Raw genomic sequence first — 72089 nt, forward strand, 5'->3', positions numbered from 1 at the left:
CTTATGGTGATCGTTCTAAGGTTCACTATATGCATGGTTTCAGCTCTAACGGAAAAATTGTACCCGAATTGTCCTTGATGTCGGTGCCCCCTTCGGCTGCCAGACCCCCGATCCTCACCCATTAGAAGTTTTGAACGGAACGAGTTCAATTCGAGGGGATTCACTGCCTTATACCCATACGAGGAATAAATCCCTACGAAGGTATAAGGTATGTATCCCATGGGTTATTTACTAAAACGCATACGAAGAATAAATTCTTACGAGAGTAAAGCATTCACCTGACTAATTTGGATCAAAGCTCGTGTCTAGAGCTTATGTCATGCAAATGCACGTGATATGTGTGAAGAGGAGCGTACCTACCTTTGACTCAAAAATGAAAGAGAGATAAAACTTGACAAAAACTTGGATCGATATGAAAGCAAAAATTCAAGTGTTAGTATGACAGTTAAAAAAGAAGCAATTAAAAACCTCAATAAACGGATCATAAGTTAACTAAATACTCGAACTCATAATTTCCACCAAGACGACAAAGTGTAAGCGACTTAGCCTGACTCTCTAAAAAAAATCCCCAGCAGAGTCGTCAAGCTGTCATAACAATTTATAGGGTAAAACAATTATTTATTATTTTAAAAAACGATTATGACTTTAATTTAGAAAATTTGAAGAATTTGGATTAAAGGAATAGGAGTCGTCATCGAACTTTGGGTTAGGTAGGTCGAATACCTAAAAACGTCTTTTTAAAACAATCTTAAGAAAAATCATTTTTAGGACGAAAACTGGTCTACGTTTACCAAAGATTCGATTTAAACGGGTTCGGGAGTCGATTACGCGTGGGGAAGGATTAACACCCCCACAGTGCCCAAAATTGGTACTGTGTCGCTTACACATTGTCGTACATAGTGGAAATTATAAATCGAATATAAAATTAAATTACAATCCATTATCGAACATTAATTTGCTTCGAATTTACTATTTAAAGAGAATCCTTTAATTCAATAAAAAACCTTGAAATTAGCAATCCTCCGTCGGGAAAGCTATTTCAACTATTTTTCATTGTTAAAGAATATTCTATCGTCAAATATGTAAAAGATGCAATTGCAATTTGACAGTTGCGAAAAAATAAAATAACATACATAACTTACACTGTTCAGTGTAAAATAAAAACGACTTAACAATTAACAAACTAAAATTGATTTATTTCAAGTTTCATTTAGTTCAAACGTCGTATTAGATTGTACCACTTCAATCAAGTGATACTTTCTACGCCCGTTCTACAAATACGTTCTTGAAAATTTCGAATAACATATACTAGATAAAGAAACATAATGCAAATAAATACAAATATAAATATGCGTAATAAATATTTACATCAAACAAAATTAAGTATATTTAATTACACATGGTACAAATAAATACAAAACATAGTACATACATAGAGGATTGAAATGAAAACAAATAAAAATATTAAAGACCAAAATACAAATAAACCAAAAAGTAAATATTTGAAATTATAAGAAAACCAAAATATCAAACCCATAAGCTCAAAGGACCAAAATAGTACAAATAGGAATTTAAAGGACTAATATGGCCAAAACATAAACTTAAATGGCTAAAACAGTAAAAATAGAAACTTAAGGGTCTAAAATAAATAAAATAGAAATTTAAAGGGCTCAAAGCAATTAAACCAAATATCAAACAGTGACTAAAATATAACATTTGCAAATTTCATGACCAAATCCGAATATCAAAGAAAAATGCACAATAAACTGAAACAATGACTAAAATGAAATAATATAATATTATGACCAAATTATAATATCAGTAAACATATACAAATTAATGACTAAAATGAAATCATTAAAAATTAAAAGGCTCGAAATAAAATGATCTGGAATTGTATTCAGTGATCAAAATGAAAGAATGATGAAATTTAAAACTCAAAACTTGAAATCTAAACTTGCATTAGTGACTAAAATGGAACCTTTACAAACATGGTGTCCAGATTCAAATATCACAGACAATACACAACATTGGAAATCAGGGACTAAAATGAAATATGCATAAATATCACAACCAAATTAGAAAATTCACGCAAATGGTAAAATACAAAGAAATAAGGACTAAAATATAAAAAGGAAAATATAAATGCCCAAAATAAAATATTATGAAATTTCATTAATGGCTACAACGAGATGTTACAAATCAGGAGGGACCTAACGTATAGTTTACCCCTTTTACCAAAACGCACAAACCCTCCATAGCCTTAAACGACGTCGTTTTAGCAGGGCAATATAAGCCCAAAACCGAGCCTTTCTCCCCTCACTTCTCATTTGCCTCTCGTCCAAAGAAAACAGAAGTGAGAGTTTTAAAACTCTCTCAACTTCTTCTCATCGAGGAAGAAACGACCGCCTCATACTGGCGGTTCCCACGGTGGTCCATGGCGGCCGGCACGGCGGTTCCCGGCGATCTGAGAGAGTAAACAGTCTCGAATAAGTCCCTCTTTTACCCTCAACCTGAAAACCACTCCCACCTAACCTAAAACCGACCCTAAACCATTAGATCTAAGTTATACCTTTCGAGAAAACAAGAAGCCGGTGACCCTTCCTCCACTTGACAACTCCTCCGATCAAGGTACGATCTCTTTTCTCTCTATTTCCCTCTTGTTTTTTTTGTTTGGTTCGAGTAGTTCTCTTTTTTCTTGTTTTTTTCTGGTTTTTTTCGTTCCTCCCTCTGAACCTGAATGCTCCCCCTCTGTCTTGTTGCCTTTGTTTTAATGGGTTCCCCTTTGTGATTGGTGATGGATCTTGATTGAATCCCACTGCCCGAAAAAATAGGATATCATTATCCTATTTATTAGCAGAGATAGGATTAGATTTGTTTTGATTTTCTGACTTGGTGTGATTTCTATTCACTGTTGATGATGGATGTGGGTCAATGTTATTACAGAAGAGGACGGCGGCGGCGATGGAGGCTGTCGGAGGGGAGGCTCGGCTTGAGTGGCTCGACGTCTGGGAAGCTGAGGAGTCACACGGCGGCAGCTGGAAGTCCAAACAGAAGCGGCGGCTAAGTAGGGGATTAGGGTTTAAACCCTAATATGTTTTAGGGTTTGAAACCCTAATCTGCTAGGTTAGGTCTGGGTTAGCAGTGGGCTTCTGGTCTCTGGGCCAATTGGGCTTCGGGTTGTTGTAATGGGTCAGCTGGGTCACTTGTAATCAGGCCTTAATTTGGCATGCAAAAATATATGTAATTAATTAATAATAATAAATAACGATAATAATAATAATATAATAATAATAATAAAATAGACCCGGAAAAAAACGGGTGTCTACCGTGTCTATAAAGTGTATGTACGTTGTCGTAATAGGATAATAGAATTAGATTTAATACAAGTATAGAAAGAGATGATAGGATTGGATTTGGGAGTATATTAATGATGAAGGGGGTGGCAGTGAAAATGGATGTGTGCCCAGTTTTCTTAAGAAGTTAAATGCAATGCCTTGCTGTCTAGCATGTGAAGGGCCTTTATCTCTTTTCTTTTTTACTTACACGCACCCACTAGAACCTACCCGTCTCTTTTAATTCACTCGCATCAATGGCTGAATGTGGAGGATGAAGACAAAACTAGTCTGGGATTTGAGTCTCATTGTCTTAATTGCTCTTTGTTTTTTTCACTCACCCTTATATAGGGCACACATACACCATCTCTGGGTTACACCTACCACCCTTTTTAAAGTTTTGTTCTTTTTGAGGGCTTTTGTTTTGATTAGGAACTTGAAGAAAAAATGAATGTTTTGTCCTATGAATTTAGTAGTGGGTGTGAATCTGGTTGGACTAGTTACCTATAGAACAGTCTTTTTGTTTTGGTAATCTTTCATATGAATCAAATGGTTTTAATGATGAAATGAATGGTTTTTGTGAAGAACATAGCAAGGGTCATAAGTGAAAAGAAGAGGTTGTTGTTGTTGTTAATGATGATGAGGAAGAACAAGACCTTTCCATGGTTTCTAATGCATCTTCTGGGCCTCCACATTTCTATGAAGATAATGGTTATTTCAATGATGATAATCATCATCAATACACAGTGCCTAAAGTATAAAAAATAAATGGAAGAAAGGGTTGTCAATTCCTTACCACAACGAACAATATATGTTTCCTTCAAATAACATGTTAGTTTCCTTGTATACTGAGAAAAGTGGATATGATCACGGCTAAAAACATATAAGCTTGCGTCGCCTTTTTCTCTTTCTCGACCATTATAGCTTAGATTTATGTTGCATAACTTTGGCAGCTGAATATACAATTCTAGCGTCACCTGCAGGATGGGATGGCCATTTACTTGCACATTCAAATAAATACCTAAGTTGCAGATTAATTTTTTGAAAATACCCATAGCAGTAATGACGTAAAGTCGAGGATACCTGTAATTGTTTCCAAACTAAATTGAGAAGGTACATTGCTGTCCACCTCAACCGAAGTTTTGGCTGCAGCAATACCAATTGCTACACTCTGCATCACATCTAAACCTGCAGAAAGGGATGCAAGCATTCCACCAACTAGGCAATCACCGGCTCCTGTAAGCCTTACTACTGAGGCGGAGAGTGCAGGAAAATGCACAGCTAAGAAGTTTGAGCTTCTCTCAGGAACCTTAGAATCAAAGTACCGATTTGAAGGACTGCTTGATGTCATAGTTTCAAATAACTGTTGACTAAATCCATGTCGCTGTGACTTCTCTAAACCAATTATCCGGGAGTTTGGTTCCCCTTTAGTGCATAAAATAACACCATCTGAACCAATAGTCAAAACAAGAACTTTGACGCCTTTCTGGAGCAAAAGCCAGATTGCTGGTTTTAGCATCTGGAATAAAGTATCTGAAGAACATTTATGCTTTTCAATTGGACTAAACAAGTTTCCAGATGATAAAGCATTTGCCATTGCAATTAGTTCATCTTCATTAGGTGAAGCAAAACTTATCTGCAGAAAAGCTCTTGATTATTGACCAAAAGATTGCACAAGAGTGATAACTGCAAGGAAAGCACTCAACTGTAACTTACACAATGTATCAACGACTAATATAAATCCGCACGAAATGAGTGCACTTACATACTTCACAATCGGAGCAATTCTTTTTGATTTTGCAATCGATATGGGTTCAAACCACACTGGGATGTTTGACTCTGCTGCTACTGCAGAAAAAAGCCAAACTAAATAGTGATAAATAGAAAGCTGTAATAGTTAACAGAAACCAGAAGACCAGCCCAGAGGAGGAGAAAATCTAAAGCGGTGTTTTAACAGTACGTCGGCAAGAAGCTTCTAAAGTAGGACTCAAATTCGCATCAACCATCAATATAGGAGCAGAACGTATCATGCGCTTAAATTGTTGAATCCACTCGGGTGTAATAAACTTTTCCTGCATTAAGTCAAAATACACAAACAGAGACCTTTAAATTTTGTGTAGTTCTTAAACATACAAGTTGCTGCTTTTAGTCATGTATAAAACAAACAACTTCTATAAACACTTCTTACAACAGCCTCCACACTGGCAACACCAGCTGCCACCTCGCCGGTAACATCAAGTAAATGACAGACGGTGGGAGTCTTAATATCCTGTTGCCTCCTAATGCCTGCTTGAAAATCAAAATCAAATGAAGAATATGTAGCAGAACTTTTAACACGTCTCAAACAAAAAACACAATTGTAATATGCCATAGAAATCCAATTAAAGTGGCTTGTCACATCAGACTGCTTCTTTAGAAAACCACAAGAAGTTCCATCAAACAGATTGTATTATAATATTAGAGTAGCAGGATTAAGATGATCATGCAATTGCTGCATATCGACATAGCCATCATAAATCAATAACTAATGACTTTCAATAGGAAATCTGAGCTTCTGTGGGTAGCTTTACAGATTTCCAATGCTCCATCAACAAAGTTCCTAGTAAAAAGGAAGAGGAGAAATTAATCTCAAGTAATGGTGGAGGGAATAGGCCAAATCTAGTGATCAAAACCCATATTTTGAAGTAAATAAAAGTGGGATAGGTAAGTATATATCTGTCTCAGTGATCAAAACTAAATGTTTCTTAATGTTCCTGCACCAAGATTCCATATAATTCAGATAATTACATGATATTCAGGACTACCAGAGAAGCATTTCCCTTAGGGTATCATAAGGCTGCATTAGAGAAAGTTTTAAAGCAAAATACCTGCCATGTCAAATCCCAAAACACTAATGAAAAAAGGGTCAGCTCCAAGCTTCCCCATGCATTCAGCTATGTTCCTTGCCACACCTCCTTGTACATAATGTACCTAAACAAATGATTCAATATTTTAATAACTCAACAAGGAGAAAAATGGGGGGAGAGAGATGGTAGAGAGACCTGGCCTGGACAAGTGGTCCTTGGATGTGGAGGAATTGAAGAAGTGGCTTGAATGTCCAGAACCATCCACCCTATGACTACTGGGACTGCCTCTCCATCTTTCCCTTGCTTCATTTTTTTCTCCCCTTACTTTCCAGCTGCGTTGATCACTTATCAGAATTCCCGTTGACGGCTGAAATGCTTTCTGGGGTTCAGAAAAGGGAGGAAAGATCTTTGACCCAAAATTGGCGTTTTTATCAAAATATCACCTTATACCTAATAATACCGTCAGGCACCATCACCTAAATATTACTGATCTAACACCCTTTCGGACAAGTTGTCAATAAAACGCGGATCGTCATCCGCGCCTTCTTCTTACGTGGCGCCAGCTTGGAAAAAACCCCGTGAAAGCACGGATCGCCCCTTATGTAGCACCAGCTCGGATAGAACTCCGCGAAGACGCGGATGTCAATCCGCGTTTTATTATCACCATGTCATAAAGGGTGTTAGACATGTAATAATCTGTGTTATTTAATTAAAATTTACTTTCAATTAATGTCATTTGAGCATCAGCGAGTAGAACTGGGTATATGGGATAAGGCCCGTGGGCTACTCGTTTAACCCGCAACCTGTGCGGGCTTCAGGTCTCAAAAATTGAAGATCGTTTAAATTACAAGCTTTTTAGCCCGAACCGTTAAACCCGCGGGTTTAATGGGCATAACCGCGGGCTACCCGTGAAACTCGTGGAAGCCCGCTTAATTTAATTTATTTTATCTATTATTGTATTATATGTAATAGTTTACGGTAATCATAAATTTAATCTCCATAATTTATTAACATAATGATTAATTTCGATTTTTCTGTCATCGTTATTTAGTGTATATCAAATCATGGGTTAATAGTAATACCAAAACTAAATTTGTAAGATAATTGCTATTTTGAATTGCATTACAGTTACAGTGAGGACAGTGTTCAATCTTTGATATGTACCAAAAATTGGTTGTTAGGATTTGAGGTTGAAGGTAAATATTACAATTTTTAATGTTTAGTAAAATTGTTTCTTTATAAATTTACTTTTGATTTCAAAATTTAAACTATCTAATATATTATGATTTTTCTTATATTGTAGATGAAGTGAACAAGTCTCCGGTGATTGGAAAAATAGAAGATTCAACTACGTCCAAGGATTCAAAAAACATTGAATATTATTGATGTTGATTTTATTTAGACTTATTGAGACTTATTAGTGTTATGGTGTTATTTATTTTAAACTTATTGAGATTTAATGGTGTTAAGATGTTATTTATTTTAGACTTATTGAGACTTAATAGTATTATGGTGTTATTTAAAGGTGTAGCAAGTTAGAATATTATTTTTTATTGGATTTAAAACATTTAAAATTATTATATTTAACGGGCCGCGGGTAAGCCCGTTTAACCTGCGAGTTAAATGGACGGGCCATGGCCTTAAAATTCAAGACCATTTATGATTGTGGGCATTTTAAACCGCTCCGTTTAAGCCCGCACCGTCAAAACCCGCGGGCTAAATGGGCGGGTAGCCCGTATACCTAGCTCTATCAGAGAGTAATGAACTACTCAAGTGAAAATTAAATAAAAATATTACAAACTAAATACAAGAAAATAATACAATTCAAACAATAAAAATAACTAAATAGAAACATTAAATGAAGATGATACAATTCGAACAATTAAATAATAAAAACATTAACAAACAAAATAAATAAAAAGTCCATAATTAAATAAAAATTTTACAATTGCTGGTAAACAAACAAAATTAAATAAAAAATTAGAAACTAAACAAATATATCATTGTCTGTGTCTTGAATGTGTTCCACAGGCGGTGACTGTCTGTGTCGATGAGGATTTCTTTGTATAACTTGTTCTTCTTCCTTACTCTCATCATCATATACATTTTTGTGATGAAGGACGGATGACTATGTAACACCTCCACAGAATAAGGACCCTAGAGGTGTATGGCTGATTATCCCACCGCTCATAGAAAACTGTGAAAACACCGACATCGATGAGTGCAAAAACTGCGTCGGAGGTGTCTGTGCATGTGGTGCACTTTCACCCCCAAATAAGCAACATATGAACCCCACGCTAGATCTTCAAGCATGGAAGTATAATATCCGCTATGAGGGGTCATAAAAACCTACAGTGGTAGCATATGAACCAGCTGTGATGTCATCTCTGATATGGAAGTGGTAGCATCTGACCTGGCTACGGTGGCATATGATATGGCTGCAGTGTCATCTGATACGGCTGCGGTGCCATCTAAAGTGGTTGCGAAATGTACACTGATATAGACAGTGGCTGCTGTGATGGTTTCAGTGATATAGTTGAGGACAAACCGGAAGTGCCTGCTCTCCATCCACGAGTCGGGGGACGATGATGCTATGACGGTGGACGTCTTTGTCGGTGTCGATGAATGCTCCCGCCTCGTACTTCCTAGAAAGGTTTCCCGTTCATGTTGAACCACTCATAATAATCATCCGCAACCGAATAACGATCCACATAAATGGGTTCCGTACAGGGAATGCATCCACATCGATCCTCTCATAGCATTACCCACTCGATGTGTTTAAGCAGCCAGTCGACTTCTTTTTTGCCTCGTCTATTGATGATATGCATACCGTCGAGATTCTTAGGTGCTTCCGAAATAGATTATACGAAACCAAATTAACGGAACACTCGATCAGTAGGATGCCACTCGACAATAGCATAACATATCAGAGGAACCACCGCCATCCAGACATCTAATGGGCCTCTCAAGTGACGTGGGATGTAAATCCTCATTTCTTCAGTAGCATAAGGAGCACATTGAAACTAATACATATATATATAATTCTTATCAAAATAAAATTCTAATTATATAACGATAATTAAAAGTAAATAATAAAATTTAAATATATACCTCTGTACCAGCTTTTGATCAATGAGTAATTAAATTTCTTTCAATTCATCCGGTAAATCCCAATGATCTTTTCTTGCGCTTGACCACCTATTCAATGAAAAAAAATTATTATATAATCAACAAAATTATTTATATACAAATTTAGTATTGAAATTACCTTAACAATAACAGGAAGACCAACAAGTTTTTCACGACTGGACATAAAAGGACATGCGATACCACGGCCAAGACTGGAGAAGAATGAGACATCCATCAATAGCATTTTTCGATAATCAGTTGCTCGACACATTTTCCTATGTAGAAATGCCAAAACTGTAGAGCCACAACTGAGTGCGCCAGCAACGTGAAAATTTGTAAGGTTATGCAACCACATACAATGAACTTGGTTACGCGATTTGTCGAGCATCAGATCCCTCCTATGAGCTGTAATATGCAAGCCCGTGCATACATTTTAACTTGTTCCTCGGAGGCATCGCGACTCAAATGTTTAAAAGTTGTATCCAACCAATTTAACGGTATTCAACCACCGTTGAAATTAGGCGGGAATCCTTCAAGATGCTCCTTGCACAAGGAATGCCAGTCACCATCCGCCACTTCAGAAATCACATCTCCATCTACCGGAAATCCCAAATGTATTGAAACATCCTCTAGCATAATAGTGCACTCTCCACACAGAAGATGGAATGTGTGTGTCTTTGGTCTCCACCTCTCAACCAGTACAGAAATAAGGTTGGATTCAAGGTTACAGTGGCCTTCATATTTTGCTACGTAACTGAATCCAGCATCGGCTAAATGCGGCCAGACACGAGTAGGTAGCTTTAACTTAACGTTAAGAATGAATGAATCTAATATACGGTCTCTCTCCTAATTTAATAAATAATATACAAATTAAAACATAAACTAATACTAAAAAAATTAAAGAAATAAAACATTCACAATAATTAAAATAACAACACAATTTAAAATTGTTACAGTATCAGTAAAATGCCTTGAGATTGATTCTCATCTAAATGTAGCAACATGCATTCCATTTTATGACTACAAAAAGTAATAAAAAATTAGTACAATAAAATTTAGTAAAATAATAAATTATTAAATAATTATAATATAATAAAAAATATTTTACTTTCTTAATATAAATATTGATAATAGGAAGAATGAGAGAATTTGAGATTAGAGTGTGGTTTGAGGGTTGTGTTGAGTGTGGTATTTATAGGAATATGGAGGGAGAAGACGGGTGATAATAAATGTGGTAGACGGACGGTTGTTAAATTAAACGAAAGGCGTTCAATTTGCGCCTTCCTTACGTGTCAAAACCTGCGAATGCGCGGATAGAGATCTGTGCCATCCCTTACGTGGCGCCAGCTCATATAAAACCCCGCGAAGACGCGGATGGCGATCTACACTTTATTATCACCGTGTCAAAAGGGTACTAGATTGATAATATTTGGGGAGAGGTTACCTGAGAGGTAATTATGGTGTCGAAGGGTGATATTTAAATAAAAACGCCCCCAAAATTAGAGTAGATTTTGGGCAATATAATAAATGAGTTTTCCACTTTTTATTTTAATTTTTTTACCAAAATAAACATTTACAACTTTTGCATGTTTCTCTTCAAATTAAAAGAATAAAATATTGAATGTCAAGATAAATAATCGAATCGACACTGATAGTGATACAAAAGTGATGAGTTCGAAACGAAGAAAAACTGGAAAATTTTAAAGAAAAAAACCTTCGACTTAAACTGGAAACCATAATCTAATAAACTTTTCATCTTTTAAGTCATCTTCAATTACGGAGTTCGAAAATCAACATGGAAGTTCAAAGCAAAAGAAAAAAAAACAGATCTAAGTTAATTTTATGATAAAGAAAAAGAGTGAATCGAAGTACAAATTCAATTATAAAAACTGATTGAAGTTTTAAGTAATCAAAAGAACGAACAAAGTGATGATTAATCAGTTGATGAACAATGATTACCTCGAATCTAGAGCTTCAAAACTTGATTAAGACTACGAATTTGAAAAACGGAACCAAAAAGAAAAGAAAAGAGGCACTGAGAGAGAGTTTAGTTGTTTGATAAATGCTCAGATTTAAAAATAAGCATTCAAATTATATATAAAGTTAAGTTAAATTCTGTGCTTAAATAAATATTTCGTTAAAATAGGTGTTTAACATTTTTAAGATTATATTTGTAGGTGTTTAAATCGTTAACAACATTAAATATTTTCAATTTTTATAAACTTAACGTGTTAGTTAACGGACGAATTTAACTTCAGATACCTAAAAGTGAACGTCGTGAATATTAACACTTTTTTTAATAAAAAATTTTTAGACATCTAAAGTTAATTTTTGAGCACCTATTTTTACATTAAATCTTCTTTTATTCTAATTATAATTAAGTACCCTTGCTTTTGCTATTTTATTTCGGTTATGCCCTTTCAATTTCTCGTCGCAAAAGATCAATTATACAACACAGGGGATCTGGATTAGGCTTAATTTTGATGATTGAATTTTTAAAAACTATTAAATAATTATTTAATTTATTAATTATAACAAAATAATTATGATAATGTTATTATCAATTATAGTCTTGTTCAAATGGCATGCTACAGACCAAAACATGGAAATAAAAACTTCTTGTTTTTTCTTTAACCTGATTTTTGCTACCAAAGAAGAACACAATTATATGTTCAGTCTTTGTTTCTTGAATTGAGCACCATGCTCTCTTTATAGCTCAACTACAACTTCATCACTTAAATTCAACTATATACAAAACTGCTCCAATGTGGAAAGGTATAAATTGACATATATCCTTACCAGATATGGATTTTCCCGGTGCAATGAAAGTTTAAAGTTTATGTCATGTTTTATTATTCTCAGGATGGATCGAAGGTGTGAGTGGGGGTAGTTGTCCCCTAAAATTTTAAATTATCATATATTTTAGATTTTTATATTTATACTCAACAGGTGATAGCAATTAGTGTGGTGATATCGATACTTAAATATTTTAATAGGATTTCAAAACTGGAATTGAAATCAATACCTAGAGGGGGTATCGATATCCAAGAGATGAGTATCGATACTTGTAGAATTATTGATGCCCACAAGAATTATTGATACCCAAGAGATGGTATCAATTAAGGACAAATATAAATACCCACTGGTTTAGAAGGCCATTTAGCCATTTGAAAATTAAGTCGTTCGAATACGCTTTCAGGCTAAGTAATCATTGATTGAGACTTGCTTGAGCAATACATGTTCCCATAACTTGATAAATAAGAATCAAATTGCGTATATATATATTATTATAGTGACTCGTATGGAAGCACAGACAAAAAAATGAATTTGATAAATGACTAGCTCGATTATACAACATGTGTGGCATTAAATGTTATATGGCCACTAACGATACTAAACCATCAATATGGCTTGTGTGGCAATCACTTGGATTAAAGACGGCATGTGTGGTAATGGCTCGACATACGACCTCGGGGGGAATTTATGCTTGTTGCACACTGGTAAATATGGATATAATAAATTGCTTATGATGAAAGATAAGGTTTGATATAATACTTTCCTTGTTACGAATTAAATACATATACGATTGTTCGCTTATATTTATGATTATATGAGCTGCTTTGGAATGATTATGTATTATTTGACTCATTGTTCATTTTCGATTGTTTACTATTTTCCAGGAAAGTAGATTGTAGATCAAGTGAGCACCATCCTCAAGGAATTCCAGCAACCATATTCAGAGTGTATTACCGATCTCTTGAAAAAGGACATATGTATTCAAGTGGACCTAGTCGTATGTTAGTTTTGTGTATGAATATGTTTTAAGCTATTGAGTTATTCTTGTGTAAACTTATATGAGTCAGAGCTCCATATTTTGCAACACTAATTTTATGAATGATGATGCGTTTCTAAAGATGTTTATGGGCTTTCAACATGAAAATTTTATAGTATGACTTATTGGGTCGCTCAAGGGCCCAAATGTAGCATCAAAGGATATCGTTCCAATGGATCGAGTTTAGGGTGTTAATTGCCTCCTACAAACAATATGCTATCACGCATTCTCCGGCTAAATTGGACAAAGATGCATCTGCTAAGGTTAAGAAACTTATATTGGACCATCATAAAACATGAAGATGATCCCTGATAAAGTGTCGAGAACCCTTCGCGAGTAAATACATACTGAATCAGAAAACTATTTTGCCTACATTGATCAAAAGTGTTGAGAGCCATAGTAGAAAGTGAACATGACGCTGGGGATAAACCCCACCCGAATTAATTGAGATATCCTAAAAGTGTTAAGAATCCTCCGTAGGGAATACAAGTGGGCACGGTGACAGCTCCGCCTGAATTAATTGAAATATCCCAAAAGCGTTGAGCAGCCTCTGTAGAGTGCTATGTGCCTGGAGATAACTCTACCCGATTTAATTTCGCAAAAAACCCAAATGAAGTAGAGACTATGAACCTAGGCAAGTTCGTAAAGACGTTGATAAAATGACACCTCCGCTAATATTTTACTGAAAGTATTGGTAAATCTCCGCAGAACATACATACAAGCATTGAGACAACTCCGTTCATCCTCTGAATCTCCTCCGAGGGCGTCGAGTTGCCTTCTCTCTAGTTGAATACGCGAAGATGCCTCCGCCTCACTTTAACTACAGAGAATATATTATGATCTCTCTACCGGCCTAATAGAGTTGAGATGCCTCCTCTAAGGTTATAGGAACCAATCTGAAACCATTACAAAGCGTCCAGATGATTCCATTGCCCAGATATCCCACCAAAGCATTGAGAATCCTCCGCATGAAATGTGGCCATAGAAACAATTCCGCATAGTCTGAGATTTGCCTATCTAACTTTTACAAAGATTAAGACAATAATACATCTGAGTATGGGCCTAGGTGAATAAAAATGTTGAGAATCTTCGTCATGATATACATATAAGCGTGGAGATAACTTCACCCAGCCTAAAAATCGTCAAATTGAAATAACAATGCAACCGAGCAATGAGGTTATATAAATTTAAACACCGAGATCAACCCAACATGTTTAAGTGTTGAGATGCCTACCTCATTCTATTTGAAAATTTAGACTAAATCATCGAGATACCTTCATTATCTCTCTATCGTTCGACCAAGAGAGTCGACATGCCTCCACTATGGCAATAGAAATTTATTTATTGCCTCTGTGTTGCGTTAATATGTTATCATTTTCTTCAATTGTCTTATAGAAAGAATCAAAGGTCTTCTGCCATCCATGCACATATGCATTGAGACAACTCCACTAAATTTTAAAATAAATTATTAGCGGGAGTCTCTAAAATGGAAAACTGGATCACATGATACGTTAATTATTAGCGTTAATATGTTATCATTTTCTTCAATTGTCTTATAGAAAGAATCAAAGGTCTTCTGCCATCCATGCACATATGCATTGAGACAACTCCACTGCATTGAGACAAAACTGCTGACGTGTTAATTTTTTTTATTTTCTCAATGATGAGGTGACATTATCTTATGATGATACGTCGACATCATCTTCAAGTTTTTAACGGAAAGTACCAAAATAAACATAAACTAAACGTTAATGTATGATTTTAAAATAAAATTTAAATACCAAAACGAAATTAAAGTAATAATTTAGATACTACATGTATAGTTTGCCCTAGATAAAAAATGTTTGAATAGCTTTACCCCATTTAAAGATCGAGAAAATAACTTCAGTGACCGAAAATGCCTTATAATATACGATTTTAACCAACTTTTTTTGGATTTGCGAAAATAACCAACAAATTCGCAACGCGAACTCCAATTTCGCAACACAGTTTCCAAATTCGCAACGCTAATTACCGATATAGGTAAACACAACTATTCGCAACTCAATTTTCAAATTCGCAACGCGATTCTCCAAATTTGCAACACGAATTTCGTTTTCACAACGCTAATTACCGATATAGGTAAACACAACTATTCGCAACTCAGTTTTTAAATTCATAACGCGAATTTCGTTTTCGCAACGATATTTTTTACTAATAAAAATTCTACGTGTGACCAACATATTGAACTAAAAAAATCTTCTAATCATATTGAACTAATTGTGATTAGTTACTCACTTTTAAAATTGATAAAGATCAAATTATTATTTACTCACGATTTTTTCTTTAAGAGGCGAGATTTTACATTTCGCAACACAAATTTGTCAAATTCACAACTCAGTTTTCAAATCGTCGAATTCGGATTTTTTATCGGATTTTTTCCACTGAGTTTACCTATATCTGTAATTTAGTTGCAAAATTGGCTAATTCGCGTTGCGAATTTAAAAACTGAGTTGCGAATAGTTGTGTTTACCTATATCGGTAATAAGCGTTGCAAAATTCGCGTTGCGAATTTGGAGAATCGTGTTGCGAATTTGAAAACTGAGTGGCGAATAGTTGTGTGTACCTATATCGGTAATTAGCATTGCGAAAATGTTGGAGAATCGTATTACGAATTTAGAAACGGTGTTGTGAAATTAGAGTTCGCGTTGCGAATTTGTTGGTTGTTTTCGTAAATCCAAAAAAAAATTGATTAAAATCATATATTAGGAGACATTTTCGGTCACTGAATTTATTTTCTCTTCAAGATCTACTTTGGCTCGATTTTGGATATTATTTGTGTCCACGTGGCTATTGAATATTACTGGATTTCAAACAAAAACAACGGTTAATTGTTAGAATTATGGGTAAAATACAACATGAGTAGTTGAATATTAATAAGATTATAAATGGGTCATTGAATTTTACAAAGTTACAAACGGATCATTCAATTAAACGATTATAATAGGCATACCACTCTACCATTAAAAATGAAATGGACGTTTACATTTTAGTTACAATCATATCACTCTATTTATCAATTATAACAATCAAATCACTTAACTTATCGATTGATATAATTATGCCACTAAATTGCAACTAAAAAATTAACATCCATTACACACTTAACGATAGAGTGATCTGTTTGTAACAAGTGATTGATTGAGTGGCCCATTTAAAACTTCTTTAAACTTTTTAAAAAATAGGGACTAATATGAATAAAAAACATAAACTAACCATGTTAAGGAAAAAAACTAATTTATATTACATAATACAAATTCATATACTAATGTAGTAAAAAAAATAAAAAATCAATTAAAAAATAGTAAAATTGAAGTACCAAATCAAGCTTTATTCCTTTCATTTAAACAAATATTGACAAATTAATGGCTATTGAGATTTGAACTCAAACAAGATAAGAAAAAAATGAGCATCTTTGATCACTAGGCTAATTAATGGATTAAATCCAACTTGTTATTTTTTAGAGTAAATTACACCAGATACTGTAGAACTTTAGGCGTTGTATCGTTTATACCACTAAACTTTCTATTTTGCTAATTATAACATTGAACTTTGATTTTCATTTCAATATACCCTGCGTCATTAAATCGTTAACATCCGGATCAAACGATGCCATTTTAATCAAGTGTCTACGTCGGCAGCCGTCAACTACGTCATCATGTCGTTAACGATTTAACGATTTAGTGATATAATTGAAACGAAAATCAAGGTTCAGTGCTATATGGTAAAATTGAAAGTTTTTGTATAACAATACAAAACCTAAAATTTTGTGGTATTGATGTAGTTTACCCGTTTTATAGCTTTAAGCCAATCAATTATACCCTTTCCTACCTCAGTTGGCTGTTGTTCCTCCTTCCCTTTCAATGTCCCTTACACGAATCAAAGTAGTCCTTGTAGTTTCGCCTGTAATAGTTCTCCATTCTCTAAACCCACACCATTGCTTAGTACCAAATCTTAACTTAAAATTATCAGAATTCAGAAGCCTACCTCTTTGTCATTCTTGGCTTTGTTTTCCTCTGATTTCTTCAAACCTGTCACATTACTCCTGTTTAAAATTCCCAAAACTATAAGCAAGAACAAGATATGGGTTCCGTACTTTCGAGAAGCTCGGTTCCGGAATCATGAGCTGGGAGTGGAAGCCACGGCTGATAAAACAAGGCCTCTCCTTGCGATTACGGTTGCCGCGGCGGCGGCTGTAATTAATTTTGGTTTAGAAGTGAGGGAGTGGAACCGCATGCACGTTTGAGGAAGCAAATTGGTTGACCGTTACAGTCATAAAAAACATAAACTAACTATGTTAAGGAAAAAACTAATTTATATTACATAATACAAATTCATATACTAATGTAGTAAAAAAATAAAAAATCAATTAAAAAATAGTAAAATTGAAGTACCAAATCAAGCTTTATTCCTTTCATTTAAACAAATATTGACAAATTAATGGCTATTGAGATTTGAACTCAAACAAGATAAGAAAAAAATGAGCATCTTTGATCACTAGGCTAATTAATGGATTAAATCCAACTTGTTATTTTTTAGAGTAAATTACACCAGATACTGTAGAACTTTAGGCGTTGTATCGTTTATACCACTAAACTTTATATTTTGCTAATTATAACATTGAACTTTGATTTTCATTTCAATTATACCACTGCGTCATTAAATCGTTAACATCCGGATCAAACGATGCCATTTTAATCAAGTGTCTACGTCGGCAGCCGTCAACTACGTCATCATGTCGTTAACGATTTAACGATTTAGTGATATAATTGAAACGAAAATCAAGGTTCAGTGCTATAATTGGTAAAATTGAAAGTTTAGTTGTATAAACAATACAAAACCTAAAATTTTGTGGTATTTGATGTAGTTTACCCGTTTATTTATTAGCTTTAAGCCAATCAATTATACCCTTTCCTACCTCAGTTGGCTGTTGTTCCTCCTTCCCTTTCAATGTCCCTTACACGAATTCAAAGTAGTCCTTGTAGTTTCGCCTGTAATAGTTCTCCATTCTCTAAACCCACACCATTGCTTAAGTACCAAAATCTTTAACTTAAAAAATTATCAGAATTCAGAAGCCTACCTCTTTGTCATTATTGGCTTTGTTTTCCTCTGATTTCTTCAAATACCCTGTCACATTAACTCCTGTTTAAAATTCCCAAAACTATAAGCAAGAACAAGATATGGGTTCCGTACTTTCGAGAAGCTCGGTTCCGGAATCACTGAGCTGGGGAGTGGAAGCCACGGCTGATAAAACAAGGCCTCTCCTTGCGATTACGGTTGCCGCGGCGGCGGCTGTAATTAATTTTGGTTTAGAAGTGAGGGAGTGGAACCGCATGCACGTTTGAGGAAGCAAATTGGTTGACCGTTACAGTCAGTGCCATTAAAACACTTTGCGCCATTGAACCCATTGTTGAACTTTACACCATTTTTCTTCCAAGGAACAATGCAGCCACAAGTTTTTTGTTTTTCGATATGCAGATAATAAGATAAGGTTTCTCCCTCTGTTTTCTTTGGCTCTACAACTCTCAGTATCGGTTCCATTTTGCATATTTCTCCCTGTCAAGGAACTGTAGGACAAACGAAAATGACGAAACCATGGCACTAGATTCGACTCAGTATACCCCATAAATTTGAATATTGGTCCTTTATATAGTGGTAGTAGTATTGTCTATAAAATATTATTTGTATGATTATGATACTGGTAATTATTGTAAGAATATATGTTATGTTAACCAAAAAGGAAATTGCAACTGTAATTTGAACCCTTGTATCCCCTTCAATATCTTAACCATTGCTTTCGGTTTCTGATTTATAGGTTTAAAATATGGGAAATTTCTTTAGCCTGGATGGATAAAAAATTTTTATGTTATATTTTCGGATAAGATTTTTCAAAAAATTGTTAAATCTTCATCGATAAAGATACCTCCTCTAAGTAAAATCTTCAGAATGTCTAAAAATATTTTATCTGAATTTTTTTTTCTTCAAAATCAATATTTTAGAGTGTATACTCATTAATGTTTAACATGATCTTTGACAGAGTCAAATCTGACAATTGACAGTCTATTTGTATAATCTGTCAGCCTATCAACATGTAAGATGATTTTATGCCAGACACCAACCATCAAAAGATCAACATAAAATCTTATAGAACAAATATGATGGGAGACTCTCTCTCTTTTCCCTCTCTCTTATGTGTAGAACAAAATCTTTCCTTATGATCGAATCTTCACCGATTACAATTCTCAGTCTAAACAAAAAATCCTTCACTTCATGCTATTATCCATGGCTTTAGACATATAATTCAGCTGAGCCTCTACTACTCTTAACAATCACTTGTAGCTAGCAATAGCAATTCACATAGAGGAATATCGCCTCGGATTGTCCAAGAAAATTCTATGCCGCATAATAAAAAATATTATACTCAAATGGATCAAAACACAGATTTTATCAAAAAGGAGGAAAATTATTTTTTTACTTGTTCTCCTTTCGATGAAGAAGACGAATTCAAACATGAATATTTATTTTCTAAAGAAAAAAACAAATTCTTGACACCTGTTATATATATATATATATATATATATATCTGTTGGATCATCACGGTTTTACTGTTACTGGGTCATTGTTTCCAATTTTGGGCTAATTTTCTTCACAAATTAACATTAATTCCTTTCTTTATTGCAGTAGTATTTGACATTTGATGATTTCAAATAGTTTACAACACGCTCTTTACCGTTTCAATTAAACCACAAGTTACTTCCAAGAAACATGTCCACCTGATAATCAAATTCTTCATATAAACCCTCCTTTCTCTCTTAGGTGACAGTCGAAAACTTATCCAAGTTAAAGAAATGAGAAGCACAGGTTGCAGAAGAAAGAAGCAACACATTTTAATGAAAATAGTATTTTTCCCCTGTCAGACTTCTAACCCAGGCAAGAGACTTCTACATTAAGAGAATGGTTGAATGCGCCGGCAGGGTTGGTTATGGTGGCAGGGTAATCTGCCATACTCTACCTGAACCTTCACGCTTGCCTAAGAGCTTTAGGGTTGGTTCATCCATGGAAAATGATGGTGAAGAGTTTAGACAACTTTTATGCTCGGTATCTAAGCATGGCATAGACCACAAGGTAGAGCAGAAGATGCAACAACAACAACAACAATCAGGCGTGAATCAGAGAACCATGGGGATCATCAGCTAGCGGGATCATGGGAACGAGAAGCTATAGTGTTGGGATAGGAAAGATTGGGAGGATTGACGAGGACAGACCTTGTTCCTTTGAGGAAGATGTAATTGATGCTATGGCAGATTTTATGTATCCACAAAGTAGATGCCGCACCATTAAGAGGAACCTGATAGTGTATCAGTAGTGAAGTGCAATTGATATATAATATGGACATTGAAAACTGATGCAATGAGTTATATTCGATCAAATCGGTATGTTTCTTAAATGGAATTGGCTTCTCTATATTCACACATATACACAAAACAAGAATTTATAATGAAGTATAAAACTAATCAATTATCACAAAGAATATAGTCAAGTTTAAATGAAATGTACTGCATTCATTCTCTTTTTATGATAGTGAAATAAAGAAAGGAACATTAACTCTAGAATGAATATGTAAATATTCTTGATTAGCAAGGAACGGATGAGAAATGAAAATACCAATTTATTTCACATCTCTGCAGAAAAGAACTAAGTACTCTTCCTCTTTTAACCTCAACCAGACAGTAGGCAATAATTTGACGCATTCATCCACATTAACAAAGGGAAATTTGATATCCTTGTACAACAGTTGTATCTGCAAGATACTAATTAGACACAGGTCGCTGAGATGATATAGAACTTGCAGGCACCAATGTGAGACCAAAAAAAAATGAACTACCTGCATGAGTGCTAGGAATTTGATGCAGGGGGATCCGAGACAGATGATGCTGAGCTGTCAGATTGCACGTTGATGGCGCTGAGATACCATGAGTTGGCAGATCAGCGCAAAGGCGGGAATTGATTGTGACATGTTCCTTATTGGGGTCGTTTTGAGTATGTTTCAGTCTTTTGGCCATAACTTTGGCTACAGGTGTCAGAATCGCGCATAAGACCCCAATCCGGAAAGCTCTTTTCGACGCGCACGCTCTCCACCCATGTGGCCTTTTTTTCAACCTAAAATTCTGCCGTTTTCCCCTCCGAATCACTAGATTTAGTTATTTTTTACTATTTATGGTAATATTTCGATTGTTAATTAGGAAGTCAATTTAAATCCGATTTAGACCGGATTTTTGGGAGATTGCTTATTTTATTTCGATTTTCAATTTAGAGTGATTTTCGGGATTTTGCTATTTTTGGCAAAATTCGAATAAATACGATTTTTGCTATTTTTGGCAAAATTCGAATAAAGACGATTTTTTTGCTATAACAGTCCGGCTTGTGGACTGCTTTTGAGACAGTTATTGATTTTATAATATTTTATTAAACCCTAGAGACTTTTTTCTCTGGTTTTTGGGCGAATTTTCTCTTGTGAATCGTCTGTCGGAGCTAGCATACAGGATAATCACTATTCTGTCTGGCGTCAGTTGGTATCAGAGCTTCAACATCTTCTTGGGAAATTTCACCAGTTTCAATGGCTGGAGGTCGTGGTCGTGGTCGTCCTGAGCAGGTTCCGAATGAGGAAGCCCAACGCCGTGATCGCAGCGTTCAGGATGTGATGATTGCGGATTTACAGAGGCAAGTCGCAGAATTAACCCAGCGCCTGGCGGCGCAGGATTTAGAGGATCGTGAGGCCTCTGATCACGATACAAATTCCACTTTCGAAAACCCATATCACAATCGCGCAGGATTCCGGGGCGCAGGATTCCGGGAGCACGTGGTCGGGAGGAGCGTCATGGAGACCTCGGTTTTCGGGTCGATCTCCCTGAGTTTTCTGGTACATTACAGCTGAGGGATTCGTGGATTGGATTAATGAAGTGGAGCGTATTTTTGAATATAAGGAAGTCCCCGATCGTGTGAAAGTGAAACTGATCGCCATCAAACTCAAGGGCAGAGCATCTGCGTGGTGGGAACAGTTACGACGTTCACGAGAAAAGACAGGGCAAAGCCAAGATCATGATTGGGAGAAGATGAAAAGAAGATGAAGGGCACTTCCTTCCCTTCGGCTACACGCAAACCTTATTTCAGCGACTTCATGCGTTGAGGCAGGGCGTGCGATCAGTCGATGATTACACGGAGGAGTTTTACCAATTGGTCGCCCGAAACGATTTATCTGAGACGGAGGAGCAGATGGTGGCGCGATATTTGGGGGGTTTACGCCAGCCCTTGCAAGATGTCCTCAGCCTTCATTCATTGTGGAGTGTTTCGGAAGCATACCAGCGTGCACTTGCTGTTGAAAAACAGCAAAACAGGAGACCAGTGATCAGGAGCGATCACAACAGTCGACCAGTTCGCCCTCAAGAGTCCCGTCCTGCTCAGCAGCCACCGCAGGGTAATTCTAACCCTACTATTAGATGTTTTCGTTGTGGTGAACAAGGGCATAGGGCGATGATTGCAGGAAGCCTGCTAGTCAAAAGGGCAAAAATTTGTTGATTGAGGAAAACGTGGAAGACGAGACTGAGGAGATTGGCGAACCCGTGTATGACGATGATGAGACTGATGATGTGCTGTATGGAGATGGTCATGAGACTCTGGTCGTTCGCAAGAGTCTACTTACCCCAAGGGCGATTCAGGGGACGATTGGTTGAGAACCAATATTTTCCACACGACTTGCACAGTTGCAGATAAAGTCTGCAAAATGATCATTGACAGCGGCAGTTGTGAGAATGTAGTGTCCGAGGAGGTTGTCCAGAAATTGCAGTTGAAGACGGACCGTCATCCTAAGCCATACAAGTTGTCATGGCTAAATAAAGACAGTGAGGTAACAGTTGATAGGCGATGCCTGGTGTCTTTTTCAATTGGTAGAAAATATTTTGATAATGCCTGGTGTGATGTTGTGTCTATGGATGCGTGTCATATATGTTGGGTTGACCTTGGCAGTATGATCGCAGTGTCATTCATGATGGACGGAAGAATACATATTCCCTTAGCATCAAGGGAAAAAAGATTGTGTTGGCACCCCGGCGGGAAGGACTTACTCCTACCCCAGTAACCCAAATACTAATCTGCTTTCTATGTCCAGGTTTTTAGATGAGATTGAGCATGGCGACGTGGTCTATGCCTTGCTACCTTGCGAGAACAATGCAGTAGACGTGGATACAGATTACCAGTAGAGGTGCAGCGGTTGCTAGCAGAATTCTCTAACTTGATGCCAGAGGATCTTCCTCCTGGACTACCACCTATGAGGGATATTCAGCATCAAATGACCTTGTTCCTGGGGTCAAGTTTGCCAAATCGACCAGCATATCGCCTCAGTCCAAGGAGGCCGAAGAGTTGCAGCGACAGGTGGAAGAGTTGTTGGAGAGGGGCTATATCCGAGAGAGTATGAGCCCATGTGCAGTCCCTGCTCTGTTAGTGCCAAAGAAAGATGGTTCTTGGCGTATGTGTGTTGACAGCGAGCGATCAACAGAATTACAGTGAAGTACCGGTTTCCAATTCCCCGTCTAGATGATATGTTGGATCAGCTATCTGGTTCTAAGATCTTCTCAAAAATTGACCTTAAGAGCGGTTACCACCAAATCAGAATAAGGCCTGGAGATGAGTGGAAGACAGCGTTTAAAACGCCACAAGGGTTGTATGAGTGGATGGTCATGCCTTTTGGGTTATCCAATGCGCCCAGTACATTCATGAGATTTATGCATCAGGTCTTGCGGCCTTTTATGGGGAAATTTGTTGTAGTTTACTTCGATGATATCCTCGTTTATAGTCCGACATGGACTTCACACTTCGATCACCTCCGTGCTGTTTTTGAGATGCTGAAAACGGAGTGCTTGTTTGTCAATCAAAAAAGTGTTCTTTCTTCACTACTTCTGTGACTTTTCTTGGTTTTGTTGTGTCTACTGATGGTGTTCATGCAGATCAGTCAAAAATAGATGCAGTCTTGGAGTGGCCCAGACCAAGACCTTACATGACATCCGAAGTTTCCATGGCTTGGCGTCTTTTTACCGTCGATTCATTAGAAATTTCAGTACTCTGATCGCCCCTATCACAGAGTGCCTCAAGGGGCGTGATTTCCAGTGGTCTGAGGAGGCAGAGGCCAGTTTTCAATGGTCAAGCAGAAGATGACGAGGCTCCAGTTTTGGCACTTCCAGATTTTGACAAAGTGTTCGAGGTAAATTGTGATGCATCTGGCGTTGGCATTGGTGGTGTTCTGAGTCAGGCAGGTCGTCCGGTTGCTTTTTTCAGTGAGAAGCTATCGGGATCAAAGAAAAATTATTCCACTTATGATCTGGAGTTCTATGCCATAGTTCAGTCCCTGAAGCATTGGCGTCACCTAGTACAGAAGGAGTTTATTCTGTTTACCGATCATGAGGCCTTGAAGTACATCAATGGCCAACACAAGCTGAGTAGACGTCATGCCAAGTGGGTAGCATACTTGCAAGAATTCACTTTTACGCTGAGGCACCAAGCAGGGAGTTTGAACCGCGTCGCAGATGCCCTGAGCCGTCGTACCTTACTTCTCACCACCATGAGTACTAAAGTTGTAGGATTTGAGACGTTCACAGATATGTATGCAGCTGATCCTTCTTTTGGAAGGATATTTCAGGAGGTAACTGAGGGTCACCGTCATGATTTTGTTTTGCATAATGGGTATCTGTTTCGTGGATTTCAATTGTGCATTCCAGATTGTTCATTGAGGCAGCAAATTATAAGTGAACTCCATAATGAGGGACACTTTGGCCGAGATAAGACATTGGCCCTTATCTCTTCTGAATTTTATTGGCCCAAGTTGACTAGTGATGTGGCCCATTATGTGGACCGTTGTATGTGTGCCAGCGATCTAAGGAGTTCTCACCAATGCGGGATTGTACACTCCCTTACCTGTTCCTGAAGCTCCTTGGTTCGATGTCAGCATGGATTTTGTACTAGGCTTACCCCGCACCCAAAGGGCCTCTGATTCTATCTTTGTTGTGGTTGACAGGTTTTCCAAGATGGCTCATTTTGTAGCTTGTAGAAAGACTATGGATGCTGACCGGATTGCCCATCTCTATTTCAAGGAGATTGTGCGTTTACATGGTGTTCCTCGATCCATCACTTCAGATCGTGATACTAAGTTCATCAGTCATTTCTGGAAGAGCCTGTGGGGGAAACTGGGAACGCAGTTGAATTTCAGTAGCGCCTACCACCCCCAGACGGATGGCCAGACTGAGGTGGTGAACCGAAGTTTGGGAAACCTTTTAAGGTGTTTGGTAGGAACGAAGCCGAAGCAGTGGGATTTGGCATTGCCTCAGGCAGAATTTGCCTACAACAGATCAAAAAACAGAACCACAGGTTAAGCCCATTTGAGATTGTCTATGGTCAGAACCCATCCGGGGTGTTGGACTTAGCCCCTATTCCACGTATAGGACGTTTCAGTCCTAAAGCAGATGAGATGGCAAAGTATCTTCGGGGTATCCATGAGCAGGTGAAACAGACCATTCATGAGAGCAATACCAAGTACAAGACTCGGGTCGACAATCATCGTCGTCAGGTACTTTTTGATGTTGGTGATTTGTTTGGGCTGTATTAACTCGTGATCGTTTTCCTGTTGGTGAGTATAATAAGCTTAAGGATCGGAAGATTGGACCTTGTGAGGTCGTGCAGAAGATCAATGATAATGCTTACAGGTTGCGACTTCCCAGTCACTTGAAGACTTCTGATGTCTTTAATGTGAAGCACCTGAGTCATTGTTTTGTGGATCCTGATGACACTACTCTGAACTCGAGGACGAGTTCTTTCCAACCCGGGGCGACTGATGCAGGGGGATCCGAGACAGATGATGCTGAGCTGTCAGATTGCACGTTGATGGCGCTGAGATACCATGAGTTGGCAGATCAGCGCAAAGGCAGGAATTGATTGTGACATGTTCCTTATTGGGGTCGTTTTGAGTATGTTTCAGTCTTTGGCCATAACTTGGCTACAGGTGTCAGAATCGCGCATAAGACCCCAATCCGGAAAGCTCTTTTCGACGCGCACGCTCTCCACATGGAGCTATGCTCCATGTGGCCTTTTTTCAACCTCAAATTCTGCCGTTTTCCCCCGAATCACTAGATTTAGTTATTTTTACTATTTATGGTAATATTTCGATTGTTAATTAGGAAGTCAATTTAAATCCGATTTAGACCGGATTTTTGGGAGATTGCTTATTTTATTTCGAATTTCAATTTAGAGTGATTTTCGGGATTTTGCTATTTTTGGCAAAATTCGAATAAATACGATTTTTGCTATTTTTGGCAAAATTCGAATAAAGACGATTTTTTTGCTATAACAGTCCGGCTTGTGGACTGCTTTTGAGACAGTTATTGATTTTATAATATTTTATTAAACCCTAGAGACTTTTTTCTCTGGTTTTTGGGCGAATTTTCTCTTGTGAATCGTCTGTCGGAGCTAGCCTACAGGATAATCACTATTCTGTCTGGCGTCAGAATTGGTGGTTTGCTGAGAGTCGGACCATAGAGTAAGAGTTGCTAAAATAGCTATAGTTGCAGTTTCAACACGCAAACGATGAGGGCCAAGACCGACAGCTGTAGCACCTGCTTCTGTAATCAAATTCACCTCTTTCTCTGTAAAGTCTGAAGCACCAGAATCACAAGTTATATTAATTGTCTTTTACACTTACCAAAGCAAGCAGAAAACAGAGACCCTCAATTATGGGTGCCAATGTTATCTCAACCATGACCTTGATAATTTTATAGCACCACCAATCTAAATAGTAGATATAAAAAAGTACAATATTATTTTCTATTTCTTGTATTTACACAGAAAATCAATTAGAATGCTAGCTTCCTCCCATAGATGACATTCAGACCTGCAAACGCAGCAGAAGTATAGGACAAATATAAAGTGCATGCTAAATTACTAACCCCCTTCTGGTCCAACTATTATCAGTCCATTAGGTTCTTTAGTTGTTGAAGTCAATGCACTAACAAGTGGAGTAGCTTCTGCAATGGCTATAAAAGACTGCTTTGACTTGGCAACCTATTAAGCAAAAGAATGGGAGAAAACAAGTTTTGAGTGCAATAAATAAGAGGAAGGTAAAACACATTACACTTACTGAAAACAACAATGTAAAGCATATATACTAAAAGAGCTATTTTTAAGGAACTGCAAGTGGATAACTAGAAGAAAATATAACTAAAATCAGTAATTCCTCGTGACATTGTGGTGCTTCCTAATAATATTATATGTTGAAAATCTGCATACCAACATTGGAAGAAATGTAACCTTAGAGAGCAAGTAACTATAAAATTTGATAGCCACTTAAATATTAAAATGGAAGAATAACTCACAAGAGGTATAAGCTTATTAATCTTCATAGGATGATTCAATTTCATTTCATGCAACCGTTGGCCTAAAAGAAGAAACCACAATTCATACAAAGTAGAGAACATCAGCATTCACAAGAATATTAATTGAATAGTTAGAACAAACAGGAAAACCAAAAAAGAAACTAATATCGAGTGAAAGCCAAGGAAACACATAACACCATGATATATTATATCCCAACCAAAAATCTAACGAAGCAAATTTAAAATGTAAAATTTAAAATGTCATAAACATAAGTAAAATCAAGCGTACATTGTTTAGCTGCAGCTAAAATGACACGCTGTAATCTCTCCACCCGATTGTCAGAGAGGGTAGAAGAACGTTCAGTGAGCAAATGTATTACACTACTAGCTCCCAGTTCCTAGAAAGTTGAAAACAAAACATTATAGCAACAAAAGTAACATAAACAAAATAAAAATATACACACATATATAGATAGAAATGTTTGTAGTTCCATAAGACATAATGACATACAATACACTTCTCAACAAGCCAGTCAGCTCGACCACCCTTGAGTGAACCTAAACAGAAACATGATTTAGCAAATGAAACAAATTTGGCAACTGCAATTATTTTCTTTTAACTCAAAAACTTACCAAAAGCAGAAAATATATGCCATTGTGGGGTCTGTGGAATAACAAGCTTTGGATCTTCCAAAGCCACAAAATTAATCGCCGTACTGTCTATGTTTTGTATGAACCCTTCTGCTAGACCTCCTCTCCCATTGAAGAGCACTACTCTTCATAATTATACAACAGCATTAAACAAATAAACATTAAACGAAATGAAACAAAACCCATAATTTCTATAGTTTCAGTAATAAAATATAGTTAAAAATTTGGGTGAAAAATGCAATTGTCTGATGATAATAACAGTACCTGTCGTCAGTTCTTAATCTTAGAACTTTAGTCATGTGCCAGAATTCATCTCCCTTTTTATCTTTATCATTATCTTATAATTATTATTTTATTCTTATCTTCCTTTTAAAATAATTTATATTTAATTATCTATTTTATTTTACTATTTTATTCTTATCTTTTTGTCCTTATCTGAAATTCTATCTTCTTCTAAATCAAAAAATTCCACTAAATCAGAAACACCAAAGTCCTTGTGGATTGACCCTGCTTCTCTATACTACTCTCACTTTTTACTTATTAAGAAACCAAAATTATTTTGTTAGAAAAACAACAGTTATCAAATTGGTGCCGTTACCGGGGACTCACAACAAGTACTAATTTATTTTTCTTTGTTTTATTGATTTATGACCAGAAGAAACCCATGTGAATTAGTAGATCTTGACCCGGAGATCGAAGCACGAGCACGAAGAATCCACGCACAAACGCTTCGAGAAAAAAGAAAGAGAAGAGAAGATCAGAGTTCAGAAACAGAATCAAATACAGAGATAAACTCTGAAACAGACGCATATAATGAAGATCAAATCCCGATGGCAGAAGAAGAACAAACGATCAGAGAGCTAGTCGCAGCTCCTGTCACTCAGACTCCATTATGCATCAATTTTCCTAGTGACAGGACTCCGTTTCAATTAAAGATGGGACTTATTCATCATTTTCCCACTTTCTACAGTTTTCTACTGAAGATCCACACAAACACTTATTGGAGTTCCACGTTGTTTGCACTAGTATGAAACCACAGGGAGTTATCGAAGATCAAATTAAATTGAAGGCTTTCCCTTTCACTTTAGCCAACTTGGCTAAAGATTAGTTATTTTTATTTACCTCCAAATTCAGTTAATTCATGGGCTGACATGAGTCAAAATTTTCTTGATAGGTTCTTCCCAGCAGCTAAAGCAAGTGAGTTACGAATAAACATTCTTTCCATTCGACAAAAGGCCGAAGAAAGTCTTTATGACTATTGGGAATGATTTAAAAAGCTTTGCGCATGTTGCCTGCAACACATATTAAGTGACCAAACGTTACTTCAGTACTTTTATGAAGGTCTTTTACCAATGGAAATGAAAATAGTAGATGCTTCTAGTGGAGGAACATTAGTCAACATGACCCCAACAACAGGAATAAAATTGATTTCAACCATGACAACCAACTCTCAACAGTTTTCAAGTGAACCCATCCGACGGGTTCACGAGACAAGTACATTTTCCCTTGAAAATAAGTTAGATAAATTAACTGAAGTAGTTAATTCACTTGTTGCAGGAAAATCTGGGGTAACAAGGGCATGTGGGATATGCACGAAGCTAGACCATCTGACGGACTACTGCCCGATGATACAATAATGAGGCAATGCAGAAATCAATGACGTAGGAAACTTTCTAGGTCCTCCACAAAGACCATACAACCCATATAGAAATACTTATAACCCGGGATGGCGAAACCACCCAAATTTCAACTATTCGGCGAATCAAATGCCAGCTTATCAACCAAGACCTCAATTTCAACAACAAACATAAAAGCCATCATTGGAGGAAATCATAGAAAAATTAGAAATTTCACAAGAAAAAGTTGGTTACGTCCCAGGAAAAGCTAGTTGCATCCCAGGAAAAGTTCCAAAACTGAACCGAGACACATATTTAAGAGTTAGATAACCAAGTGAGCCGACTAGCTGAAACAGTGGGGAAATTGAAATCACAAGGAAGACTACCTTCTCAAACGAAGTTAAATCCCAAGAGAGAATGTTAGTGCTATCACACTTCGAAGTGGAACAATCATTTCACCCGAAGTTCCAGCAGAAAAAGCCATACAACAGGAAGAACAAGAAGAAACGTCACCTCCAGAAATACAAGGTACATCTGACACACATCCTTCTTATTCTTCTCATGAAATCATGCTACCACCCTTCCTATCAAGGTTGATAAAGCGTGATAAAAGAGCTAAAGAAAGGGAGATCTTAGAGGTATTCCAAAAAGTTCAAGTTAACGTACATGTTATTGAAGTAGTTCGACAAGTACCGAGGTATGCTCGATTTTTAAAAGAACTTTGCACTACAAAGAGGAAATTAATGGGGCACGAAAAGGTAAATTCGGGAGAAAATGTTTGCGCAATTTTTCAATGAAAACTCCCACCAAAGATGAAGGATCAAGGTATATTCGCCATACCTTGTAAAATAGGTAATTTTAAAATCAAACGTGTAATGTGTGACTTAGGGGCTTCAATCAACATTATGCATTTTCTATTTATAAATGATTACTAACGAGCCTTTGAAGATGTCAACACACCTTTTCGTCCTACTAGGATTCAAACTCCTAAATATAGGATATAATTTTACTAGGATTCAAACTCCTAAAAATAGGATAGAGTTCTACTATTATTTAAACTCCTAAAGATAAGATCCACAAGCATTATAAATAGTCATTGTAACTCACTATTGTAACACATTCGAAAGAGATATACGAAATACCAAGCAAAAAAATTACAAGCAACTCGTAGCCATTTTTCGAAGCATTTATATTTTGAAAGGTAAAGTTCATGCTTTCACATGTTATTTTTTCTTACCCTTGCTGTGTTTTGATTTGAAAGAAAACCGAGAGAAGTGTTTTTGGCTAATGAACGGGGGCGTTTTCGAGATCTATTTTTGTAGATCTAGCCCCCGAGGCTTGTGTTTTTTTGAAAAACTATTCGGATTTTTATAAACGGGTCATGTGGATCCGTGTGTTTTGCCTCTATAGTGGGTTAATCCCCATTTCGGTCCCCCTGATTTTAAATACACGCAGATTAAATTTTTTCTTCAATTGGCTTTTAATTTCGACCCTAATCATTTTTTATTTTAATTTAACCCTTATTATTTATATGTATATATATATATATATTATAATTATATTTAATTTATTTATTATAGTTCTCTTTTTTTTTTAATTTTTTTTGCGTTATATTATATTATTTTCCTATTATTATATATATATATATTATATTATTATTATTTTTATCTATGTTTACTTATTTACTATGTTTTTTACTATATTTTCCTAACGTTATATATATATATATATATTCTTACTTTATTTATTTTATATTTCTATGATTACTATTTTTTAGTTAATATTATATATATATATTTATTTTTCATTTATTTCTTATTATTATTACTATTTAGTATTTTATTATATTATACATACATTTTTATATTTTATATATATTTTATTATTTTATTTATACTATTTATTTATTTTCATTATATTTTAGTTTCTTTGCTCTTATTATTATTTTCTTTTTAAAAAAAACACTTTACCTTTTTTATTCTTTTTGTATATATTTTATCTTCATTTATTTTATTTTATTCAATTTCATTTTTTTTTCATCCAATTATTTTATGTTTATTATTATTGGTTTCATTTATTTCGTTTGTTTACTCTTTAGTTTTGTTACTTTCTTTTATTATTATTATTTTCTTTTAAAATCTTATTTTTAAGGGTTTTTCCGTAAACACATTAAGGGTAAGTAATTCGGATCAAATTTTACCTTTTAATTTAACTTGCAATTTTCTTAATCAAAGACAACTGGAAATTACGTAGTACCGAAAGGACGATTCAAGGGTGCTAATCATTCCTTGACCGTAACCGACTCCTGAACCCAACACATCTTTGGAAAGACGCAGATCAGGTAAGAAATAGGGTATCCGATCAACCCATTTGTTTTAAATAAAAGATCGGTGGCGACTCCAATCCACATTTTTCATGTCGAAGCCCAATTCCGGGGCCCAACCGAAAGACGGTTGTGACAGCTTGGCGACTCTGGTGGGGAGACAAGTAAGTGAGTCAGGCTAAGGTAATTTCCAGTTGTCTTTTTAATGAAAAGGGTAAGTTTAAATTTTAAGGTAACATTTCGATCTTTATTACTTACTTTTGATTATATTTTCGAGTAAATAGTTGTACTGACCATTTTTTAATGATTTCAGCCCTTAAAGATTTTTCATCTAAGGCTTTAAACTCGAGCTCCAAACCCTACTTTAAGTGGGGGTGAAAGTGATGCCTTCGTGTGAATTTATTCACTGTGCGAGCCTAGCAAGTAGCCTTCGGGATTCATATACCTTATATCTTCGTGTGAATTTATTCACCGTGCGGGCATAAGGGAATGTGTCCCCTCGAGTTTAACTTAGTCCACACAAGCCTGTGATGGGTTTAGGACTAAGGGTCTGGCAAGCCCAAGGGGGCACCGGCAAGCCCAAGAGGGCACCGGCAAGGAGAACTCAGGTACCGTTTTTAGAACCTAAACTGGGAGACCATGAAGAATTAGAGCCTACCCCAAAACCACATTTCTGAAACCTAGGATATTTTTACCTTAACCATGTCTTTTTTTCCTTTCGTCATTTATTTATTTATTTTACTAACATTTCTGCTTTTGTGTTTGTTTTTTTAGCATTTGCATCATAAAAAGAGGCTATTGATCCTTAAAAAGCGTTTGTTACACACAAAATAATCTGAATTAATGGACAAAGGTGTTGTAATACAAGAGATTAAGAACGTCAAGGCACGACTATGGTCCGAGATGACTCAGAAAGAGAAGGGAGACAGTCTTCAGGGGAACTACATGTCAGAGCTTGTTAGCTATGCCTCTGTCAGCCTGAAACAAAATGATGTCCAAGAGTTGCGAAACATTTGGGACAGTTGGAAGAATGACAGAAAGCAGAAGTTCAGCCAACGATATGGTGATATTTCCCTCTTACTTCATGTCAAGACTGATGAGCCCCTACTCCGAGCACTGATTCAATTCTGGAACCTCGGATATAGTTGCTTCACCTTTAACCGGGAGGACATGGTGCCCACTATCGAAGAGTATACCACACTACTGCACTGCGAAAGCATCAGACTAGAGAAGGCATATATCAAACATATCAAGGGTCAGCCTTTAAAGAACAGACTGGCCAAGATTGCAGGGGTTGATGAAAAGTGGGTGACTGATCGACTCCGACACAAAGGTAGCGGGAAAGGAATCGAGTGAATCCATATAAAACAACTAATGAAGAACCACCCTGATGAATGAAAGACTATAGATCTTTTTGCACTGGGTCTGTACGGTTTGATTATCTTTTCGAAGACCTTGGGGTGCATCGATGCAGCCGTAGTAGAACTATTTGAACAACTTCCAAGGCGAGTCAACCTAGTGCCGACCATCTTAGCCGAGACCTTCCGGTCTCTTAATCATTGTAGAAGAACTGGTGGAGGAAGGTTCATTGGATGTGTTCAACTCCTTCAAGTCTGGATTCATAGCCACTTCTGGAAGACTAACGGGGTTACCTACCGCCGATTCAACACTACCTATTCACCATTGGGAGAGTTCATCACTATGAAATGGCATAAAGGCGCTTCGAAGAAAGAATGGATGAAGGTCTTTACTCATCTTCAGGACCGGGATATTACTTGGAGAGCCCCCTGGTTGTTCCTCAGCGACGTTCTTTTTTGATTTGGGGATTCTGACACTATGACCTTACTTGGACTTTGGGGTGCAGTTGGGTATGCTCCGTTGTTCACACTTAGATAGTATGGGGCACGTCAGTTTATCCCAGCAACATACGGATTATCTACATCAGAGTTTTTGTATAACGGTGATAGTTATAAGAAGAGGATCAAAGAGGCAGTCGAGTCATGGAAGAAAGTATCCCGAATGGATGTCGTGGCTGCCAGAGATATGCTTACTCCGGATTATATGGAGTGGCGAAGATTGAGAAAGAATGATAGCATCCCGATGCCAGACTGTGAAGACACCCAGACCATGGAGGAATATCTCAGGCCTGTCCCTTCTGAACTTGAGATAGTCAAGGCAGAGTTTGAAGCTGTGAATAATGAGTTGAAATAGAGAGTTAAGGAACTTGAAGATAAACGTTATCAATGGAAACTAGATACCGATTCTCAGAAAGATAGAGCAGACAAACTGGAAAGGGAGCAGAAAAGAGTCTATTTTGAGCTTGAAGACTTGAGAAAGGGGTGCCAAGATAAAGTCAAGGATAACTCCTGAGAATCCAAATGGTTGATCTGGAGAAACAACATGAGAAAGATGGTAAAGCAATAGCTTCAAAAAGCAAGCGAGTGAGCTTCAGATAGTGCCCTTCGACGGGGGTTTGTAGTGGCGTTTCCGTTGAGAGCAAGCACAATAAAGGGTGAAGGCCAGAGACGTAGTTATCCGATATTTCCTGGATCGAGTACAGAAGACAGCTCGCCATCTACACGGCCTAGCAAGGGAAGCTGGAGTGGTCCAACAAGGCATACAACCAGTGACAGATGAAAACAGAAGACTTGTCAACCTGCTGGAAGTTGTTCGGGGTCTAGAGGATTTAGTCCGAACGTACCTTTGATTGTTTTTATGTCTCTTACAAGATAAAACATTTTTGTTGAAATAAGGATTATTTATAATAATGTGCACTTTTCTGGATCAATGCCTCGAACATTTCATGCATTTTTTCATTTTGCGTTGTGCATCTACATTTCATTTTTAAGCATTTTCATAAACATGAAATTTCTTCATGGAGGATTCGATGAAGTGGTTTTAACCACATGACACCACATGGAAGCAAGATTGTAACATCAAAAGAAAAAAACTGAAAACAATACAGTGGGAGCCTGATCAGCTGATTGTAGGACAAAGCCTGATAGGATGATCTATGAAAAGAATACCCATATCCTAAGGGCTACGATGTTGAAGCTGTTAGCTGTTACCACATAAGAAGCCCCAAACATTCCTCTGAAAACTGTAAGGCGCTTGTCGAAAAAGGGGGCATGGTATATACCATTTGCACTTAGAGGATTGTTTTGTTTGAACACGTCTTTGATCTTTCATGTTTGCTTAATCTTTTAAATGATTGAATTTATGCTGCTTTCTAAGGTGGATCAATTGAACAAATTTTAATCTTTAGTTTTTCGAATATTAAATGAATTAATGATTCTTTTAATTCTTCAAGAATTATAGATTTTTGACATATGGAAAGATTAGACCTTTCTTACCCTCCTCAAACCCTAGAATAAAATACCTTGATTCATTGCCCAAAACAACACGTGGTCATTACCAAAAGGCGAAATTTTGACATTACCTCCTTTTGAAATTCTTGAACATTGCCTTTATCTTTTTGATACACTCTTACCTTTCTTTGAGTCAATAAGATCACACCACTGTCTTTTTTAGACTCAAAAATAACCTTTCTTACCATTAAAACCCAAGGCATTGAGTTGTTCATTTTAACATGAGCATTCTTCTAAAGAACCAACTTGGGGCATCTCGCGGGGAGCCTGAACATTGAGATATCTGGGAAAAAAGAAGAAGAATTCATTCGAAATAATTCTATCATACATTAATTACAATGTTTTCATGTGAATAGAATTAATCTTGAAAATCTATCCCCCTGGGGATACCTCTTCTGTGAAGATTTACATGTATGAAATGATGAACGGCTTTCTTTCTTTATCCCTTCACAACAGGAGAAAAAATATATCCTTTGTGTCCCCTTTTGAGCCTGTAGTATTTTTCTTCTGATTCAACCCTAACCAAGGATCACCCTCCACACTGGGGGGCATGGTGGAAGAAATATGCTCACATCAGCGAAGACATTGATTCAGATGAGATACCAAAAGGTAAACCAATTGCCAAGTGCGAAGATTCAATCAGAACAAAAAGGGAAAAAAACAAAAAAGAAAAGAAGCAAAAAAGAAGAAAAAAAAAGAACAAAAATCAAAAAGAAAAAGGGACAAAAAAGCACATGCAAAGATTCCCTAAAGACAAATGGTACATCAAGCTTCAAACTATGAGATTGATCAAGCACAATCATTCCCGAATCACTGAATCACTTCACTCGAAGATCATAGAGCATCAAGAGAGAGAAACATTTTGAGCAAGATTGAAGGCATCAGAATGAATTGATCATTGGTTCAACACCCTGAAACACTTATTTGGGTTTATTTATCCTTTTCTTTCATAACCATGAACCCTGGCCTACATTACGTGCCTTAAAAGTCCCTTCTAATCATACATGGATTTCTAAACAAAAGAGAATAACTTCAGATTTCATCCCGCCCATCAGGATTAATCTTTGTTTACAAAAAACAATGTAATTAATGAATGGTAGAGAAAAATAACAAAGGGGAGTTCAAGACGTAAATCCTGAATAACGTCTTGAAACCAAAGGAGGATTCAAGTTAAAAACCTGAAAATGTGGCTCGAATATAAAAATTGTGCAACTGAGGCGATCACACAAATTCCTTGATAAGGCATCGCACAATCCAAATATGACTATGAAAGCTGGTAGTCGGAGAACACTTCCAGTAGAGGAGCATGCAAGCTACTCCATCAAACCTTTGAGCATCAAATGCCAAACCTTTGAGCATCAAATGTCAAACCTTTGACCAAACACAATAACCTGAGACCTTTTTATCCTTTCCTTACTTAACCATTTCCCAAAGATAGCTTTGATCTTGGCACGTGTCAAATAGCTATAATTTATTGAAGGATTAACATTGTAATTAAACATTTGATATCCAATGAACTCTAGTTTTATGATTCATCTCAATTGTAAAACTGTGAAAGAGACAATATTTTCAAAACTTTTGATCAAACATTTTTCAAAACTCTTTTAATTGATATTTTCATAACTTTGAAAATAAAAGAGAAAGAAAAACATTTTTTTCAAGCAAGACAGTCTCTCTAGAGTGGATCTTGGTAAATGACATGTGACTTTTAGACACAAAACTCATGCTCAGAATCAATACTGAAGCAAGAAATGCGGAACATTTGGGGCATATTTGAAGATTCAACATCAAATATTGGGGTATTTTTTGGATATTGGGGCATCATTTGGGGATTCAACATCCAAATACAAATTATCAGACCTTTTTCATGAGATAAAATATAACCAATTCATGTTACATGCATCTTATGCATACATTTTAGAGCATCATATTTATCATTTTCCACATACATAATTTTTTGCAGCTTTTATAGTCAAGTTTCGACTTCAAGACGAAGGATACTCGATTCAAAAGCACCTTTAAAGATTCATGTTGGTTGCTTAACTCAGCAGCAAGAAGCTACACTTCGACCAACTCGACAGATTGAAAGTTTCTCCCGAACTCACAATTTGCTCGAGAGTAGATTTCAACTTCACAACGAAGAATATCTAGCTCGAAGCCAAACATCCACGATTTCAAATCCACGACGGAGGCTATCTTGCCACTCAAGACAACACAAGTTCAACTTCACAACGAAGGGACGGCTGGTTGTCAACAATAATTTTCCAATTTCGGAGCCAATTTCAACTTCACAACGAAGGATATTGGACTCCAGACAACGCAAGTTCAACTTCACGACGAAGGGACCGCTGGTTGTCAATAAACAATTTCCCAATTTCAGATCCAATTTCAACTTCACAGCGAAGGATATTGGACTCCAGACAACACAAGTTCAACTTCACGACGAAGGGACCGCTGATTGTCAATAAACAACTTTCCAATTTCAGAGCCAATTTCAACTTCACAGCGAAGGATATTGGACTCCAGACAACGTAAGTTCAACTTCACGACGAAGGGACCGCTGGTTGTCAACAAACAACTTCTCAATTTCAGAGCCAATTTTAACTTCACAATGAAGGATATTGGACTCCAGACAATGCAAGTTCAACTTCACGACGAAGGGACCGTTGGTTGTCAATAAACAACTTCCCAATTTCAGAGCTAATTTCAACTTTACAGCGAAGGATATTGGACTCCAGACAAAGCAAGTTCAACTTCACAATGAAGGGACTGCTGGTTGTCAACAAACAACTTCTCAATTTCAGAGCCAGTTTCAACTTCACAACGAAGGTTATTAGACTCCAGACAACGCAAGTTCAACTTCACGACGAAGGGACCGCTGGTTGTCAACAAACAACTTCTCAATTTCAGAGCCAATTTCAACTTCACAACGAAGGATATTGGACTCCAGACAACGCAAGTTCAACTTCACGACTAAGGGACCGCTGGTTGTCAACAAACAATTTCCCATTTTCAGAGCCAATTTCAACTTCACAGCGAAGGATATTGGACTCAAGACAACGCAAGTTCAATTTCACGACTAAGGGACCGCTGGTTGTCAATAAACAACTTCCCAATTTCAGAGCCAATTTCAACTTCACAGCGAAGGATATTGGACTCCAGACAATGCAAGTTCAACTTCACGACGAAGGGACCGCTGGTTGTCAACAAACAACTTCTCAATTTTAGAGCCAATTTCAATTTCACAACGAAGGATATTGGACTCCAGACAACGCAAGTTCAACTTCACGACGAAGGGACCGCTGGTTGTCAATAAACAATTTCCCAATTTCAGAGCCAATTTCAACTTCACAGCGTAGGATATTAGACTCAAGACAATGCAAGTTCAACTTCACAACGAAGGGACCGCTAGTTGTCAATAAACAACTTCCCAATTTCAGAGCCAATTTCAACTTTTCAACGAAGGATCTTGAACCCAAGGTAACACAAGCTCAACTTCACGATGAAGAGGCGGCTGATTGTCAACAAAATTTTATTTAGAGTCAATTTCAACTTCACAGCGAAGGATATTGGACTTGAGACAACACAAGTTCAACTTCACAACAAAGGGACGACTGGTTGTCAACAAACAATTTCTCGGTTCCAGAGCCAATTTCAACTTCACGACGGAGGATATTGGACTCAGAACAATGCTACTTACTTGGATTTCAACTTCACGACGAAGGATATCCAATTTCAGGCTCAACTTCACGACGAAGGGGCCACCCGCAGTTTCAACTTCACGACGAAGAGAATCGTGCACACAAGCATCATCCATATTTAGATTGGATTTTAACTTCACGACGAAGGATATCCAACTCAAAAAAGGAGTATCTGTCAACAAAGACCTTCGAGTTCGACTACGCTCAGCTCCAAGGCACATCATTTACAGCATAACTCAAGGCTAGAAGGGTTATCTGCCATCAAAATTGTCGAGTTCTATTCCATTCAGCTCGATGACACATCAATCGTACTATTTTTCGATTGCAGTCGAGGTTTTCAAGTCGAGAAGAGGACCTGGGTTAACCGTGCTTTAGTGACAAACAACCATTTTCAAGAAAAAGCTATATGTCAATGAAGATTTCTGAGTTCGATTCCGATCCAAGGGAGTTATTGAAACATCAGAGTCAATTTTCAACTCCACCGAATGAAAAGTGTGTCTTTTAATCTTTGCCCTATCCCCGTTACACGACTATGGGCAAAGAGGGGCAGCTGTCAACACACTTTTTCGTCCTACTAGGATTCAAACTCCTAAAAATAAGATAGAATTTTGCTAGGATTCAAACTCCTAAAAATAGGATAGAGTTCTACTATTATTTAAACTCCTAAAGATAGGATCCACAAGCATTATAAATAGTCATTGTAACTCACTATTGTAACACATTCGGAAGAGATATACGAAATACCAAGCAAAAAATTACAAGCAACTCGTAGCCATTTTTCGAAGCATTTATATTTTGAAAGGTAAAGTTCATACTTTCGCATGTTATTTTTCCTTACCCTTGCTGTGTTTTGATTCGAAAGAAAATCGAGAGAAGTGTTTTTGGCTAATGAACGAGGGCGTTTTCAAGATCTATTTTTGTAGATCTAGCCACCGAGGCTTGTGTTTTTTTGAAAAACTATTCGGATTTTTTATAAACGGGTCGTGTGGATCCGTGTGTTTTGCCTCTACAGTGGGTTAATCCCCATTTCGATCCCCGTGATTTTAAATAAACGCATATTTGTTTTTTCTTCAATTGGCTTTTAATTTCGACCCCTAATTCACTTTTTGTTTTAATTTAACCCTTATTATTTATATGTTTATATATATATATATATATATATATATATTTTAATTATATTTATTTATTTATTATAGTTCTCTTTTTTTATTTTTTTTGCATTATATTATATATTTCCTATTATTATATATATATATTATATTATTATTATTTTTATCTATGTTTACTTATTTACTATGTTTTTTTACTATATTTTCCTAACGTTATATATATATATTCTTACTTTATTTTATTTTATATTTCTAATTACTATTTTTTTAGTTAACATTATATGTATATTTATTTTTCATTTATTTATTATTATTATTACTATTTAGTATTTTATATATACATACATTTTTATATTTTTATATATATTTTTATTATTTTATTTATACTGTTTATTTATTTTCATTATATTTTTAGTTTCTTTGCTCTTATTATTATTTTTCTTTTTAAAAAAAACACTTTACCTTTTTTATTCTTTTTGTATATATATTTTATATTCATTTATTTTATTTTATTCAATTTCATTTTTTTTCATTCAATTATTTTATGTTTATTATTATTGGTTTCATTTATTTCCTTGGTTTACTATTTAGTTTTGTTACTTTCTTTTATTATTATTATTTTCTTTTAAAATCTTATTTTTAAGGGTATTTCCGTAAACACATTAAGGGTAAGTAATTCAGATCAAATTTTACCTTTTAATTTAACTTGCAATTTTCTTAATCAAAGACAACTGAAAATTACGTAGTACCGAAAGGACGGTTCAAGGGTGCTAATCCTTCCTTGACCGTAACCGACTCCCGAACCCGACACATCTATGGAAAGACGCAGATCAAGTAAGAAATAGGGTATCCAATCAACCCATTTGTTTTAAATGAATGATCGGTGGCGACTCCAATCCACATTTTTCAAGTCGAAGACCAATTCCGGGGCCCAACCGAAATACGGTTGCGACAGAAGAAAACATGGATAACCATACAGTTGGCTGATTGATCTATGATCTATCCATGATCTATCCAGTGGGAGTGATGGAAAATGTCTTAGCAAAGGTCGATGTATTATTTTTTCATGCAGATTTCTATGTCATTGACATGGAACATGATAGGTTAGATTCTTATTCCGAAGTACTCTTAGGTCGACCCTTCCTAAGCACCGCACATACAAAGATTGATGTTAGAAGTGGTATACTGACAATGGAATTTGATGGTGAGATCGTTGAATTTGATGTTTACAAAGTAATAAAATACCCGGATCGTGTTGAAAGAATTAATTCTGTTGATGTTATATATCCTTTAATTGATAAATTTATTGAATTTAATTTTTCTTATAATCTTTCCAAGGATCCTAAACTTTGCCAAAATGAGGAAGAAATAGAGTTTGAAAATATTCATTCAATCAATTCTGATTTATCTTTACCTTCCTCTAAAACTAAAATTTTACCTTCTGTTTTGAAGGCACATGAGTTGGGATTAAAATAGTTACTGGAACATTTGGAATATGACTTTTTAGGCAAAAATAGAACCTTACTGGTGTTTATTTCAAGTAAATTATCCGAATGAGAAGAGGAAGCTTTGGTAACGGTGTTGCGTTCTCACAAAGAAGACATAGGATGGACTATTGTCGATATTAAAGGATCAAGTCCCTCGACTTACATGCACAAAATCAAAGTCGAAGAAGGAGCAAAGCCATTACAAGAAGGACAACATTGATTAAATCCACCGATGATGGAAGTAGTAGACAAGGAAATTCAGAAACTCCTTGATGCTGACGTAATTTATCCGATATCGGATAGTAATTGGGTGAGCTCGATTCATGTGGTTTCCAAGAAAACGAGAATCGAAGTGGTAGAAAATTAAGAAGAGGAGTTAGTGCTAGCAAGAGTTCAAAATGGATGGCGAGTTTGTTTTGATTACAGGAAGTTGAACTCTCTTACTCGAAAAGATCATTTTCCTCTTCCCTTTATAGACCAAATGATTGAAATATTAGCTGGGAAAACTCATTACTGTTGTATTGATGGTTTTTATAGGTTTTTTCCAAATCCAGTAGCACCCGAGGATCAAGAAAAAATGACATTTACTTGTCCATTCGATACATTTGCATATAGATGAATGCCCTTTGGTTTTGTAACGCGTAGACTACATTCCAAAGATGCATGTTGAATATATTTTCCGACTATGTAGAGAAATGCATCAAAGTCTTTATGGATGACTTCACGGTTTATGGTAACTTTTTTTAGTGAATGTCTTAATAATTTAACTAATGTGCTTAAAAGATGCTTAGAATATAACCTTGTTTTAAACTATGAAAAATGTCATTTTATTGTTGATAAAGGGTTAATTCTAGGTCATATTGTTTCCTCAAAAGGGATTGTGGTTGATAAAGCTAAAATATATATTATACGCTCACTTCCTTACCACACAACTGTGAGAGAAATTTGTTCTTTTCTTGGCCATGCAAGATTTTACCGCAGGTTTATTAAAGACTTTTCAAAGGTAGCACAACCATTATGCAAGCTTCTTCAAAAGGATCAAGACTTTGAATTTAATTCAAAATGCAAGGAGTCTTTTGATTCATTAAAGGAAAAGCTTATTTCCACTCCAATTGTTCAGCCGCCAGATTGAAATTATCCCTTTGAACTTATGTGTGACGCACCAAAAAATAGGGAAAGAGCCACATGTCATAGCCTATGCATCCCACACTTTGGAATTTGCTCAAAACAATTATTCAACTCCGAAAAAAAAACTTTTTACTATAATTTTTGCTTTAGAAAAATTTAGATCTTATTTTCTTGGCACTAAAATTACTGTTTTTTTCTGATCATGTAGCTTTAAGGTATTTGATGAGCAAAAAAGGAAGCAAAACTGAGGCTTATCTGATGGATCATGCTTTTACAAGAGTTTAACTTGGAAATAAAAAAAGGGATGTGAAAATCCGGTAGAAGATCACTTGAGTCGAATTCCCATTTCTACATCTGACCCACCACTTAGAGAAGAATTCCCTGAAGAAAAACTGATGGTGGCGTAAAACATAACTCCATCGTTTGCGGATGGTTAATTATTTGGCCACATGTAAGTTAGCATTAGATTTACTAAGAGTTGAAATCAATTTAATTAAGTGTAAATCCCGATTCTATATTTGGGATGATCCTTATTTATAGAAGCACTGCTTGGATCAGGTAATTCGACGATGTATTGATGAAGTGAGGTAAATTCAATTTTACAATTTTGTCATTCTTACTCTTACGGTGGTCATTTTGGGCCAAAACGTACAACTCATAAAATTCTTGAAACGGTTTCTTTTGGCCTAACATCTTTCGAGACTCATATCTATTTTGTAAAACTTGTGAGAGATGTCAACATACAGGTAATTTAAGCTGTAGGAATGAAATGCCACTTAATCCTATAAAAGTTTGTGATTTTTTTTATGTTTGGGGAATTGATTATATGGGTCCTTTTATTTCATTATTTAGAAATATCTATAATATTTTAACTATAGATTATGTTTCTAAATGGGTGGAAGCTAAGACCACTCGGAATAATGATGCTAAAACTACGATTAATTTTTTGAAAAATAATATTTTTTCCAAGTATGACATGCCACGAGCTATAATAAGCGATAGAGGAACTCATGTCATCAACCGAGTAATCAAGATGCTAATGAAGAAATTTGGAGTAACTCAAAGAATTGCTATTGCTTACCATCTACAAACAAATGGACATGCCAAAGTATCAAATCGGGAAATTAAAACAATTCTTGAAAAAATTGTTAAATCGAACTGAAAAGATTGGAGTTTAAAATTAACTGATGCACTTTGGGCATATCGAACCACTTATAAAGGTCCCATTGGGATGTCACCATATCGACTTGTTTTCGGTAAACCATGCCATTTACCAGTTGAGTTAGAATATCGGGATGATTGGGCCATTAAACAATGTAATATGGACATGGATACAGTTGGTGAAGCTCGGAAATTACATATTCAAGAACTCAAGGAAATCAGAAAAAGTGCCTATAACAGTGCTCAAATATTTAAAGAAAAAACAAAAGAATTTCATTATAGTCAATTTTTTTAAAACATTTTTTTTCGGTCAAAAAGTTATGTTATTTAACTCTAAATTTAAACTTTTTGTAGGGAAACTCAAATCAAAATGGCTCGGACTGTTTACAGTGACTCAAGTATTTCCTTACAGTGCTGTTGAAGTTAAAAATAACTCAGGAGTTCGATTTAAAGTTAATGGCCAAAGATTGAAGTAGTGTTATGAAAATGCTCCAGTTGGTCTAATCGAAGAAATCAATTTAGAGGAACCCGCAGTCTGAAAAATCAGGTCGTCGAGCTAACGACGTTAAACAAAAGTGCTTGATGGGAGGCAATCCATTTTTTTTTAATTTCGTTTTATTTTCATTTTAATTTCTCTTAATTTTTAGACAAAATTTATTTCATTCCATTTATTTAATATTATTTTATCAGATGCTTAATTTTATTTTATTCATCTCTGAATAGATTCGAATTCTGATCGAATATTTAACGAAAGAGTAGTGTTTCACGTCTAGAAATAGGAGGCAGGCACACGTTAGCATAGCCTAACCCCCCAGGTGGCACATGTTAGCATGCCCCAAGTCAAATTTTTTATTCCCTCTTATGTCGAAAATTCCATGTTTGAAGTTACTTTAGTTTCAAATTTTTCATGGGCCCCACCTTATCTATTACTATCTCTACATTTACAATTTTAAACCAATCCCAGCAAATTATCATTCCATCTTTTCAGTTTGACTAAAAATCAAACTCTTCTTTTTCTTTCTTTTATTCCCCACGTGACAAGCTTCCTAAAACAACCCAACAATTTTCCTTCATCTTTCATTCTAGCCGCCCGCCCCTTACCCTTCCTTTCTTTATTTCTTTCGATCAACTACCGCACCATACCTCACCGCCAGTCACATTTCATCCCCGTTTATCGCTCGTCGCCTCCCCCACATGCCGATTACTCTATTTCTTTTCACCGTGGTACGAACACGTAACCAAGAGAACCAAGGAGTTCTGCCATCACTCAACCTTGGAGGACGTCACTGCCACGCTGCTCTGATTATCATCGATGTTCCAAGCAATTCTGACCCACTTCCCACGCCACCAACTCCTCAATGTGGTGCGTAACGGCGAAAAAGATCACCACCGAAGACCCCAACCCGTGCACTCGAGATCGCCATCTTCCTTCAATCACTTGGCCGTTCCACCTGTTTCTACCATCAAACTACCGGACCGAGCACTGTACCACCATCCAGTCCTTCATTACCAATGACCCCAACGTTCTACTCCATGCCGTCGGGCTAGGTAATGCGTTTCATACCGAATGTTGAGTCTCTGCCGTTTACTACACTTGAACAACATGAGGTAAATTTTAAACCTGTCATTATTGAACCGTTACTAATGTGGCACCCTATATTTGGCTATTCGAAAGATTTTAGGAACGAATTTAATTTCCCGGGTGGTGTACCACCACAACCGAGCCCCGCGTCTTCTTATGGACCCACGCCTTCACCGCCTTGCCACTCATCCTGGCAGCCACAACCTTTATCCTTTGAAGCAGGCTCGGATGAAACCGAAGGGCCACCAGACGAAATGTTCAATCCTTTCGATGAAAGGAATCGAAGAGGCCAAACCTATTCTGTACCACCCGAGGAGCTGCTGCAAGGTTATCTTGATTTTGAGGGTGACAAAGCTATGAGTTTTGATAGCATTCATCACCGTAGGTTTCAAGTTTGATTGGCATGCATTCAATTTGTTGCACGCATTACAAGGGCGTGGCATATTCACGACCCCGCTCTTCGTTACATACATCGGTTCTTTTCTTACGACTATTTTGGTCGTAATGATACTACATATTGTTTGAGTAAGGTTAAATTGTTTTCTTATGGTGTATGCAAATCGAAACGAAGGTAAACTTAGGATATTAGTTCACTTGAACCTTCATGCGAGTTGTACGAACCAATCGACCCTTGATTTTTGGACCATATATTGCACATTTAGCATCTCGTTTATTTCCATTAACCTTTGATACTGCGAATTTTACTCATGCTTTTTCTATGGACCCACTTGATGCTAGGTGTTTGGACTCAATAGTACTTCTCACAGGCACTCCCGCTGCCCCCACATTGTACCTCCCGACACCATTACACCCCGTAATGGCGTGTTTACATGAGATGAACTGAACCATCTCCGGCAGCCAGTTCCCAATCAGATATACGAGCCAAGATGCAAGGCGCGTCTGGTCGCCTTGACACTATTGAAGCCAACCTAGTTGAGGTTCTTTTTTACCTTCGTCTGGGCTCGTCTCGACGTGGCTGTGGCCGTGGTCTCCACTAGATTGGGGAGTATTCTTTTTCCCTCTCTTTGTTTGTTAATTTAATATACGTTTTCCCTCTCTTTGTTTGTTAATTTAATATACGTTTTGGGACAAATCGATGTGTTGGGATCGTTGGTTGTTATTCTTGAACTTCACTCTATACTATTGTTTCATTTTGGATTATGACCATGTTTTGATTGAATTTAATTTGCATGATTGATTATTGGTATACTGGTGAAATTTTTGTTAAGTATTGATATTTCATGCTTTTGTTGATAAATATGAAGTTGACTCAGTACATGTAAACTTTTCTTGTGATTGGGCCTAACGAGCATAAGTTTTATTTCTTTCTCATTGTTTAACTTGAGTGTGCCAGACTAATTAGGATGTTATAGAACTTGTAATCACAATGCATATTGAGACTATATGTTGAGCGTAATATTTTAATGTGATAGGGGCACCTAGGATAAACCCACTTTTTCCAAAAAGCCTACCCATTTACATATCCACTAGTAAACCACATTTGAGCTTATTTCACTTTCTTTGTTTTACACCTCATAATTAAACCCGAAGCCTTTCTTTTTATTTTTCTTCTCCTTTCACACCCTTGCCGAGACTTGAGATCTTGTATCATTCTTGTCCCACGAAAAAAATGAAACAAAAAATTTCATTGTTTCAAAAATAATAAAAAAATACAAAGTTGTTCACTGTTTCGAATAGCAGAGAAAAAAAGAAAAAAAACAAACCCTTCGTTCGAAAAAAAGGGAAGGAAAAATCGATTGTTTCAATTACCTTTCATATATTATTTTACCTTGTTTTGTTTTTCATTGTGCTTCATGTTAATTCGTGGATTGTTCTTAATTATTTTGATCTCTTGTTTTGTCATTCTAAATCTTCCTTTTTGGCCTTTTCCCTACCCTAACCTAAGCCATGTTACACCTTGTTTGAGGACCAATTGATTATTGCATTATGTTCACTTTTTGTAGCGGAGACTTGATTGGATTCCAAGCCTATGGTAATATTTTGGTTAGTTTCGGGTTGAGAGATTTCATTTACCCGAAACACTTTGAGCGGATATGTATGAATATTTGTAAGGTATTGAGTCATGTTTCATTCAAGTTGGAAAATAATTGGGATATCTTGTTTACTTTAAATTTTCTTAGTTATGTCTTTACTTGATTGTAACTTGAATTCGGCAAATGTCATGGACTTAGTTCGATTGGAAGTGTGAGAAATAAATTGAAATTGAAGATGACAACTTGTGATTTTGATGTGTTAATTGATGCATGCATGCAGACAAGCATTGAATAAGTGAGGGGGAATTTGATAAGTGCTTTATTTGGTTAATAATTTGGTTTTAAATTGCTCCTTAATCATTAGTTTTTGTGGCTTATTTGTTCGTTTTAATTCATTTTATGTGCAGGATGCTAGATTATGGAAATTACACTAAATGGATAGAATTTTGCAGTTTTTTATTTTCGGAATCAATGCTGGATTAGTGGGCATGAAACATCCGACGAGGTGATGACGTTAGTACCTTCTAGAAGGTCCAGTCAACGTTTCTAGAAAAATGAATGGATCAGCCGCACGTTTCTGTAATCCGGATTTGAATTAAATTCATGTTTTAGGATATTATTTTAATTTTAAATATTATATTTTTTCTTTGTTTTAGGAATTTTCGTTTAAATAGTTTTAAGTATTTTAATTAGGATTTAGGATATTTTATCTTATCTTTGTTTTAGGTGTTTTAGTTTAAATATTTTCAAGTGTTTTAATTAGGATTTATTTCTTTATTTTAGGAATTATCTTTAGCTTGTATTTAGGATTTTGAAAGCTATAAATACCCTCTCAGGGTAAGCCTAGAAACATATCTCTCACATCTGAAAATTTAATATTTTTCTCCTCTCTAGCATTATAAAATTCTCTCTATTTTCTTTCAAGTTTTTCGCATACTTTTTATTTTATTTTAAAATTTTGTTTTCAAATATGCTAAGTATGACTTTGGTCATGCTTAGCTAATTTTCTTTTAAGCTGAAGGCTAAAGCGAAGGCTTAATTCCAAATTTGAGAATTGTAAGGCACTTAAATCGCTTTAGATTTTTCTCTTTGTTTTCTAGGCTTATTATTCAAATCAAAACAATTTTTAAAACCAAAAGTCGACGTTGGTCTGGATGTTGTTATGATTAACGTGGGAAGAAGGATCGGCTTATTGAAGCACATTTGACTTCCTATGAACACACTTAGAAAAATTGTTTACTAAGAGGAAACTGAGATCAGAATCAGTTATTGTTGAAACAACATAATTTGAGTCGACAGCTTTTCGAACTTCAACGTTTTAAGATCTACAACATTGTTGTATCTTAGATCAACTCACAAACCGAAATTTAAGTGTGCACTTGGATATTTGATATACAAAGCATAGTCACAAAGAATTGTCCTTATAGACAAGTAGTCGACGTGAATCTTGAAGTAAAGATCTATTTCGATGATCCGGGGAATTTGAGGCAAAGCTGAAGTCTGAGGTTGTTCTTACCATAAGTCTTCTTTATCTCAATTTATTTTATTTTATTTATTTGTTTATTTAATTTTTATCTCATTATATCTCTTTAAACAATTTAAAAACTCCCCATTTTATCTTTATCATTATTTTATAATTATTATTTTTATTTTATTATTTTATTATTATATTTTTATCCTTATCCTTATCTGAAATTCTATCTTCTTCTAAATAAAAAAAGTCCACTAAATCAGAAACACCAGAGTCCCTGTGGATCGACTCTACTTCTCTATACTACTCTCACTTTTTACTTATTGAGATGCCGAAATTATTTTGATAACAAAACGACAGTTATCAGACTCTCACTAATTTTTCCTCATATTTTGTAATCTTTCTTTAGTTAAAGTAACAAGTGACATAGAATTGACAATATATTGATCTTTTCTTTGTAAAGATTTGTTTAATTCATTCATAATGCCAAATATTATCTTCATTAAGTGGATCATGAAAATGAAGTCAAATAACTCTATTGTAAAACTCATATTATCAGCTTTTCTAGCATAATCATTTCGGGCATCAGTACCAATCAAATCAAGCACCTCCCATATTTTAGAATACAAATAAATCACATTTAAAATCAAATTATAGTGAGATCCCCAATGCGTATCACCTAACCTATAATACCCCAAATTTTAGTTAGTGACCAAAATGTATATTTTGAAAGTTTAGTGGCCAAAGTATAAAAGTGGGAAAAGTTTAGGTGACCAAAGTGGTAATTTTCTAAAAATAATTATCATTCCATAAATAGATTACTCTTTAGTATGGGGTTTTATTCAAATCAGATTCTTGATCCAGAATTTATGTTGAAAACTAGAAAGGGTTAAAGTCTGGTAAGAAATCGGTAAATTGTATCGAATAGAAATTTTGGGAAAAATTGAAGGATGATAAATTAGTCTTAAAATATTATTTCCACATATTAAAATGATGTAAAATAATATGGATCATTGGATTTGAAGATTTATATTCATGTTTAATTTGGACAGTTGGATTAAAGTGGCAAGATTGCAATTTTTGGAAAGTTGCTTGGTAAAATTGGAAAAGGGTAAAATAGTCGATTCATATTTGACTTTTGAAAGATGATAAGGTTGATGTGACTTGGTTGTATGGTAATTATCATGTTTCATTAATTGCAAAATGGACATTTCTCAATAAATGAGTAATTTTATTCATTTAAGCTTAAATAAATGTTAAATTAACATGAAATTACATGAAAATTTCATGAAACTTAGGCCATTTTTCAGATCCATTTCGTGCTCCCCATGAACAAGGTAAGAATTTTTTTTTTTCATTTTTGAGCAATTTCCTTTGAATTTTGGATTATGTCGTGAAATAGAAAATTGTTCTACACGAAAACGCTATCAATTGGTACCAATATTGCATGCTAATCTTGCTTGTGTTTAAAGATTCCAAATTTTAGGGTTTGTTTTCACATTAGGGTTTATGAAATTGATGAATGATTATAATGTTTTTGAGGTTGTAGAATCATATACAAGCATGATTGTTGATTAAAATCATTTGTACATGGCTATATAAGCCTATGTTAATTTCGACTAAACCCTATATTTAGAGGAAATATATATTTTGATGAAATTAAGTTAGGGGTTTGATTCTATAGGTCTTGAAGTATTGAATAGAGGTTGTTTCATGTTTGAATTAAGTGAAAATCATGAAAACCCTAGTCTTGGGTACATAAACCATTAGGCCTTGAGGAAGATGATGGGAAAAATTGTGGAAAAAATTACATGGCTTAGAAATGATATTTTAAAGGTTCTACAAGCCTTAGAAAAATTTTGGGCCAAAGTGTAATTTTTCAAAAGTTGAGGGATCTATTTGATAATTTTGAAAAGTTGTGGGCTGATTTTGTAATTACTTAATAATTAGTGTAAAATACTGTAAATTTTTGTTTGAGGGCTGAAATTGAATTTAGATGTGAAATTAATTCATTTGGAAAGTTTGCATATTTTAAGTACAAAATGGTGAATATTGAGAAAGTTAGTAGATTAAGTGGTAATTATGGTATTGTTGAGATATTGGGATGTAATTTAAATGCTGGAAATTATTAGGCTTATTTGGGCTTGAATTTGGAGAATTTATGACAAGAACCCATTGTGAATAAAAAAAGAAAAGTTAGGATGAATTTTAAAAGAAACAAAAAATAATAGTACTATTGAGTATTATTATTTTTTATAAATGCCAGTAAGGATACTAACATTGTATTTTATATTGGTATGTGTGATTTTGGATGTTTATGTAGATAGTAATTAGATTTGTGAGATAAACAAACAAAAAGGCAAGGAAAAAGTTCGAAAATAGTATGGCTATAGTAAGACATAATAGTAAGCCATACCAGGTGAGTGCATTTATTATGTACTTATAAGATATGAGGATGACTTGCGATGAGTCAACCTTGAATTTTTTTTTATAAAAGCATGTTTTACTGTATTTTGAAATATTTTCATAAAGTTTGTGAAAATGATTATTTTGTTACAAATGATTTTAGGGTATGAACTGCCCTAAAACAAATGGATGTGTTTCATACAAATTATTCTTTATTGATGGTTTGGAATAAATGTTTAACCTGCGATTTGGATTTTTAAAGCCTATTGTATGTACATGGAGAGTTATAGGTGCAATAATTGTAACAGCCCGAAAAAAAATATTTAAAGTGGTGTAATTTGGTGAAATTAGGTGACTAAATTAAAAATTTTGAAAACTTGTAGGCTATTTTGGAAGTAAAAGAAATTTAGGGACCAATCCCTAAATTTAGCCAAAGAGTGTCGGCAGCTTTGGTGATTTAAGCGTGTTTTCTGGTTTCAAACCAGAAAACACAAATGTTAAATTGCTTAAACTTTGCTCTCCCGTACCCCTCCTTTCAAGTCCGATTCCGTCATCGTCCGACTTCCATTCGTAAAATTGAAACCACCGTCGTGTTCATCTTCGATCCGTGAACAAAACCGAGTAAACCAATTATAGGGAAACACTGCCAAACGACATGAATTTTGAGTCAAAGTCTCAATGATTTATTAGCACCACCGCCGGGTAAATCTTAAATTCATCTCCGATCGTTGATCGTTTTTCGACACCTCCCGCACCATCGTGTTCCTTGTGTCATTCCGAGTTCGACGGTGTCTTCCTTGTCTCCGTAGGCGGCGACGCATGTGGGAGGTGAAGCGGTCAAAGATTCGGTCGAGTTGAAATCAAGCTTTCCACCGTTCAAAAATTTGAACCGAAGTTGATAAGTGACTCAAAATCTCTTAAAAGAATTTTTAGAATTTTTTTCAGGAATTTTTGGAGTCCGGAGGAGCCTTCACGCACCCCCACGCGCCACCCCTGCGCGTGGGGGAGTTACGAAGTAATGGGTGATGTTGTTTGACCGGTCTAAACCAGCCTGAACCGGTTTGAATCGGACTAAACCGGTCTGACCGGTCCGAATCGAGTTGACTCGACCCAGTGATATTTTAGTAATTATTTTGAAACCGGATATTTTAGTAATTATTTTAAAAAAGGTGATATTTTGGTAATTATTTTGAAAAAGGTGATATTTTGGTAATTATTTAAAAAAAGTGATATTTTGGTAATTATTTTGAAAAAGGTGATATTTTGGTAATTATTTTAAAAAATGTGCTATTTTCGTAATAGTTGACTGTGGACTTTTGAGCACTTTTGACCAAACTTTGACTGGATTTAACCGGCTATTAAACGACCTTTGATTTTGTTCGAGTATACCTATTCTAACATTTTTCGATGTGCCGAATCCGTTTCCGAAGTCCGTTTCTCCAAATTCGAACCCGAAGGCCTCCAAATCATCAGTCAAACTCGTTGACTTTTATTTTGACCAAGAATTTGAATTTTCGAAAAGTCATACTTTATGTTGCTCGACGTCCTGATTCCGATTCCGTAATCCGTTTGGTCAAATTCAAACTCGAAAGCCTCCAAATTGATAGTCAAAGCCGAAAAATGCTTATGTAATTAAGAGTTTCTTCTTTGAATGATTGAGTAAGACTTGGGAATTTTATGATTTCAGGAATTAATTATGTTACCCATTAGTAATATAGTGTTACTATGAATTAGGTTTGAAAACTATAGTAGAGCATGGCGAGGCCAATACTCAGTAGATCTACAGTTTGACCCCGTCGAGGTGTGTTTCCTAAGTACTATTTAATTGCTTTATCTGTTTTGTAATATGGTACAATGAAATCTATAGTTTACTGCTTATTGATACACCGACTTACTGGTGATGATTTATAGACTATGATTGATATATGATTATTGGTTTTTACTGATATATGATAACGATGATTACGGATTTATGGAAATAATGCTTACTGCATAAATTGTATTTTGAAATACTGATTTTGGGTTGGATTGAATCACGGAGGTATAGCTCTGATCAAGCTGGTAAACTTTATGGACCTAATGTGACTCTTGGGTAGGCTCACGGGCCATAAGATGCTTCATTAGGTTGGCTCCCTTTGCTGTGTGCTTAGGGTAAGCCCTACGGCTTACAGACTTAAGGATACAGGCCCCAAAGCCTATCCTTAGGTTGGCTTCCTTTCTGTTGTGTGCTTAAGGTAAGCCCTATTGGACGCAGTTCTGGGAAACTGTGGATGGTGTACAGGAGAAGGTTTTAAACTATGAGTTTCAAAAGTTAAACTTCATTATGATTTTATGAACTATACTCGTCTACTATACCTAATATGATTTTAATGTATTGTTGGAACACACTGAGCCTAGCTCACTTTTTGAAAATGTTTTCCCCTTTCAGATATTGTTGGTTAGATACCCCTGATCGAGCACTTGGAGGATCAATATATCTCTTGAAGTACATGTGATTGTAATGATTTTATTATGCAAGTTGGCTTTTATACCGAAACATGGTCTTTTATTTTAAAGTATTAGATTTTATAATAATTACTCTTTTGCTATTTATGTTCGGTTTATCGAAATTGGGATTTTTAAGACATGTTTAAAATTAACTTATTACTTTTTAATGTTATATTTATGAATTGAGTTTTATAGTATAATTTGTTATAATATCATAAATGTCATTTATAATGTGATTTTTTCATTAATTGAATAACAGTTTTGGAAAATATCTTTAAAAATCATGAATGTGATCCACTAGACTTAGTTGAAACGTATAAGCCGGGTCTAGGGGGTTACATTTAATTGGTATTAGAGCCTTTGGTTCTTAAACCTCGGACTGTGTATGAGTCCAAGTTGAAAATACGGTTTTGAAATATTTTACAAAACAAGTTATTAAGGACATGTCACAAAGTTTTTACGGTTTTAACTGTGTTCGAGACTCCAAATGCTTATTTAACCTTAAGTTTTATCTTCTGTAGTAAACTCGAGATCTACCAAAATGAGTGCTAGACGTGGATTTCGAACTAGCCAAGGACGAGGTTGAGTAGCTAGATTTGCAGACCCGATCGATGAGATACGAGTAGATCCCCCACCTCTGATTGGTGATCATGCTCCTACAACCCCAACGAATTTGCCTCATGCCGCTAGTATTGGCATGACTACACCGATCATAGGAGCGACTGATATTGAGTCTGATTCTACCAGAGTTGCACCTGATGAGAATTTTGGTAGACAATTTTTACATTTGATTCAGGGAGCGGTCAGAGCTGCTGGTGTTGGATTTGAGGTGCCTATTTCTCAGACTCTGATCGCCAATGGAGTCAGAACTTTTGAAGGAAAAATTGGTGGAGCTCGTAATGAAGCGGAAGATTGGATCGAGGATACAGAAAGACGCATGGATCAGTTGAGTTTAGATCCAACTAAGAGATATCTGGGTGCGGTAGCGATGTTAGATGAAAATGCCCACACCTGGTGGGATTCAGTGGTCAGTAGCGTTTTGGCTGATCGTCTGACTTGGGATTACTTTAAGGAGCGCTTTAGGAGCTGTTTTCTGGGAGAACGTTACTTAGCTCAGAGACGACAGTAGTTTCTGGACCTGGTTCAGGGAGACATGACCGTTTCTGAGTATGAGATTGAGTTTTTAAAGTTACTGAAGTATGGATCCAGTATGGTACTTACTGAGAGAGATCGATGCCGTAAATTTTCCCTTGGACTCAGATACGAGATGCGTAGGCAAGTTGTGACCCATCAGGATGAGATTTTTGACGTGCTAGTGGGCAGAGCGAAGGATGCTGTGGAGGTAGAGACCTTGGCTCCAGCAAGATGCCGTGTTGATCGAGAGCAACTTGGGAAATTTTCTGGCCGGAAAGAGTTCTCTGCACGTCTTGGAAAGAAGACTCGTACTTCAGGTCCTTTGAGAAGCAATACCAGTTCTAGGCCTGCAGTATCTTCACCTTTAGTTGTCAGTCGAGGTGGTTCCTCATCGTTTTATCATGGGCCCCTCTGTGAGTATTGTGGTAGTCGACACCGAGGAGAGTATCGTAAGAAGATGAGTCTTTGTTATCAGTGTGGATCTAGTGGTCATTTTCTGAGGGATTGTCCACAGCTAGCTTCGTTTGAGCGGACCGCTACTCAGACTCCTATACGTTCTCAGGCTTCAGTACAGACCCCAACTAGAGGCCGTAATCAGGGAAAGCCTTCCAGATCAGCATCCAGAGCTGATAGTAGAGCTCGACCCTAGCAGAGTCGAGAGCCTGCAGTTTCAGAGGCTAGACAGCCAGCTTTGGTTTACGACACCAAACGTCGGGATGACAGAGATGAGCATGAGGTTATTACAGGTACATTTACTATTTATTCTATTCCATACTTTGCATTACTGGACAATGGCTCCACCCACTCCTATATATTGAGCTCAGTATCTCGAAACCTTCAGATTTTGATCATGAACACTGATAATACTGTTACAAGTCCAATAGGATAGGCAGTATTGGTGAATAAAGTATTTCGGCGTTGTCCTCTGGAGGTTCAGGGAGAAATTTTTCTCGCATATCTTATGTAGCTTCCTTTAGAGGAGTTCGGTCTAATTCTTGTGATGGATTGGTTGAATAAACACAAGGTAAATCTGGATTGCGAATACAAGCGAGTTACTCTGAAGACTTCAGATTGTCGGACTGTTGTGTTAATTGGTGAACGGCGTGGCTATCTGTCCAATATTGTTTCAACTATGGAAATTGATCGTATGATCAAGAAAATATATGAGACTTTCATTGCCTGTATTTTGAACACTAAAAGTTCCTTATCCACGATCGAGGATATTCGTGCAGTTAGCGAGTTTCCTGATGTTTTTCTGGAGGATCTGCACCTATTTCTATGGCACCTTATCGCATGGCTCCAAAGGAACTTAAGGAGTTGAAGGTCCAATTTTAAGAATTATTTGATCGAGGATTTATTCGGCATAGTACCTCACCTTGGGGAGCTCCAGTTTTGTTTGTGAAAAAAAAGGATAGGTCGCTAAGGCTATGTATTGACTATCGGAAGTTGAACAAGATGACGGTCAAGAATAAGTACCTACTACCCAGGATTGATGACCTATTTCATCAGTTGCGAGGAGCTTCTGTATTTTTTAAGATTGATCTTCGTTTGGGGTATTATCAATTGAAAGTTAAGGGGTCTGATGTTGCAAAAACGGCCATTCGCACTAGATATGGTCATTATGAATTCTTAGTAATGCCTTTTTATTTGACGAACGCTCCTGCAGCTTTCATGGATTTGATGAATCGTGTGTTTTGGCCATATTTGGATCAATTTGTGGTTGTCTTCATTGATGATATTCTGATCTATTCTTGTACTAAGGCAGAGCATGACGAGCATTTGAAGATCGTTCTGCGGACTTTGAGAGAGCATCGTCTCTATGCCAAACTAAGCAAGTGTGAGTTTTGGCTTCAAGAAGTGTCGTTTTTGGGGCATAATATTTCTCCACGGGGTATTCAAGTCAATCCAAGCAATATCAAGGCTATTATGAATTGGAAACGACCCAAGAACGTCTCTGAGATCCGTAGTTTCTTGGGCTTGGTTGGATATTATCGACGTTTTGTCGAGGGTTTCTCGATCCTTGCTATTCCTTTGATAAAGCTGTTAAGGAAGAACATGCCGTTTGACTGGGGCGAGGCACAATAGGAGAGCTTTGAGAAATTAAAGGTGGTTTTGACTCAAGCACCAGTGTTGATTCAACCAGAGTCTGGGAAGGATTTTACAGTGTATAGTGATGCTCCACATTCAGGACTTGGTTGTGTTATAATGCAGGAGGCTAAGGTAGTGGCTTATGCGTCCCGTCAACTACGACCGCATGAGTTTAATTATCCGACCCATGATTTGGAGGTAGCATCAGTGATTTTTGCCTTGAAGATTTGGAGACACTATCTTTATGGAGAGAAGTGTTACATTTTCACTGATCATAAGAGCTTAAAGTATCTTCTGACCCAGAAGAAGCTTAATTTAAGACAACGGAGTTGGCTAGAGCTTCTAAAATATTATGATTGTGTGATTGATTATCACCTTGGTAAAGCTAACATTGTGGCAGATGCTTTGAGTCCAAATGCGGTATCGTAATTGAAGTCTTTAATGGACAAGATGAATTTATATGACGATGGCACTTTGTTAGCAGAATTACAAGTTAAGCCGACTTTGGTTGATGAAATTAAAGTTAAGCAGCCCCTTGATAGATCCTTGCTATCCATCTTTGAGCAAGTAGAGCAGGGGAAAAGCTCAGATTACGCCCTTGATCAGGATGAAGTTTTATGCTTTAAGGGCCGTTATTGTGTGCCTGATGATGCTGAGTTGAGGCGGATTATTCTTAATGAGGCTTACAGTAGTCATTATGCTATGCACCCCGGTGGAGATAAGATGTACCGGAATTTGAGAGAAAGGTATCATTGGGTCGGCATGAAGAAGGACATCTCGGATTTTGTTGCTAGGTGTTTGACTTGTCAGCAAGTTAAAGCATAACATCAACATCCCTCAGGTTTGTTACAGCCTATCAAGATTCCTGAATGGAAATGAGAGCGTATTACTATGGATTTCTTTATTGGCTTACCTATGACTCCTTCGAAAAAGGATTCAGTTTGGGTGATTGTTGACAGACTTACAAAGTCAGCTCACTTCATTCCTGTGCGGGTAAATTATACTTTGGATAAACTGGCGAGATTGTATATTTCAGAGATTGTCAGATTGCATGGTGTTCCATTGTCTATTATTTCTGATCGAGATCCGAGATTTACTTCGAGATTTTGGAAGGCGCTACATACGACTTTGGGAACAAGATTGGATTATAGTACATCATTCCACTCACAAACTGATGGTCAATCTGAAAGAGTGATTCAAATTTTGAAGGATATGTTGCGGGGCTCGTAATTGATTTCTGTGGTAGCTGGGAAAACTTTTTTCCGTTGGCTGAATTTACTTACAATAATAGTTATCATACCAGTATTCGTATGGCACCCTACGAAGCACTCTATGGGCGAAGATGTCGCACCCCGATTTGTTGGACTGAGTTGCGCAAAAGGAAGACATTAGGACATGAGTTAGTACGCGAGACGGAGGACACAGTTAGGTTGATTCGTGACCGTATGAAAGAGGCATTTGATAGACAGAAGTCTTATGCATATCAAAGGAGGAAAGATATTCAGTTTGAAGTTGGAGATCAGGTCTTTTTAAAAGTATCACCCTGGAAGAGAGTATTGAGATTCGGGCGTAAGGATAAATTGAGTCCAAGATTTATTGGACCATTTCGTATCTTGAAGAGGGTAGGACATGTTGCATATCAGCTTGAGTTACCTTCCCATCTCAATCGTATTCATGATGTCTTTCATGTATCAATGTTGAGGAGATACCATCCATATCCATGTCACATTATTCAGGTTGAGGAGGTAGAGCTGATGCCTGATTTGTCTTATGAGGAGGAGCCCATTCAGATTTTAGAAAGAGATGAGCTAGTTCTTCGGAATAGGCGTATCCCAATGGTAAAAGTTCAATGGAGTAACCGAGGCCCCTCTGAAGCTACTTGGGAGACATTGGAGTCAATGGAGACTCAGTTTCATCAACTATTCTCATAAGGTAAATTTCGAGGACGAAATTTCTTATAGAGGGGGGGGAATTGTAACAACCTGAAAAAAAATATTTAAAGTGGTGTAATTTGGTGAAATTAGGTGACTAAATTAAAATTTTTGAAAACTTGTAGGCTATTTTGTAAGTAATTGAAATTTGGGGACCAATCCCTAAATTTAAACAAAGAGTCTCAGCAGCTTTGGTGATTTAAGCGTGTTTTCTGGTTTCAAACCAGAAAACATAAATGTTAAATTGCTTAAACTTTGCTCTCCCGTACCCCTCCTTTCAAGCCCGATTTCGTCGCCGTCCAACTTCCAATCGTAAAATTGAAACCGCCGTCGTGTTCATCTTCGACCCGTGAATAAAACCCAGTAAACCAATTTAAGGGAAACGCTGCCAAACGACGTGAATTTCGAGTCAATGTCTCGACGTTTTATTAGCACCACTGCCGGGTAAATCTTAAATTCATCTTCGATCGTTGATCGTTTTTCGACACCTCCCGCACCATCGTGTTCCTTGTGTCGTTCCGAGTCCGACGGTGTCTTCATTATCTCTATAGGCGGCGGAGCGTGTGGGAGGTGAAGCGGTCAAAGATTCGATCGAGTTGAAATCGAGCTCTCCTCCGTTCAAAAATTTGAACCGAGGTTCGTAAGTGACACAAAATCGCTTAAAAGAATTTTTTGAATTTTTTTCAGGAATTTTTGGAGTCCGGAGGAGCCTTCACGCTCCGCCCCTGTGCGTGGGGGAATTACGAACTGATGGGTGATGTTGTTTGATCGGTTTAACCGGTCAAACAACATTTGAACCGGTTTGACCGATCTGAACCGGATTGAAACGGTCTGACCGGACTGAAACGGTCTGATCGGTCCGAACCGGGTTGACCCGACCCGACCTGTTGACAACCAAATATTTTAGTAATTATTTTGAAACCAATATTTAGTAATTATTTTGAAACCGGTGATATTTGGGTAATTATTTTGAAAAAGGTGATATTTTGGTAATTATTTTGAAAAAGGTGATATTTTGGTAATTATTTTTAAAAAGGTGCTATTTTCGTAATAGTTGACTATGGACTTTTGAGCACCTTTGACCAAACTTTGACCGACTTTAACCGGCCTTTAAACGACCTTTGATTTTGTTCGAGTATACCAATTCTGACATTTTTCGATGTGCTGAATCTGTTTCCGAAGTTCGTTTCTCCAAATTCGAACCCGAAGGCCTCTAAATCATCAGTCAAACCTGTTGACTTGATTTGACCAAGAATTTGAATTTTCAAAAAGTCATACTTTATGTTTTTCGACGTCCTGATTCGATTCCACAATCCGTTTGGTCAAATTCATACTCGAAAGCCTCCAAATTGATAGTCAAAGCCAAAAATGCTTATGTAATTAAGAGTTTCAGCTTTGAATGATTGAGTAAGACTTGGGACTGAAAAATTATTAATGTTTGAAGGTACAGGAGACTCTCCTGATCGTTCGACAGTTCGACCTAGTTCCTCTAGATCAGTTAAACCACGTGTGCCATTATTCACCTGTAAGACCCGTAAATTTTATGATTTCAGGAATTAATTATATTACACATTAGTAATATAGTGTTACTATAAATTAGGTTTGAAAACTGTAGCAGAGCGTGGCGAGGCCAGTACTCAGTAGGTCTACAGTTTGATCCCATCGAGGTGTGTTCCCTAAGTACTATTTAATTATTTTATCTATTTTGAAATATGGTACAATGAAATCTATAGTTTACTGCTTATTGATACACCGACTTACTGGTGATGATTTATAGACTATGATTGATATATGATTATTGGTTTTCACTGATATATGATAACGATGATTACAAATTTATGGAAATAATGCTTACTACATAAATTGTATTTTGAAATACTGATTTTGGGTTGGATTGAACTACGGAGGTATAGCTATGATCAAGCTGGTAAACCTTATGGACCTAATGTGACTCTTGGGTAGGGTCACGAGCCACAAGATGCTTCATTAGGTTCGCTCCCTTTGCTGTGTGCTTAGGGTAAGCCCTACTGACTTACGGATTTAAGGATACAGGCCCCAAAGCCTATCCTTAGGTTGGCTTCCTTCTGCTATGTGCTTAAGGTAAGCCCTATTGGACAGTTCTGGGAAAATGCGGATGGTGTACAGGAGAAGGTTTTAAACTACGAGTTTCAAAAGTTAAACTTCATTATGATTTTATGATGATTTTATGAACTATACTCGTCTACTGTACCTAATATGATTTTAATGTATTGTTGGAACACACTGAGCCTAGCTCACTTTTCGAAAATGTTTTCCCCTTTCAGATACTGTTGGTTAGATACCCCTGATCGAGCACTTGGAGGATCAACATTTCTCTTGAAGTACATCTGATTGTAATGATTTTATTATGCAAGTTGGATATAATACCGAAACATGGTCTTTTATTTTAAAGTATTGGATTTTATAATAATTACTCTTTTGCTATTTATGTTCAGTTTATCGAAATTGAGATTTTTAAGACATGTTTTAAATTAACTTATTACTTTTTAATGTTATATTTATGAATTGAGTTTTATAGTATAATTTGTTATAATATCATAAATGTCATTTATAATGTGATTTTTCATTAATTGAATAACGGTTTTGGAAAATGTCTTTAAGAATCATAAATGTGATCCACTAGACTTAGTCGAAACGTATAGGTCGGGTCTAGGGGGTTATAATAATAATACCCTAAATAAGGTGGTAATGTAGTAGTACTTTTGTACTTTAGCACTATGTATGTAATTGGCATACTTGGTGTGAGATGGATATCTATCGATTTTATAAAACGCATTAATGCATTTTCGTAAGAGTACTTTATGTACTATGTCAAGTGTACTTTGTGTACTATGGCAAGAGTACTTTGTGTACTTGTAGTCGTGCTTTGTTTACTATGGCACTTTGTGTGCAAGGATGGCAATCATATGAAATTACTATTATGAAATGGTTAGTTTCATGTTATTGTGTACATGGCATTCTCATTTGTCGTACATTGTGCTGTGAATGGATATTTTGGAATATATTGATTTATAAGTATGCTAGGGATACAAAATACTGTTTAGCAGGTTATTGATGAAAACTTGGCTTATCAATTCAGCTTTTATGCAGTTATTATTTTATAGGATAAATCATATTTTGATCTTATAATGGTTTACTCATGCGTAGGGAATCGAGTATAATTGGAGTAACAACTGATATCATCTATCAAGGGTTGCCTTATCAGTAACAATATGACATCTCTAGATATTTATTTTGATATTACTAGTTGGCATGTACTTAGATATGTTGTGATGCTCTGATAAGATACTTGATATTTGGTTATAGTATTATATTACGTTTGAACTTAAATTATTGTTTGATGGATTTTAAACGTTAATATATATATATATATATATATATATAGTTGAAGAACATTTTATAAATATATTATTAAATCGTTTATTTAAAGAATTTTTTGAATTGTTTTCAAGTACGAAATGTTTTAAAAGTCATGTGACATCTGTGACTTGTGTACGGGGACGATATGAAAATGGGTGTTACATAGCCTTCCTAAACCAAGCTCTTGGTTTAAATCTTTTCTAGTCACAATTTCACTATTTTCAAAGGCTTTTGTAATTTATTTAGCTTGTTTTCTTTTTAGCAAATCTTTTCGCTTAAAAGATGCTCCAACAGAATTCAACAAATCTCCAAGTATATCTAAAAGCCAACCACAATCTTTATTTTTCGTAGAAATGACAACAAGAGTTAATTGAACTTAGTGAACAAAATGTATGTACTATGTAGATTGCATTTCTCTCATGATTAGAGTTTTGAGACCATTAAGTTCACCCGTCATATTACTAGCCCTGTCATACCCTTGCTCACAAATTATTAAAAAAATCAAAGAATGTTCATTAAGCAAAGAAAAGATAGCTTCTTTAAGAGACAAAGTTGTGATATCTCCAACATGAACAATTCCAAGAAAATGTTCCTTTATCATTCCCTTTTTATCAACATAATTGTAATACCCCAAATTTTGACTAGTTACTAAAATATAAGCGTTGAAAGTTTGAGGACTAAAGTATAAACTTTGAAAAACTTTAGGTGAGCAAAAATATTATTTTGAAAAGTTATAGATTTTAGCTTGAAAATGAATAGTTTGGCCTAAAACAAGGATTTCAATATGAATCGGATTTTCGGTACGGGATTTATGTTAAAAGCTATAAAGCGATAAAGTTTAGTATTGAAATCGGATAACCGGATCGAACCAAAATTTTATGAAAATTTTAAAGATGTTAGAAAAAGGTTGGAAATATTATTTCCATATTTTAGATCAGAGAAATTTGGCTCAAAACAATGTATATTTTCATATTTGACCAAACAGTGGAATTTTAGTGACTAAATGCAATTTTTGAAAATTTCATGGATAAAGTAGAAAGTCAACTTAAATTTGGTTCATCTTTGACTTTAAGATATTTTAATGAAAGATATTTTCAATGGAAATTAGTAATTTTCTAGATGTATTAATGGTATTTTGGAAATTTCTCATGAAATGAATTTTAAATATATTTTATTATATTAAGCAAGTGTAAAAGTTAATAAATGAAAGGAAAAATCAGAAAAATTGTTCATCTTCTCCCCCTTGATGCCGTGAACTCCATGGAATATGAGAAAAATATTTTTCATTTTTAAGTTATTTCTTTTATTTTTGGGTTAAGCAATTTGAAAGAGAATAATCTTCTTGAAATTCTCTATCATTTGGTATAAAAAATTACAAGAAATTATGCTTAGATGTTCAGATTCATGAATTGGTGGTTGAATAACATGTTTGATTTTAAAGATTTGATGGGAGATTTTTATGTTTTTGATGTTGTTGATTAATTCTAAAGCTTAGGTGATGTTTAAATTCAAGTGTGTAGCTTATATTATGTTTGGTCATGGTTAAGGTTTATAGAAGTTGATTAAGTTGTGAATAAATTTGACGTTTTAATGATTGAAATAGCATGAATTTAATGAAATGAGGTTGAATTCATGCTTGAAATTTAATGGAAATCAAGTCCTAGTCTAATAAGGGTATTCAGTCATAAGAAAGGAATTACGGGGAAAATATTGAAAATTTTCCTATGATCTAGAATTGATATTGGAAGTGTTCTATGTGATTTGGAGATCAATTTGGATTAATTTGGAAGCTTGAAATAGAAAAATGGGCTAATTTATGAGTATTGCGAATTGTGGGACATTATAGCATGAATGTGATATTTGGAGTATTCAATGATAATATTTAGTATTGAGATGCTAGAAAATTAAGTTGGAAAGTTATTTGAAACCAAATTGAAAATTTGGTAAAAGTTTGGGCTGGAATTCAAAAGGTCCTAAGAAAATGGGGACTTGTTTTGAAGTTAGTAAATATAGAAGTATCATTTGGGAAAATTATGGAAATTATGGAAGCTTGATAATTTTTTTAATTATTTAGTTTGAATCAAATTACAATTTTATCGAGATTGAGGTTAAATTGACAAAGTTTAAGAAAGTTTAGGATGAATTTGCAAGCTTTTGAATGTTTAAGTGTTGATTTGAATATTTTATTAAGGTGCTGGAAATTTTATGTGATTAATGTGAAATAATCATCGTGGTGAAGGATCATTATGAAGTTAATAGAAAAGTTAAGGTGAATTCTAGAAAAAATTAATGATTAGTGGTTTGATTGTATAGTTAGCAAAAGTTGAAGGGTTGATAGTGAAAATAAATATTCATAGGATCGAATAAGTATTTGAGAAGTCTGAAAGTTACGATCGAAGTACTTTTTAGTTTTATATCGATTTAAGTATCGGATTTATTTATATCAAATTTTATATTTAAGTTTAGATTACGTTAGTTCGATGCTAACATATAGTTTGAATATTTTATGTTATTATATAATATTGTCAGGTCAAGGTAAATCTAGTGATTCAAGTAGCTTGAAGGGAAGGAAAAACTATGGGATCGAGAAGATTATCGTGGAGCAGGTTTGATAGCGAGGCAAAGGTGAGTGCATTTAACTTGTATTTATGTTATCGGAACAAACATTAGCTTGTGATGAGCCAGTGTCGGAGTTACGTTAAGAAGTGACTCCTAGTGCATGAGAAGTGTAGTTTAAGCCTATATGTTCAATTGGTAAGCATATAGATTCAATGAATAAGTTAAGGATGCAAGTTGGTGAAATCAGCCTATAAATTATGTTCTGAACAAGAAAGTTTATAAAATCATCAGAAATTCTACAAAAATATTTGAAGAATTAATCTTATATCATTGGATTCGTATAACAGTCTAGTTCTGTTTAGAAAAAACAGAAACTGATTTCAATTGGTATACAAAAATATATGAATTTTTAATCTATGATAGGTCAGAAAACAGGGCAACAGATTATGCCCGAAACAGTTTTTGTCAACCAAATTTGAAAATTCTCTATAAATTGCACAATTGGAACTAGATGGAGTGCCTTATATGATTAGATTTGTATTCGAGTATAGGTTTCATTGGTGCAAATAGAATAATATTTTAGTATCTAAATTAATATAGAATAATATTTGTTTGAAGATAGTGCAAACTGTCAGAATATGGAATTTTGTTAAATTGTGTATTGAAAGTAGTGGAAGGCAAAGGATTTAAATCTAAAGCTTAGTGAGACTTATATTTTGATTTCAAAAAAATTAAAATAAAGTGTTAAGGTGAGTTTAGTTTGTTTATTTGATTATTATAGTTGAGGACGACTTGCGATAAGTCAACCTCATTTTATTTTTTAGTATGATTTATAAATTTTCAGTATGGAATATTTCTATAAAAAGTTTTAAGCACTTAAGTTCAGCAAATGTCAGTAGTGCTAATGTGACATCTGTGTCTCATATTACAAGACATACATGGGCTATAGGTGTTACATTTATTGGTATCAAAGGAACATATTTAGTCGATTCTGGTCCTGAACTGAGCTTTTGTTGTGTTAGAAATATGTGTATGCCACTAGGATATCAAAATTTATGATATGGTATGGTTTTATGATTTTATTGATGATGTTACTCCTAATTATTGTAATATGAAAATGTATGTGTTAGAGAGTTAAGAACTGTGGTAAGAATGTATATAGTATTAGAAATATAATTTAGACTAAAACAAATTCAATTGGATCCGAGGAGGCTTTAGTATCTCATCTTAGTAAGGTTAGGATTTTCAAGGATTTTCCTCAATTCTATAGGAGATATACTCCAGTGTTTAATAATGAAGCTAGATTAGAGGAAACTATTAGAAAGTTTGGAAAGTATATAAGCGAAATCGAAATTAAAGAGAATCCGAGATTATTGAAATTACCGATGATTTTGGAATGTCTATAGGTAAGTAAATTGTATGTTAAGTTTAAAGAAAGTTAAGTTTAGTGAAACATATGAAATTATGTTATTCTTCGAAAGGATCTAAAATGAGATTGAAAAAGAGTTGTTGATTTGAATGACTTGAAGGATTTCACTATTATGGCAATTGGAGCAAGATTATAGAAACGAAAAGTATGAAGAATGACTTCAAGTGATATAGTAAATTTAATTGTTGAGAATAGAATTATGAATAAGTTGTGTTAATAAAGAATTGCCTTAAAAAGCATTCTCTTATAATTTATTTATAGTAATGAAACCAGTAGGTCTTAGCTAGGGATAGGCATGGGCCGGGTTAGGTCAAATTTTTGGTCCACCTGACCTGACCTGAGAACAAGGAATCTTCCACCCGAGATCCAATCCGACCCGACTCGATATATAACTTAAAAATTCAACCCAACCCAATCCGAAATACTAAAAAAATATTATTTTTATTCAATAAAACAATGACTTAACTAAAAAATAATGTATAGGGGTATTATTATAATTATTCCTAAATATATAAGATAAAATTATATATTTTTTGGGGTCGGATGTTTTTCACCTTAAACCCGATTCGACCCAAACTTGAATTTTATTAAAAAATCTGACCCGATCGGGTCGGACCAGGTTCAAGTCCCATGCCCATCCCTAGTCTTAGTGTTAGAATAAAATAGATAAGTAGGAATTTCCTTATAAAATTCAAGGAATGATATTTTCAGGAAATCTGATGGATTGCCATTTGATTAATTTGAGATTATCATGGTAAGTGCAATTGATAGCTGAACAACTGAAGTTAGATTAAAGGATATTTTGATAGTTTGGGAAATTCTAGATGTAACCCTGATAAATTATTTGGATTACCTTCTGATCAAGAAGTGGAGTTTAAACTTTATATTTTTTGAGTACAGTGCCAATTTTGATGGTCCCATATCGGATAGCTCTGATAGAATTTAGAGAGTTAGAGGTACAACTACATAAGTTATTTTACCGTAATTTTATCAGACTAAAAGTATCTCCATGTGGTATATTGGTACTCTTTGATAAAAGAAAAAAATGAATAGATGTGGCTATATATAGATTGTCGTTAGCTGAATAAAGGGACATAAAGAAATAAGTACCCTCTTTCGAGGATCGAGGATCTATTCGATCAACTCAAAGGTACATCAAAATTTTCGAAGATTGATCTTCAATCAGAGTATCACTAGTTAAAGATTAAATAGTAAGATATTTTGAAGATGACTTTCACAATCCGATATAGATATTATGAGTTTATAATGATGCCTTCTAGACCAATTAATGTTCCAGCATTATTTATAGATTTAATGAATCAAATGTTCTAGTTGTAAATAGATTTCTTTGTGGTCATGTTCATAGATGATATTTTAATTTATTCTAAGATTAAAAAGGAGCACGACACACATCTTCGTATTTTATTTCAAACATTGCGATATCAAAAGTTGTATGTTAAGTTGTCAAAATGCCAATTTTGGTTGTCAAAAACTTCCTTCCTTGGCCCCATGATTTCAGCAGAGGGAATCTGAGTTGATTCCAAGAAAGTACAAGTTATAATAGAATGGAAAACCTTAAAGAATGTATTCGAAGTTCGTAATTTCTTGGGATTAGCTGGCAGTTATCGTGGATTTATGAAGAATTTCTCGATGATTACTTCTCTGTTTACATAGTTGCTTAGAAATGATGTACCAATTGTTTGGACTGAAAATGACAAGAAACCTGATGTGATCCGATTCAGCGTCACAAATGGACTTGCATCTCCAACCTTTCTCAATATTCAAAGGGGGATTTTTCTTAACTTAATCTTTCTTTATACCATAGTTATGATAATAGCTTACATACATTATAATTATAGTTATGATGATGATATTATGAATGTATGAAGTTATTGTTATGAACCACATATTTATATCTTATATTACTTAGCTTATAAATTCTTTCTTTTGTAGGTACATGTTCGGCCACATCATGGGAGCTAATTTAAAGCTAGAATTGGAGTCAATAAGCTAGGAAATCTTACAAAGGATGACTTGGGAGATCATGAAGAACAAATGGTGAAAAGTTGCTAGCTGACCCCCTAGCTCATAGCTTACTTGAGCTGGACTTTTGAGCTAGCTAGAGACTTCATTTCAGCTGGAGAGTTGCACCATCATCTTCACCACATAAAGTACTACAAATATGGTCTAGGTCGAATTTTATGAATTCGTACCTTTCCGTGAAGAGTTGCCATTCCGATAAGTTCCTTTTCACAAGGAGCTATCCTATGACTAGTACACATGTCCTTCATCTATGGCCAGCTCAACTTCAGCTCAAACTCATGGAAAGTAGCTCAAATGATGAAAGGTTGTTTCACACAAATGTGACCTTTCATAATTAGTTGATGCCCCATTGATGCCATGTCACCTAGACACATGTTTGATGCCAAGTCACGCCTAAGTTGCTGTTCATCTTCACGCCATAGAGGAGTCCATGCCTTAAGCATTCTACACCATCCATGTGAGTGCCACATGACCAGCCACCCATGTGCTTTGCATGTGAATGAAATAGGCACCAAAATGAAGAGGCTTCTCTCTATTCGGCCTAAACATCATCATACTTCAAGTTGGCGCCAAGATGAAGAGATATGGGAACCATTCGGCCAAAGACATCTCCCCTCATCCAAGCATCATTTATTTTCGTTTTAAGACATGTACTTTGCCAAAAAGGCATGTATTTATTCGGCCAAGCCTTTACAAATCTATAAATAGGCTTTGGCATTCATTTGTAAACTCAACCCTTTGATCTATTAAAAATCCTTTGTGAGATTATTCTCTCTTCAAGTTCTTTTTAGAACTATATCGATTAAGCAAGCCTTTTCTAAAGCTTGTGGCGTCATTCCCTCTTTGATACTTCTGGTTCATAGTTCTTATAACTAAAGGGTCAAAGTCATTTCTTACCATCCCTTGTAAGACTTATAAGAAACGAGTCTTTGCTCTTTATAGCATTGGTTCTTTCTTAGTTTTATAAGATACTATTTCCATCACCATAATCCATCTTCCATTATCACGCCTATATCATCACCATAGTCCATCACCATTATCACGCCTATATCATCACCATAGTCCATCACCATTATCACGCCTATATCATCACCATATTCCATCACCATATCACGCCTATATTATCATCAACTTATAAATTTCCATTTCTTCATCTTTGAATTATCCTTCATCATCAACAAGGCATTCGTCCATCATCACCATAAGGCCGAATCCATCATCATTTGAAGGATCATTCTACAACACTTCCGCAGCCATTCTTTGATAACTATTATATCCATTTCAATTCTTTCCATTTCTATTTCCTTTCTTTATTATTCATTTATTTAACCAATAAATCTTCTTTTGTGCAGATTACTTTCAATCCAAGGTGTAGCATTTAGTGTCTCTCCTAGATCGGAAAACAACAAGGTTGCCAACTTCTCCATTATTGAAGAAGCCTGGTTAGCCTTACATCAAGTGGTAATCACAGCTTTGGTGGATTAACATTCAAAGTGCTACAACAAAAAGCAACGAGAAAGAATAAAAGAAAAAAAAAGACTCCTACAACAAATTTGGAGTGCAAAAGAAAGAAAAGAAAAAGAAGAAAATCAAAAGCAAAAGAAAAGTGAAGCAAGTTGCAAAGTATACTCAAAGAGAAGCACCATACAATCTGCCCAACATCAAACTTGAAGGAGGTATCCTTGTTGTTTCTTGTGAAGGAAGATAGTAAGTGTTGCAACTTGAGTTGTAAGTTATCTTCACTTATTTACTATTTCATTTCCTTTTCTTTCATCTTTTCTTATTCCATTACCTTATCATCTTTCTTAACCTTTTCTAGCCTATCCTTTATCATATACCCTAACCATTTCTAAACCGACGCACAAACTAAAGAAACTTGCTCAATCTTGAGTTAGTTCTTAAAAAGGACCCACAAGAGAGAATTGAGCGGTAAAAGGCAAAAGAGATGGTGAGATCAGAAGGGGGATCAGAAAAAGCCAAGGATCATATCCCCGAGTGCAAACACGAGAGTGAGTGGAGTGAAATCTGAATTTTTCTTCGAGAGATCACGTGAGGTTTTTGTGAGTGTGCTGGTAAGGTTTTAAATTACTTTATTTCACTAACCATGTCTCAAAGTCCCCGAGGAAATGCAGGAACACAAAACTTACAAATGCAAGCACTCATTGGTGAAATGATGAGAATGTTTCGTGAAGAGTTCGATGCTCTTCATGAAAAGATAGATCAACACCATGATCTACCACCAACCCGTAATAATGGAGCCAATAGAAGACAACAACAACCAGCCCCTCCAGAAGAAGTTGTTCAAGAAAATTTTGACGAGGGTGAACAAGCAGCATTCCAAGGCCCTAGACGTGCCATTGTTGATGACAATTTGAGCAACATTAAGATCAAAATTCCTCAATTCCAAGGAAAGATTGATCCTGAAGCCTATCTTGAATGGGAAAGCAAAGTGGAACATGTTTTTAGTTGCCACAACTATTCCGAGATGAAGAAAGTGAGATTGGCAGCCATGGAGTTCATAGACTATGCCTTAATATGGTGGGATCAACTTACCCTTAACTGAAGGAGGAATGGAGAACGACCGGTCTCAACTTGGCTTGAAATGAAAGGTATTATGAGAAAACGATTTATTCCTGTTCACTATCACCGTGACTTGTTTCAAAAGTTACAGAATCTTAAACAAGGCCATAAGAGTGTGGAGGACTACTACAAAGAGATGGAAGTGGCCATGATCCGAGTCAACATTGAGGAGGATCGTGAAGCAACTATGGCAAGATTCCTTGCTAGACTTAATCCCAAAATTACCAATACCTTAGAGTTGTATCATTACATCGAACTAGATGAGATGGTGCAAATGGCAATGAAGATTGAAAGACAACTGAAGAGGAAACATACATCTCGCAATGTTGCGCCTATACCATCAAGATGGAATCCAAACATAAAGAAACCTACTCCTCCTCCTGTTAAAGAACAAGCTGAATCTTCGAAGACTCAACAAGTAAGTAAAGACCCCAATCGAGGAAAGCAAACTACTGAACGTTCAAGAGACATTAGGTGCTTTAAATGTCTTAGGAGGGGCCATATAGCTACATAATGTCCTAACCGGAATACCATGCTCTTACTTGGAAATGGTGAAATAGAATCAGAACCTGAAAAAGAAGAAGAGGCACCCATTGAAGTCAATGAAGAAATAACTCTTGCAGATCCCGTTGATCAAGGAGAAGCCTTGGTAATTAGAAGAAGTTTGAATCTTCAAGTTGCGGAAGATAATGCACAACGAGAAAACATATTCCATACCCGATGCCATATGAATGAAAAGGTATGTTTTGTTATTATAGACGGTGGAAGTTGTACTAATGTGGCCAGTACAATAATGGTGAAAAAGCTTGGTTTGAAAACAATGAAGCACCCAAATCCATATAAGTTGCAG

The 72089-nt window shown here is 35.7% G+C and overlaps 2 protein-coding genes and 1 long non-coding RNA gene across 3 annotated transcripts; all 3 read right to left on the reverse strand.

Moving 5' to 3' along the window:
- Positions 1 to 4246: 4246 nt before the first annotated feature.
- LOC120184454 (pseudouridine kinase-like) lies at positions 4247 to 6603 on the reverse strand. The gene is made up of 8 exons (XM_039188921.1): positions 6377 to 6603; positions 6203 to 6305; positions 5889 to 5934; positions 5524 to 5623; positions 5296 to 5407; positions 5101 to 5183; positions 4419 to 4971; positions 4247 to 4312 (listed from the first exon to the last, which is right to left on the reverse strand). The coding sequence occupies exons 1-8, from the start codon at positions 6488 to 6490 to the stop codon at positions 4254 to 4256; spliced, it is 1170 nt and encodes a 389-aa protein (XP_039044852.1). The 5' UTR covers positions 6491 to 6603; the 3' UTR covers positions 4247 to 4253.
- Positions 6604 to 18098: 11495 nt separating this feature from the next.
- Positions 18099 to 18473, reverse strand: LOC120184455. The gene is made up of 3 exons (XR_005522019.1): positions 18375 to 18473; positions 18262 to 18308; positions 18099 to 18192 (listed from the first exon to the last, which is right to left on the reverse strand). It is a non-coding gene; the product is annotated as an uncharacterized LOC120184455 (long non-coding RNA).
- A 2045-nt stretch (positions 18474 to 20518) lies between these two features.
- Positions 20519 to 45560, reverse strand: LOC120184463 (ribosomal RNA small subunit methyltransferase E-like). Its single transcript, XM_039188928.1, has 9 exons — positions 45524 to 45560; positions 28508 to 28568; positions 28226 to 28368; positions 28104 to 28150; positions 27882 to 27990; positions 27593 to 27654; positions 27167 to 27281; positions 26711 to 26875; positions 20519 to 20529 (listed from the first exon to the last, which is right to left on the reverse strand). The coding sequence occupies exons 1-9, from the start codon at positions 45558 to 45560 to the stop codon at positions 20519 to 20521; spliced, it is 750 nt and encodes a 249-aa protein (XP_039044859.1).
- Positions 45561 to 72089: the final 26529 nt, after the last annotated feature.

The sequence above is a fragment of the Hibiscus syriacus genome, unplaced genomic scaffold (assembly GCF_006381635.1).
Source record: "Hibiscus syriacus cultivar Baekdansim isolate YM2019G1 unplaced genomic scaffold, ASM638163v2 tig00112910_pilon, whole genome shotgun sequence".
Lineage (NCBI taxonomy): Eukaryota > Viridiplantae > Streptophyta > Magnoliopsida > Malvales > Malvaceae > Hibiscus > Hibiscus syriacus.

Excerpts from the sequence above, each read along its gene's own strand:
- LOC120184454 (XM_039188921.1), bottom strand. The coding sequence starts at position 6,490 with ATGAAGCAAGGGAAAGATGGAGAGGCAGTCCCAGTAGTCATAGGGTGG. Across the intron at positions 5,624-5,888 it reads TCTGTAAAGCTACCCACAGA|AGGCATTAGGAGGCAACAGG; the intron begins AGCTCAGATTTC and ends TGATTTTCAAGC. Across the intron at positions 5,184-5,295 it reads TTTAGAAGCTTCTTGCCGAC|TAGCAGCAGAGTCAAACATC; the intron begins GTACTGTTAAAA and ends TTTTTTCTGCAG.
- LOC120184463 (XM_039188928.1), bottom strand. The coding sequence starts at position 45,560 with ATGGCGATCTCGAGTGCACGGGTTGGGGTCTTCGGTG. Across the intron at positions 28,369-28,507 it reads AGATTAAGAACTGACGACAG|AGTAGTGCTCTTCAATGGGA; the intron begins GTACTGTTATTA and ends ATAATTATGAAG. Across the intron at positions 26,876-27,166 it reads AATAGTTGGACCAGAAGGGG|ACTTTACAGAGAAAGAGGTG; the intron begins GTTAGTAATTTA and ends CTGGTGCTTCAG.